Raw genomic sequence first — 59,609 nt, 5'->3', positions numbered from 1 at the left:
ACTTCCTAATCTCACACGAGAGCATCCATATGGAGAACATACTGTGCATCCAAAACTCTAGCTGCAAGGGAATCTGGAAAATTAGTCTTTGCTTTCCAACTTCCACAATACAGAAAGGCTCCCTAGGAGGTAACATGGAGAATATGAGAAATAAGAGAAAAGAGGGCTCTAGGCAGAGAGAATAATGTGAATAAAGGCCCTAAGGTGTGTTCAGGAAACAAAAAAGGCCAATTGGATGGGCCATGGTAAGGAATTTGGATTTTATCTTAGGTGAAATGGAAGCCACTGAGAGGTCTTATGGAGGGTGGTTGCCATGATCAGATTTGTACTTCAAGAAGGTCCCTCTGCCTATGTGTGAAGAATGGGTTTGAGAGATAAGAATGGAAGCCAGAAACCAGCGAGGAGGCCACTGAGGCCTCAGGAAGAGGGATAATGGTGGCCAAAAGGAGGGTGGTAGCAGAGGAGCTGGAAGGAAATGTCTAGGAGGTAAAATCTAGAGAACACAGTAAAAATTAGATGACAAGGGTGGAGAGGCATAGAGACAGCTCCCAAGTTTCAGACCCATGAGCTTAGAAAAGTCACTTTATTTGTCTCTTGGTTTCCTTTTCTCTAAACTGGGGTTGACTATGATGGGTAATTCATTCATTCAACATATTCATAAGTCACCTACTATGTGCCTGCCAGTAAGTGTAAAACTGCTTTTCCCAATGTCTAGCCCCAGAGCAAGTGCTCAGGAAAAATTTTCTTTTTCTTTTATTCTTCAAAGCTCAACTCAAGTATTCTTTCTCCCAGGAAGGCTTCTTCAATTCTACCCCAAACCACACCATTTTCACATACTTATAGCTGTGACAATCAGAGTCTTTTTGTGGAGACAGGACTGAACCAGGGAGAGGAGGAGGCTAAGTCATAAAGCCTGGATGAGCAATATCCCCTTCAGGGCTAAAGGATAAGATGGAGGAGGGAAGGGATGGTCCGAAACACCCCATATTTCAAATGTTGGCGACTCCAAGAACATGTTATTTCTTCCCACGGGGCCTTTGTTAATGCTTTTTCATTCTGCCTGAAATATCTATCCTCTTATTTATCCTTTGACTCAGCTTGGATGTTTCCTCCTTCAAGAATTCTGCTTTGCCCAACCATCCCTCTTCTGTGTTCCCCTTACATGCTTTGCTTGCCACAGTCAACCTTGCTCACATTAAGTGACCATCTATCTGTTTGTTTGTCTGTCTCCCCATTAGATGGGGAGCCTCTTGAAGACAGGTAACTAGATGGGGAGCCTCGTGAAGACAGGAAGCTCTCAGAAGTCAGACTGGGGAACTAAAATAGAAGTGACCTGATGCTTTCAACATCTATTCAATAAATATCCACCGGGGCAGACTCACCAGGAGTATAGCCACCAAGACTGCAGTGCCTGCCTGCAGCTACTTTGTGCCAGGCCCTGATCTAGGTAACGGGATGAAGGTAGACACATGCGAGAAGGGAAAGATGGAAAAAATTTCAGTGGAGACAGAACAAAAAAAGGGGCATTTGTGTTAGTCAGAATTGGCTAAGTTTTACTGCAATAACAAATAAACTCTGAAATCTCAATGACTTAATACAACACAAGTTTATTTCTTGCACATGAGAAGCCTGATGTGGATGAGCAGTATCTAACTTCCATCTGGTGATGCCAGGGTCTGGAATCCCTCTGTCACATGCTCTGCCATTTCTACATGCAACCTCCCAGGCTTCTTTGGCAGGAAGAAAGTGGGTAAAGGTGGCTAATGGACTCTAACTTCCTCATCCTAGGAGTGATACCCTTCTGTTCACAGTCCATTGGTTAGGGCTAGTCAGATGACTCCCTTGCAACTGCAAGGGAGACTGGAAAATGTAGGGAAGCGAATGGCCCATCTCCACCAAAGCATCCTAGGCTGAGCAAAAGGGGATTTGGGGGAGCAGTACATAGACTACCTTAAGGGTAAAGCTATAATGCCCAGTATGGGCTCACAATAAAGCCCCATGATTTTTTCATGATTGGCAAATGAAGGATAGAAGGAACAAGTGGGTTGGCAAGGTTCTGTTTTGAGTCCTCTTTAGTCTTGGAATACTAAAGCTAAAAATGCCATTTATCAAGGGTCTGCTTGGTACCAGTCACTGTGCTAGGACTGTACACATATCACTCCATCTCATTTAATCCTTAGAACAACTCTGAGGGTGGTGTAGGATTACAGTGCCCATATTACAGATGAGAGGATAGAGGCTCAAACTAGTTTAATCATTTGTCCAGGACAGAAGCCAATGCCCAGATCATGCTACATATGATCACTCACAGGGACAGAGGGGAAAAACCTTAAATGGCTGGAAGGGTGAGTTTCTCACTCTTCAAGCGGTCTCACATCTGAGGAGGTAACAGCATTCTCACATCAATCAAATTTGGAAGCAAGAGAAGGTGGGGTGTGTCCTTAGGCAAGCACTTCACTTATTCACACCCAACTGCAAGTCAACTTTCATTAACTGAGAGTGGATATGACAGCTGGCCTCCTGGGGTGGACACAGGAAAGTGTAAGTGCTGAGCACTCAAGAATTGCTGTATAAGTGGTCTTTATTACCTCTATTAAGGCACCCACCTCGGAGGGGGTCAATGAGCAAGGGAGATCTTGCTAGGGCCCCACTTGCCCTGATGGCAATAGCAGGATGTTTAAGAGCTTCCACCCATCGGGGTGAAACCTCAAGCCTAGACGGAAGGCCAGCTGTACATGCTTTGTGCATCTTGGGACAAGACTTTAGTCTCTGTGTTGGCTCCCTTGCCTAAAAATGAGAAAAATCTGAAAATTCATCAAATGCTCAGTATTTTAGAGGACTTTGGGAAGTATTAATGGAGATGATGGCTGTGAATGCATCTTATAAACCCACGTCTTCCTCCAAACCCACCCCACCTGAACTGTGAGCTCACTGAGGAAAGGGGCTGGGGCTCAGACCCCCTTCTGGCCTCTTCCTTCCTCTACCCAAGAAGGTGAACAAAGGCTGTTTGCAGAAAAGCTAAATAGCCCACCCATCTGTCAAACAGGAGGTGGTCTAAACTAATTAAGTCTAAGGCCCAAAGAAATTTTGGAGTTTAGTTTAAATCAGAGGGTGCAAACTGGCAATGAGTGGGCCAAATTCAGTCTCAGACAAGTTACTTAACCTTTCCGAACCTTGGTTTCCTCATTAGGAAAATGGGCATAATGTTAGTAATACCTAGAAGAATTGCCGTGAGGATTAAAAGAATTAATATATGTATAGTATTTAGGACAGTGCCTGACACATAATAAGTGTTGTATATATATTATTGTTGTTATTATTATTTGATTCACACAATATTAAAGTTTTTGAATTTAAGTATCTTTAGAATTTAAGTATCCATCAGTCTGCCCCAGTCCCCATCACTCCCTCTTGTACTGTATCCAGCCTGCCTCCTTGTCTGGCCCCAGAAGGCCCCTGGTTTGAGTTCCCAACCATAACTTTTGTTCTCATTGTGCCTGCCAGATGACAAAGACTGTTGATTTCTCCCACAGAACCATGTTGATTATAAACCTGAGCCACACTAGCCCTCTCACCAAACCAGGCAAATCAAGGAGGGTCCTGAGATGGCCTCTCAGACCCATGGCTCCACTTTAACCAGCTTTGTGTCTTCCATAGCCCTTCCTCTTCTCTTAGCTTGTTTTCCCAGGTGTCAAATGGGCTCCAGAGTCCCTGTCCATCTCCCAAGCCTGCTCTGAGATGGGGGCAGTGGAAAGGACTTTTTATTCCCTGGGGTCCTATTCCCTTCTCAGCAGAGCTAGGGAGTGCTAGTCCTGTCCCCCCTCAATGCTGATAAGAGAAACCCCACACAGGAAAGTGTAAGTGCTGAGACAAAACCATAATCACAGAGCTCCAACATTATCTAGATGAATGTTTTATTATCATTAGGATGATTGCCATTGACAAGAGGAAGGCGTTTAACAGGTTATATACAAGCCACAACTTCCAGGGTGATGTTTACATATTCCCACATACATTTATCCCACGGCCACCACACAGCACAGCACCACAAGGGATCTCCACCTAAAATGCTTCCTCCAAGAATACAGCTGAGGGTCAGTCACTGCCCACCACAAGAAAATAAGCAAACAAACAAAACACCCAAGAAAGGGCGAGATTCTGGGTTCTAAGGTAAAGTTTACATGTGGTAGATCCTAACACATGGGGCAGGAAATAGAAGTTAGATTTAGACATTTAATCCCACCCCACCTCACTGGCTGCTTTCCCCAGAGGCACTCTGCCTTTTTCTGGGGATCCCTTAGAAGACACAGAAGGGTCATCTCAGGCAGGGCTAAAGAACAGGAGCAGGCTTGCAAGGTGGTAAAGGAACTCTGGGACCTGACTGCTTGCCAGCGATACAAAATGGAGTAATATGGGGTTTTAACTCATAGGCTGGCTTTCCCATGTCCCTGAAGGCCAGGGGTTTGTACATACAAGGCGTCTCGGGTTTATGATCAAAGAGCTAAGGAGGAGAGAAAAAGGGGGTCACAAAGGGATAGAGCATACAGGGCTCAAGACAGTCTTAGATCTCAAACTTGACTTCACAGGAAACTGGGCTCACTCCTCCAGAAGCTCCCTGGCCCAGGCCTCTCGCCTGCCCGGGTGCTGCCGCTTCTCTGCCTCCTGGCCCCTGGTCAGGTCATCCAGGAGGCCTAGCAGGAGGCTGGCTTGACCACAGGCTCCCCGGAGCCTGCATGGGCCTCCCATGGCCCTCTTGCCCGGATGCTGGCGTTTCTCAGGCATCAGCTCTCCCTCCTCTTCCTGCTCCTTTCCATCCTCCTCTTCCTCCCAACTCCTTTGGGCCTTGGGATCCACCAGCCGTCTGCCTGGGTGCTGCCTCTTGGTGAAAGTGTACCCAAGCCAAGAGGAACGCCTGCCAGGGTGCTGCCGCTTCTGCTGGGTCGCTTCAAGAGACCACACAGCTGCATCTTCCCGCCGGCCTGGGTGCTGCCGTTTGTGGGGTCCCACAGCCCCTTCTTCTTCCTCTTCCTCTTCAACTCTCTCTTCTGCCTCCTCTTCCCTTTTGCCTGGATGCTGACGCTTGGAGAGCCAGTCAGGTTGAAAGATCTGGGACTCTTAAGGGACGAAAGAGGCCAGTGAGAGACCCCTGAGTACCCCCTTCAGCCTTCCTCCCAATCAAGAAGGATTCCCTGAAGCACTTACCCAGTCATGGCCTTGCACCTGCCTCAGGACTAACAGACACACACGCTCACAAAGGTGGTCAAAGGCTCCAATTCCAGCTCTGTCACTCCCTAGCTGTGTGACCATAAACAACTCATTTAACCTCTCTGAGTCTGTTTTATTTTGTGTAAAGTGAAGGGTAATCACAGTACCTACCTAAGAGGTTGTTAAGATCAAATAGCGTGATAAGGTGTTTGAAGTGCTTAGAATAGTGAGTGCATATATGCACCTGGTAAGGAGTAATTAGAACTGTCACCCTCATAGACTCTCTCTCCAGCAGAGAAACTTCCCCACTGAAGGTCTGTTCTCTGTGAAATATTCCCAGAACTGAGGTAAAAGAGGAATCTGATCCTAGGAAAGGGTCAACTCACGACTCTGCCAAGAGTGTGGCCAATAAGAGTTTCTGAACTTCTGAAAGGCATGTGGCTGGTTGATCTAGTCGCTCCTTCCCCTCTGCGTCTGAGAGTCCATCAGCCCTCTCCTCTGCCTCCTCTCACCCAGGCAGCTCCGGACAGACCCGCCCCTCACCAGATTCGCGATCTCCCTGGTCCCCTCGCAGCCGCTGGAGGTCTTCCCGGAGGAGGAGGAGGCGCTCCGCCTGGCGCAGGAGGTCGTCCAGGCCCGGGTACTCGGTAGCCATCGCTGCCTCCTGCTGAGCCACCTCTGGCTGTGCGCTGCCGCGGGGGACATCGGTCAAGGTCAGGGTCAAAGCCATAGCGAGCAGCAACCAAGGACCAGGCATCGCGGCGTCTGGGCGATGGAAGACAGAGAGAGCATAAGCGCGCCGAGTCCCCTTCCCAGCCAGCTCCACCTCCCTGTTTCCTGTCCCAGTGGGTCCCCAAGGCCGGAGTAACAAACCGTTTAAACACTCCTGGGAGCAGGACCACCTGCCACTGTGGGGCCTAGCGGGAGCAGCGGGAAGATCTGCCTCTGGCTCTAGGGCTCTTCACCCACAGAGATGCTTGCTTGGTGCGCCTGCCGGAGCTAGGTCACCACCGCCACCGCTCAGTGGTCCGGCGGAGCTGGGGCAGCCAGCGCTGGGGCGGACTCGCCAGGTTAAGATTCTCCCCAAGGTTCTCAATTAAACAGTCTTATCCCGACACTCTTTGGCCAACATTCTAATTCCAACGCTAAGATCCTATCTCTAATGCTAACATTGTATAGCTAAACTAGAAATCTAATTCCAACGCTAAAATTCTAATTTCGACGTTAATCCCAACACTGAAATTCTACCTCTAGCGCTGAGACTAAGATTCTATGGCTAAATTCGATTCCGACGAGAAAATTGTGTTTCTAATGTCAGGATTCAGTTTCTAGCTCCCAAGCTCTCACGCCGCCGCACCGACTGCCTAGCTGTGCGTCCTGGCGCGGACCTGAAGCTGGCGGCCAGGCAGGCGTGGGTTGGCGAACCTTTCATCCGCCGCTCCAGACGCCGAGACATGAGTGCACCATGTGCCCGCGCCGTGGAAGACCCGGGGGTACGAGCGCAGTACCCCACCTGTGTCCAGATGCCGCCGCTTCTCCCGGGGCGCACCCGAGGGCGGGCGGAGAGGGCCCGTTTCCTGGACGCCACCTGCAGGTGGAGAGGGACGAAGGTAACGGTTACCTGCCTGGCGCGAGCTCAGCCGGACCGGTCCGGGGTCCTGGGGCTGCGAGTCCGGAGTTTCAGGGTCTGAAAGAGGCGGGTCAGGAGTCCTGGAGCGCGGGCAGGACTCCGGACCCCAGCTGCCCGCTGCTCTGCGGGGCTGCTGCTTATATCCGCGCGAAGTGGCGGCGCGGGTGAGGTCAGCGGGGAGGGGTCGCGGCCGCCGGGAAGGGGCGCTGACGTGAGCCAGCCCTAAGGGTACCCCTCCCGCCAGCCTGCTAGCTCCGCCGGAAATCTAGGTCGGGGGCGGGGGGGTGCGGGCTGGAGGTGGAGCGAACAGCTGCAGGACCGACTGCTGCTACAGGACCGACTGCTGCTGCAGGGAAGTTTCTGCACCCAGCTCCAAAGGTCTGTTTTCCAAAAGAACACTCGTGCAGGGGACACAGAGATAGGGAGACACAGAGAATCACAAAATTAAAAAGACACATAGGAGAAAACAGGAGATAAAGACTGAGAGATCCATACAGAGAGAAACAGGAATACAGAGCAGACACACACCACAGTACCAGAGACAAAAAGACACGGAGACAGAGACAGAGAGGGAGAGAAGGGGGAAGAGAGGGAAAAAGGGAGGGGGAGAGAAAGAGAGAAGGAGAAATTATGAGTCAAGTGGGATCCGGGCTCTGATCTTGATTGTATTACCTCTGGCAAATGCTTCCCACTCACTCTCTGGGCCTCAATTTTCTTATCTGTACAGTGGGGAAGGGAGACAGTTTTGGGGGACAGTTTTCAGAATACCAAAACTGGTAGCCTGTGGGCCACCGCCAGTGTACAGCCTGTTTTGTATAACTCCCAGTTTTTTGGGGAAAAAAATCCGAATAACCAACATTTAAAAACCAAGAGAACTCATGAAAAATGTGGATTTATGGCTTCTCTTGAGATTCTCTTGGAAAAAAGTGGACCTCCATTTCCTTCTGATAAGAGACAGCTGGAGCTGAGCTGGGCTGTTCCTCCCTAGTCACCACACTTTCTACTACTTCCTACTGTCTCCCAATGTATTGCCTCAGTCACCAAGATGAGACATTAAAGTTTGTGGCCCCTAGACCAGAAGTCTGTTGGAGTCTACCCCACCCAAACAAAGGAGGAGAGGAGATACAGGGAGGAGAAAAGTACAGATGCCAAGGAGCTTGTTCCCCACTCACTCCCCAAAGTCACATGATAACTTGGAAGAAAACCCTGCCACATTGAGTGCTTGGGCACAGACTGCATCCTGAAGCATTTAATGGGCAACCACAGTGTTCCAGGCTATCCTGTCAGTCCTGGAGACACAGAAGTTAGCCATACACACTTAGATAGAACCACATTTTAGGCAGAAGGAATAACATAGGTCAAAACATCTTCTACCTCTGGACAGTACTAACATTATTCTGCCTCCACATTCAGTATTTCTTTAGCCTAAAACTTTAACTGAGTATCTGTTATATGACCCAGATGATGCTAGTGGTCTGGCAAGGGACTCCAAAAATGTTTAATTATTACCTCTTTTTCTTGGCAGAGCACCCAAACTTCCTGGCAGTCTGCCATCTTATTGCATCCTCACGTCACCCAGCAAGATAAACAAGGTATTAGTCCCACTTTACAGATAGGGACATAGAGGCCTGGGGAGGCAGAAGGACTTCAAAGGTTAGAGGTAGAAGAGAACTTTCAGGTCATCAGTTCTCTATTTTTAGATGAAGAAACTGAGGCCTGGAGAGATGGCGTGATCAGTTTCCCCACTCCCGGGCACACTTTGTGCTCTTAAGGTCAGATGGTTGGCTGGGGTAGATTGCAAACCTGAATCCCCAGGCTTGATCCCCCAAGCAGATTCCAGGATTCAAAGAATTGCCATCCTAGCGAAACGTTTAATCAGAAAGACAGACCTGTTATCTTTCATATATAATGGTGGTGTAAATTGAAACAGCCTCTTTGGGTGGCAACCTGAAAATTTAACACATGTGTACCTTCCACAAGACAATTCCATTTCTCAGAATCTATCCTACAGGTACCCATACCCGTGCATGAGGATATGTATGCAGCATATTCAGTGCATCATGGTTTATAGAAGAAGCCAGAATTGGAAACAGCCTGGATGTCTATCCACCAGGAGGGGTCTGCTTAAATCAACTAGGGCCCATGCAAAACTATAGGCTACTATTTCGACTTTAGATAAATGAGGCAGTTCTATATGAACAGATGTGGAATAAGCCAGGGTATATCGATAACTGAAAAAAAAACAGAGTGGAGATCAATGTGTACATCATGTAGGTTTGTGGTGGTACAGGAGGTAGGCTGGTAGCTCTTATGCAGAGACTGTCTCTGTTGGGATGCACAAGTACAATGCAGAAGGGGGACTGGGGAGCCCGGGCAGGGAGGACAGTGCAGGGGGGCTTGCTAAGTACTGTCTGAATTTTTCTCTGTGCAGCATTTCCTAACCACAGACTAGCAGAGTGCCAAAAACCAAAACAACAAAATCTCCTCTGAGTCTGAGGCTCAGAAGGAGGGATAAGTGTGAATTGATAGAAAAGCTGCCTGGTTGAAGATGAGAAGGCTGAAACATTGCCCCCTGGTGAGCCCATTTGTTGTGTTTCTATAGTCAAGGATTTGAGTTGCCTATTAGGAGACTTCCTGGATGGCTGAGGAAAGGGGAAGGGTGTTCTCACACAACCCTAGGAACCAGAGAGGGCTGTACAAATAACAAAAGTGTCCTCAGTATGCCAACTCTCTCCCACTCTCTCTGCCTCCACTCTTCTTCCCTCTCTTCCTTCCTTCCCTTGGCAAAGATTCACTGAGCCCCTAGTAGGTACCAGGACCTGTTCTAGACCATGGGCACTGTACTGACCCTGTGTTTCTGATGTTTGCCTGCTGGGGTCTTGATGACTCTGGATAGACCTCCTATCCCAGGTTTACACAATTCCTAGAGCAAGTAAAAGACTCTTCTGGGAGCAGCTTTCACATGCAAACAAACCAATCCAGAGTCCACACCCCCACCACACTGGGCTGTTATCTCCCTGCCCTAATCACCCAGGGCCAGGTATCAGACAACTAGGAACAGTTCCCATTCCCCAGAGCCCACTGAAATTATTCAAATGAGCTAATTCTAAACCTTCTGCTCCCATATACTGCCATGCCAGCCTGAACATGCCTGATCTTGTCTGTATTCCCCAGAGCCCACTGAAATTATTCAAATGAGCCAATTCTAAACCTTCTGCTCCTGTATACTGCCATGCCAGCCTGAACGTGCCTGATCTTGTCTGGATCTTGTCTGATCTCAGAAGCTAAACAGGGTTGGGCCTGGTTAATACTCGGATGGGCCTGGCACGTTCCTTTTTGAGGAAACCACCATAAAGATTCTTGCCCACCTTTCTCCCCAGTCCCTGCTTCCTCTGCCTCCAGAAGGACCCTGGCACTTCCCTATGTGGCCCTGCATGGTGTGGTTTGTCTCTGCCTCTTAGGAACTGTGATAATATACTACATTTTCCAATGGCAGTCATCACCTGATTAATTTGTTTCACCATACCTAAGTAATAATAAAACCTATATTTAAAACAGGGAGCTGAGAGTCCAATCGTTATGTTGCATACAGTTTTCTAACATCTTTATTTTCCTCTGACCATACAAATGTGCTTGATTCTCCAGTAGTTGCTTATCAGATTAATACAGCTATGCTTTTGAAAATTAATAATGAGATGATATAATGGTGAATTTGTGCACTGTTTCTAACTTTCAGTGTCCATCACCCACACCCACCCCAACACACACATACACACATACATCCTTTCCAGCAGGAGATCTGTTGAGTTCCTGGGTGGGTTCTGATTTCCCAGACCCAGCTTCACCTGAGTTTTCTCTCAAAACCCCTTTGCTCCCTGTTCAATATCTTTGAACAGATATTTTAGGGTCTTTATCAATGCTGAGCTACAGAAGGGCCTGAAGCAGCCTCTTCCAGCTTACCTTTTAATTTTTTATGGTGTTTTTTTTTCATTAAACTTTTTTATTTTGAAATAATTGTAGATTTACATACAGTTGTAAGAAATACTACAGAGAGATTGTAGGTACACTTCACCCGGCTTCTCTTAATGGTTACATCTTATAAAACTATAGTCTAAAGCACAATACAATCCTCTGATCTTATTTAGATTCCCCAGTTTTACTTGTACTTATTTGTGTGTGTGCATGCACGTATACGTATGCGAGTGTGTGAAGTTGGTTCTATTCAACTTTATCACATGTAGATTTGTGTATCTATCATATGGTGGCTTTTTAATTACAGAAAATGGTACCTTTTACATACTTAATTCTTTCTTTTACAGTTTGCTTTTACTGTCACAATAAAGAAGGTCTTCTCTTCCCCAAGATCCTAAAAATTATCTCAGGAATTCCAGGAAGATGAGTCCATTTAGTGTCTGCCCTTTCTCCATAGAAATCTGCTCCAGAAATCTCTTTAATCCAGATTCCCCCTTACCCGGTCCATTAGAGATTTTTGGCCCAACTCAGCGATAACTTCATTGATGCCAAATCCACTAGAAACTTTTTAGTTCTCATTTCAATCACTGATTTATTTCTTTATTCAACAAGTATTTTCAGTATATGGACAGGTATGCATGATTCTAGGCCCGGGGCACAAAATGGGTGTGGATTGGTGGGGGGGAGGGGCGGGGAGGGGGTATGCAGGAGAAGATAAAGGTGGGCAAGAGTCAGATCTCATGGGGCCTTGTTGGCCAGGGACAGTAAAGAGTTTAGATTTTATTCCCAAGGCAATAGAAAAATAGAGGGTTTAAAGCAAGGGAGAAGAGTGATCTGATTTATTCTCTCAGACCAGCCCTATGGCTGCTTGGTGAATTATGAGTGTACAGGGGCAGGAGGGAAACAGCCAAGCCAAGCGAGAAGCTTTCCAGAAACCCTTGCCCTGCTTCCCTCACCCTATTCTGTTCATCTCTCCTCTCCTCTTGGACTCTCCTGCTTTATCTGCCTCCAAAATGAGTGTGCACCACTGGGCTCAGCATGCATCTGCTCTTACTCCATGTACCCTCCCCAGGCCTCCTTGTCACCTGCATTGCACCTGGCCACATGTGGGTGTCCCCTGAAATTAGCTTCTCCACAGAAAACTACAGTCCTCAGAAAGAAAAAGCCCCCTCCCAGGGTGATTCCCCCTTACCAGCTGCAAGTGAGAGAAAACGAAACCCAAACCGGCGTAAGCAAAATAAAAGCAGGATGTAATGGTGCACGTAACCAACAACATAGGCACCTAAAACAAGCTGCAGGTTTGGTGGAATTCAGAGGCTCGAATGGTGTCATAAGGAGTTGTCCCTTCTCTCCATTTGTTTTCTCAACTTTCCTCTAGATGGCTTTGTTCTCAGGCTGACTTTCCTCAAAGGTAGAGAAGCGGCCACAGGTTTCCCCAGAATCGCATTTTCCCAGGTGAGTTACCTGGGAAAAAAATCAATCTCTTTCCCCAAAGTCCCAGGGTCAATTCTCTTTGGCCCAGTCTAGGTCACATGCTCATTCCTGAACAGGTCCTATCATTTAGATTGGCCAACCCTGGGGCTGGGGAGTGGGGGGAGCTGTGGAGTCAGCTCCATCTGAACAGCACAGACTGAGGGGTTTCTCCAAAGGCATTTTGGGGTTCACCTACTAGAAAATGAGGATCTGAATGCTGAGCAGGTAAAAAAACGCATTGCACAGATGAGGAAACCATAACTCAGAGAGAGGTAATGTTTGCCTGCGTCCCTCAATGAATTAGCAACAACCTAAAGACTAGTGCCCTACCCAGTGTCTTTCCTTCACATTGGCTGGGTCAGGATTTTCTCTAACGGAACTAGAAGTAAGAAAACTGTGGCTGGCAGGCTGGGTTCTACCTTTCACCCCATGTCCCATCCCCATCCGAGGATCTCGTTCTGGTCTTAGTGGCAGTAAATCACCATTAAGAGAGTATTATCTGTTCTGGAAACTTTGGGGAAGCCTGCCGCCAAATAACATTAAGCCTCTAAGAAATGATTCTCTAATGGAGGGATTTCAGACACCATGATGGGAAAAGAATGCTATTTGGGTTCCAAAAGGACTCCTGGCATCTGCTACTTTGATTCCACATAGGCCACACTTGGTTACTGCTCTGCTTCCAGCAAAGAAGTGCTAACTCCGTCCATTCTCTCCAGGAGCCTTCAATTCCATACATGTTTATTAAGCACCAACTGCATGTAGGCAATGTGATAGGTGTCAGGGAATATAGGGGAAGGCGAATCTTGCATGGTTCCCTGCTGCTTGTAGAATCGAATTCTTAGCCTGGCGTTCAAGACCCTTTATAATTGGGCACAATTTAGGCTCCTTTTTGACAGATCTTCCCTGACTCCATGTCCAGGTCCCCCTAATATCAACCAATGGAAACCATTTTACAAACATTCTGTGCAATTCCACACCTCCATGTTTTTGCCTCTCTCCTTACCCGCTGCCACCTGTGGGACACTTACTCAATTTTTAGAGCCTATTGCAAATGCCCATTCATTCATTCATTCATCATTTTATTCATTCATTTCATAAACATTCCCTGTTAAGTTTTAGGGTCGCTGAGAGGATTCAGACAGGAGCAGTATTCTAAAGATGTTAACAGTCTGGGAGGGGAGAAGGACATGTCTACATAAATTGCATTATAGTGTACCATGTGCTCAAAGGCCCTGGCGTGGCACCATAGATCCAGCCTATAGGGCCAGGGATAACTCTTAGACAAGTCTTAAGAGTTACTTTGGATGAAAGGGCATGCCGGAAGGCTTTCTCTGACCCGCCTGGCTGAAAGGTGCCCATCATACTTTCACTTTCTTCCCAATCTTTATCATTAAGTGCCCTTGATATTTCCTTCTTCCTTGTTTATTATTCACACCAGAACCTCATCTTCATGAGAATAGCTTCTTATTCTCTACTGTTTATCCAGTTCCTTGTACATAGCTGGCACTCAGTAAAAACTTGTTGAATAAACGACTCTATGAATAAATGCATTCAGCCTAGAGCAGATGAGAATAAGCATCCTGGCCTTGTTGTTCAAAGTGAGAGGACACAAGGGTGCCTTCCTCCATCACCTCTGGATGCACATGAAAGAGTCAAGATATTTACCAGAAGGACAAACAGATAAACTGGGAAGCAGTCTTGGAGGTGTGCAAGGAGAGACCTGAAGGCCAGAACAATCAGAGACAGTTTCCTGGAGGAAGAGGGGCAGAAGCAAGGCTATGAAGGATGGGAAGAGTCAAGACAAGCAGAATTGGAAGCAGATGAGCTCAAGATGATTGAAAGCCTGCTTTCTCTCCCCTTCCTAAGCAGAATTGCCTAGTCCCCTTCCTCTCCTCTCCAGAACAGCATGGTCCAAAGATGGATAATGTCCAGGGATTGCTAAGGCTACTCACTCACTGTAAGATACCAGACAGAATCTGCCTCTGTCTGAGATTGGGCCAGGCCAAGTTTCTGCACTCATAGTCTAGGCTGACAAACTAAAGCCATGAGCCCTCACTAACCCATACCCTGTGCCCGCTATGAGGTCTTACATTCATGCTGAGAGACCAATTGCAAGTATGCATGGTCCAGATTGCTTCCAAAGAGCAATTTTCTGCCCAGCTGGAGCTTGCCGAGTAGAACTCACGATGAGGGAGGGCTCTGGGGGCTGTAGGGATGCCGCCGTCCCACAGAGCTGGCATGGAGCTGATGCACAGGAGCAATTTCTAAAGTGTGTTGTCTGATATATTCAGCTGGCATGGAGCATGTGCACATGTGTTTGTACACATGTCTCTGCCTCTGCACATGCACCTATGCATATATGTGTACATATATATACATGATCTATGTCGGTATGGTGTGCACATATTCATACACACCTATTCCTTGTGTGTACATGTACATACATGTATATGCACATGTGGGTCTATGTCTATATGCTGTACACATGTGCATGTGTGTTTGTGCCCAGGGCAATGTGTACATGTATGGCACATGTATCTGTGGCTTAGTTTGGGGCAGGATCTAGTGGTCATCTTCAGTCTGGTTTGTCACTGGTGACCTCATCTAGTGAGGAAAATGGCTCTAGATCTAACGTACAACGCATGAATAGGATGTTCTCACTGCCTCCTTCAAAACTTACCTGTTTACTCTTTCATTTCCTGTTCTCTGCAAGCTAGTCTGGTGAATTAACATGTGTTAATATAACAGAAGGAATCTCCTTGAGGACAGAGTGTGTGTTCCTCTACCACAGAGTTTAGCACACAGTGAGTGCTGAGGAGCAGCTGAATACTGGAGTGGGACTACAGACTGGTATATAGGAAACAACTCCTGAGTGCCCTGAACACATTTTCTCATTTAACTCACACAACCCTATGAAGTCAAAATTTCTCTGCCTGTTTAAAGAAACCAAGGCTCAGAGAGGTAAAGTGACTTGCTCAAAGTCACACAACTAGGAAACAGAGGAACTTACTTGGATGTGAACTCAAATATGTGTTAATCCAAAGCTTTTTCCACTCTACCCCGCTGAAAGGGAATATACCCAGATGAAAACAGCTAATGTGTTAGGAAGATGACGATATAGAGAATCGGTTTTTTCTTTTGCAAAATTCTCTTTTGTTTTGGTTGCTTCTTACTAAATTAAAGGAACTTTTATTTTTAATAGAAAGTATTTTGAAGAAATAAATACCTGAAGTCAACCTTCAAACAAGTATCTGATGTCTCAAATCCCATAATAGAGAAAGTGAGACTCTGACTTTTGAAATATCATGGAGCTTATCTTTGGATCATCTCGAGAGGATATATGCTAATTTGGATGAGAATGGAAGTGCTTTGGGTGAGCTGGGGTAGGACTGGGTGATAGAAGGCTTGCCGCCTGTGAGCCATAGTCGCTAGCAGTTCAGATACCTCATCATCTGTCAGACCCGCCAGAGATAACAAGCCCCCACCCCTGCCATCGTTTCTCCTATTACAGGAGAAAAATGAAAACCAACTCCAAATCACCTTGGTCATTTAGGTGTATTTATCTTGCTGTCAGCCACATGTAGGCCCTATCTCAATGTTCTGAGCTAATTAGAGCTTGTCCCCCAGAATACATGGAATCTCCACCCTAAATATTGCAAGCGGGGGAGAAGGTATTAATCTGCTACTAACAGTGAGCCATGAGTCAGAATGACAACAGGTGGAGGAGGAGCGGCCCAGTGGGTGCCGACAGAGACTTTCAGTTTGGCCCACTGTCCCTGCTGGGAGTCCAAGTGTTCCTTTTCATTATCCCATGAGAACCCACTTGGGAGTCTGAAGTGGACACTGATGTCCTTTGGCCACCTGCATCTACCCTTTGACTTCCAGTCAGCAGAAGGACTTCTCTTTCTTTCTGGGGGATTGCTTTATTCCTATCCCATATGGCTTTGATGGGATGCCAGCCATACTGCCCCACCTCCTAGTGCAAGGTGTCAGCATGTGGCCCAAGCTTGGCCTGTGGAACCCACTAGCTTCTGGGACTTAGACTCTTGGGTGGAGAGATGCCAGAGTTGTTAGGGGGATATTTGTGCCAGCAGTAGTGATAGCACTGAGACAAGATGATTGTAAAATCCCTGCCACCTGGATCCTTACAAGGCCCTTCTATTGGCCTCAAGCATGTAGTCTTCCTGCAGAGCAATAAATTCCCCTTTTCAGCTAAATTAGCTACAATTGAGTTCTGCTGTTTGCAACCCTGTACTGAGATCTCGTGAGATCCTGGTGGTGATTTCAGGAAATAGAAATGGAGGGAGGGAAGGAGTTGGAAGAGAAGTGCTGAAGGCTGGGAAGAATAAGGGGCTACAATTGAGTCAAAGGGATGTCAAGGACAACAACAACAAAAGAATCCCACGTAAGAGTCCAGAAATGTTCTTCACAGGATCATGAATCATTCATGCATGAAAATTTGAAGAAAATCTTCTTATTACCATTTGTGTAGGCAGCGATTCTATTTGTCTGGTCAGCCTCCAGTTCTCTTTCTTCTCATAACAGAAATGCTCTCCCCTGCTCTCAAACCTGTTGGTTTGTATGGGACTGGCACCACCTTGGGACCCGTGTGACCAAGGCCTGGCCAGTCATGGCATGAATCTCTCCAGCTACAGAGATTGGTTTAAGAACAGCTATCTGGCCAAGCTGGGTCAATGAGACTCAAATACAGAACTTTTACTGAAACTATGTTCTTTTCATGCTATAGTTGTGAGGTATAAGCCCAAACTGCTGGGGGCCATTTTTGCCACCTCATGGGAAATTTCTGCTTATGGATGTTGTCATCACAAAGTTAGTTGAGCCAGGAAGTAGAAAGTAACTGGTGTTTTATGATATTGTTTGAACAATCATTGGATGGAGCTGATAAGTATAAATGTATATATTTTTTAATTATTTATTATTATTCATACCTATAGCACCTGGTCTTCCTAGGGGGGTCTCCCATCCAAGTACTAACCAGGCCCGACCCTGCTTAGCTTCCAAGATCAGACATCGGGCTTGTTCAGGGTGGTATGGCTATAGAACAGGAACTGTGGCTCCACTGGGGCACAAACCCAGGACCTTCTGTGTGTAAAGCAGACGTGCTAACTCCTACACTATGGAACCACGTCCAAGTATATTTTTTATTTAAGTCAGTTTAAACTATCCTTTCTGTCACTTGCAATCTAATGACTAACAGATAAAACTCAAAAAAGTGAAGGGATCCCAAAGCTGGATATGGCTCATCCCATGCCAAAGTGGGGAAAGGACCCACATGACAACAAAGCAAAATCCCCTTTAGCCTCTGCCTCAACTCTGAAGGACTGTATTTGGGTACCAGCTTGGTCACTAACTCACTGGAAGACCTTAAATACATTACTTAACATTTCTAGGGCCCAGTTTTCCTTCTGTAAAATGAGATTGATAATAATGCTTAAACACTAATAATAACAAAAAAATTTTCAGCCAACTAATTATTTACTACATGCTAGTCCTTATGCAAAGTGCTTTCCATGCATTATTACATTAAATCTTCATAAAAATTGAGTGATGTAAGTATTATGGTTATTTCCATTTTACGGAAGAGAAAGCTGAAACCCAGAAGGTTGAGAAACTTGCTCAAAGTCACCAAGTAGAAGACCAAGCCTTTGACTTTTAACCACAATGTTACACAACCTCTCAGATGTTGAAAATGTAGCTCACCAGGAAGGGGAAATGTGTAGGGAGCTTTGTCCTGCCCGCTGGCTCACCATGCCCCAGCTGCTTTTTGAGCTATTCTGCACCTTAGAGGGTAGGGAGAGCTCCAATTCTACCTGAGAAGTGTACCTATAAAGAAGTGACCAAAAGTCTCATGTGTCTCTGAGAGGACAAAGCAAGGTCAGGGTTATTCACAAGGTCAAGGTCATAGGACTCAGCCTGGCCTGTGAACATCTGACCAGAATTTTCAAAAGATGGATCATTCCCTTGGTTCATATATGGCCAAAGGGAGGCCAGAAAGCTTTTAAGAATAATAATACTTTAGGTGATTGAGTAAATGAATAAATGAATGAATGAGTGAGTAAAGGAGTGGATAAATAAGTGATTAAATCATGAATGAGAGAGTGAGTGAGTGAGATAGAAGTGAACTTATGTTGCCCCAAGGCAACTTATGGAGCTCCCAAGGCAGCTGGGATACAAGACAAAAACAATATAAACAACCAGAAAACAATTATGTGCCAAGACACATAGCACCAATAATGTGTCAGCTATGAAGATTGCTCTATGGACTAGAAATGTCTAGTCAAATTTGAAGTGGGGCTGATCAGGACCCTGAAGAATGGGCAACGTTAGAAAAGCTGGAGAAGAGGGAGTAGGGCACTCAGGAGGGGACACCATGTGCAGGTGGAGGTGTGGAGCTGCCCACGTATAGGAGACTTGCTCCCTCCCTGAAGACTCACCTAGCCCTCACCATTTCCGATGCCTCCATCAGCACTTAGGCAGGATTCGCTTGTGGACACAGATGTAGGGCATGGATTCTTGGGGGAGAAATCACAAGGAAAGGCTGTTCTTAACTCTAGCCCTTAGCTGGGGCAGAGAGGTGGGCCAGAGCCATCTATCACAAGCATCCTGGGTCTGGCCATGTCAAAGTCTGAGACTGGGCACATCTCCAGGGCTACTCTGAGGGCCCAGCTGACTGCTGCAAATAGATTTTCCTTTATTGGTTTTGGGGCCAGAGAGCTATTCAGGACAGTCAGGATGTTCAGATAAGCAAGGGCTTCTGCGCATGGAGGCAGGGGCACAGAAAGGACTTTAGAATCTTGCAGACCTAGTTTCCACTTCTAAGCCCACCACTGCCTTGATTTTGGCTGCGGGCAACTAATGTCACCTCTCTAAACAAAAAAGGCAGTAAAACATAGCTTACAGGGTGTTGCAAAGAAATGTAGAATGTGCTTCACATCGTACTTGCCAAGAACAGAGTAGGTACTTGGTAAATGACTTTTCCCTCATGGATACTTTTGTCATCAGAAACAAGTATAGTTAATTTTTCAAAAAATACTTAAAACAATGAAAGCATGTCTGCTTATGGTCTAGCGGAGAAAGAATGTATTGGTAACAGTCCTGCCAGGAAATAGATGGCGTCCTCAAATTGGATAGTTTGAGGACAATTTAATAAAAGAACTGTTCATAAAAATATGCGCGGAGTCTACAATGGATAGTGCAGTACCCAGAGAAGGTAAGAGGAGACCTGTTAGCACCTCTAAGCCTAATGCGGGTGAGAGGAGGTAGCAGTTACCAGAACTCAGTAAGAGGGTCCTGGGTGGAGAAGATCTTGAAAGGAGCTGTAACCTTCAGTTGAGGGACCCTGCAGATTACGAACCAGGGGATTAAATACTACAACTTTTTCCTTTTCACACCCTCTGATCTCCTCTGAGACTCACCATTGGCTGAATCTACTTGAAAACCAGGGGCCAAGGAAGCCATTGATAAAGGCTGGCTTCCCAGGCCTGGAGCAGGGTGGGGAAGGCGAAAGAGTGGATCTGGAGGGTCAAATAGATATATCTAGCATATGAGGTTTACAAATGCCCTGTTGATAATAAACATGAAGACCCCTCCTCATAAATATGCTCTCAAGCCCCGCTCTGCCACAATATAGGCCCAGCCGATTGCAATTACAGCCGATGTTCTACAGTACAGAGAGAGGAAAGCAGTGTTGACAACATTCTGATGAAAACTAAGTTTGGTCTTTTCAGGGCTGCAGCCTGGGGTGGGTATGGGACATTGGGACACTGCCTGCTCTGAGGGAACAGGTGCGGCCGGATGACATATGATCATAATGAAGATGCACTTCACACTGAAGGCACCTCATGACTGATGAGCCACTCGAGTCCAACAGGGAAATTAAAAGAAATTAAAAAAAGAAAGCTTAATAAATTCTGGCCGGAGTCATGCAGAGAGAGAAGCCCTCCCCACACTGTTACTGACAGTCATTTTTCAGTTTGTATCGAGAAGTCACAAATGGATTCACTGCAGCCATCAGAACAATGGGGGCGTGGGTTTCAAGCACCCTTTACGAAGTGCTGACACACTTACTCTGGACTTGGGATGAAGGGCTGAGTGCTAAGCTGTCTTAGCCAGGTCAAAGCCACCAGGCTGGTCCATGCCGGACAGAAAAGAGAGTCACTATCTCCTAAGATGGGATGGAATGGGCAAGAAGGCAGGATGCTGAGAACGTTGTAGAGAAAATGTCATACATTCAGCACACACAGATGTGCACACGTGGAGACTAATACAAGGACTTAGACATACATAAAGACCCACACAAGGACACATACAAAGACAACAAAGATATATACATCATAGGGACATACAGAGACACAAGTCAGATACACAGGAACACACGGCAAGGATACACATGGACATACAGAGTCTTAGATACTGAGATAAACTCATTCAAAGACATACAGAGGACTGTGAGGACCGAATGGGACAATGACATTAAGTGCCAAGTAGGGGGATTAATAGGCAGGGGACCCACTGTCTGTTAGTTTCCTAAAACAAAAAGGAAGAGAAACCCATTAACAACATATGAATTACATTTTAAACTATATTTTAAACAAGAGAATGTCTGGTGGTCCAAAAGGGAGTATCCCAGGAGAGGCATGTGTTGGGTCACAGCCTATTAAGCAAAAGTCAAGCCCTAAGCGGGGCCACGCTTTACAACCCGATGACCCCAAGATCCAATCCTCTGTCTCCAGGCCCAGAATTCAGTCTTTTGTGATCAAGCCCCTCAAACCCCACCACCTCATCTCCACAGCTCCTCTTTCCAATTATGTCAGCTCCAACACTAGTTTGCCTGCTTCCCTAGACATGCATGTCATTCCTGCCACCAAGCCTTTAGCCATGCCATCCCCTCCATTGACGGTGCCTATCTGCTCCCTCTGCCTCTCCAAAACATATTCCTCCTTTCACTACTTGAGTCCTACTTGTTTAGGAAGCCCTTCCTAACACCAGTGACCTCTCTGTCCTGCTTGATAAAGTTATGGGTTTTCCTATTCTTCCTTTATACCTGAGGCTCAGAGGGGTGAAGTGACTTGCCCAGGATCACAAACCTCAAAAGTGGTAGAGTAGAAATTTGAATCCAAGTCTATCTGAATGCAAAGCCCCGTCTCTTTCTGCTATACTCTCAAAGGTCTGAGAGAGCAGGAGTTACATTTCATGAACAATTTAAATGGTTTCCAGTGCTTCATTATTATAAGCGATGCCTCAGTAAACATCTTCATGTTTTAGATTATGTCTTTAGCATGAACTCTCAAAAGAGAAATTAATGGTCAAGGTATGTATTAGTCTGTTCAGGCTACTATAATAAAATACCACTGGGTAGCTTATAAATAACAGAAATCTATTTCACACAGTTCTGGACGCTAGAAGTCTAAAATGGTGCCAGTATGGTCAGGTGAGAGCGCTCTTCCAGATTACAGACTTCTCATTGTGTCTTCATATAATAGAAGGGGGCAAGGGTGTTCTGTGGCGTCTCTTTCATAAAAGCACCAATCCCGTTCATGAGAGCTCCAGCCTCATGACCTAGTAACCTCCCAAAGGCCCCACCTTCTAATACCATTGTATTGGACATTAGGATTTCAACATAAGAATTTGTGGGGGTTGGGGGGGGCGGACACAAACATTCAGATCATAGCAAAGTGTAAGTGTTCATTCATCCAACAAACATTTATCATCATTTCCACTGCTACCACTCTGGTCCATGCCATCATTATCACACACCCAGATGTCTAAAGAGGCCTCTTAACTGGACATACTACCTTCTCACTTCCTCCTGCGGTAATTGAGAATTGGACCCAATTCTTCAGCCCTTCCTGCAGCCACACCTTTGCCAAGGCTTCATTATGTATTAAATGGATTCCCTGCTCCTTAACTTTGGCCTTGGCCATTGACTTGCTTTGGCCAATGGAATAGAGCAGAAATGGGCCAGTTCCAAGTCTGGGACTTTCTTTTTTGTTCCTCTGCTATTGTCATGAGAGCATGCCTCCACTCACCCACTGCTCCTAGGAGAAGGGGGAGAGACATGTGGATCAGAGTCACCCCAACTGCACACCTGTGAGAATAAATGATCATTGTTCTAAGCCATTAAGTTTTGGGTTGTTTGTTATACAGCATTATTGTGGCAATAGCTGACAGATATATGCCCCTCTGACCTATTCTCCACACACTGCCAGTTATCTTTTTAATCCTTTCTTTTAAAATTTGTGCTCTGTGTGCTATAACTTTTTACCATTAATCTGACTACCCACACCAAAGCCTGGCCACTTTATTCCCTAGGACCCCAGGAATGAACTGAGAGTACAGGAAGAAGAGGTAGCCAATCTGAACATAGTATGTGCAGATCTCTTCCAAGTTTATTAGATTTGAACAAGACCTGTGTGGCCTACAAAGAGGAAGTGGAAGAAGCCTGAAACCCTCACTGGAAGGGGAAGAGGACGAGCCAGTCCCTAGCACTTGCCAGATCTCATTTCACCTTCCCAAATATCTCACCATGGGCCTCACCATCCTCATTCACCCAGGAGGAAACAGAGGCTCAGAGAGGTGAAATGACTTTCCTAGGTTTGCAAGATGAGTACATGGCAGTAGTGGGATTAGAACCCTGGCTGCTCTATTGCCAAAGTAATCCTGCCACTGCATTTGTAACCTCTGTGAGGTCAGAGACTTCCTTCGTTTATGGCTCTGTGCCTTCACCTGAAACAGCCTGGTGCTCAATAGGTGCTCAGTGAAAGAATGGGTAGGTCTGTTTTCCTACCTCTACATCAAAACACCGATGTCTTCCTCTGAGCACTGGACGAGACGGTGCTTGGATATCGAAGTCATTTTGATAGCCCTGAAGTGTAGGGACCCCTGGGAGTCAGACTGGCCTGATTCCAGTTCAGCCATATCCCAGGAAAAGTGACTTATTTGCTCCTCAGTTTCTCCTCTATCAAATTGACCTTATTGCAGTGCCTACCACAGGGATTTGGTGAGGATCAATTGAGATGTATGTGTAAAGCATCTGGTCATTGCAATCAGTGCTCAATAAATAGGTTGTTGCTATCTGGACAAATGGTAAATGTTAGGCTAACTGACCATCAGAATTGGTGACTGGTCAAAAGCCTCAAACCTCCCTGAAGGGGAAGGTCTGTATCTCCATCCAGGCCCTGCCCTATAACAGGGGGCAGTGAGAGCAGCCAGATGTCCCACTGTGGGTAGAAGGGGTGGGGGAAGGATGAGAAGCAGATTTCTGGTTGTGTCTTCTTGCCGTGAATTAACTACCTACAGAGCTGTCCTTGGAAAGGAGGGAGGCAGCTGTGGCAGACATAATGAGCAGAGAGCTCATCTAGGAAAGGCTGACCACCGATCACCTGGCTCCCGGCTCACTCCAGCACCAAAGAAGGAAAGAAGAGTATGTGTGTCCCCAGGAACTGCATACAAGTGTTCAGGTATTAGCATGATCCTGGCAAGGAGATGGAGGGTGGCAGGGGAGATGGCCAGGACACTCTTCCACTGGTGCTCAGCAGTGAAGAAGGGCAGGGATTAACACACAAGGAATGCCAGGTGAGGTCCAGGCACTTCTCATTCATGATCTCCTTTAATCTTTACAACCATCCTGCAAGGGGGGAATCTTACCCCTATTGAGATTGAAGGTCAGAGAGGGAAGGTGACTTGCCCAGAGTCACACAGCTGGCGTAAAGGATATGACTTACAGTCTAAAAGCCAAATGTGCAAAAATTGTGATTTCTGGATTGGAACTTCATTTTTATCCTGTTTCCTTTCTACCAAAAAGTGGAAACTTAACGTGGTCATTTCAGAATCTCCTTGCCCCTCCTACTCAGTCCCCAACTGAATCCCCATCTGAGCTGGTTTTCTATTGTTGCATAAAGAATCACCCCAAAACTTAGTGGCTTAAAACAAAAACAATCTGTTATTCTCTGGGATAGTTCTGGGACTGGGCCCAGCTAGGTGGTTCTTGCTCAGGATCACCTGTGCTGAGGCTACAGGGGTCTCAAAGTCTTCCTCAGTCAGCAGCTGCTACTGGCTGTCGGTGGGGACCTTAGCAGGGGCTGTGGCCTAGAACACCTATACACAGCCTTTCCAAGTCACCTGGGCTCCCTCATAGCATAGTGGCTGGCTCCCAAGAGCAAGTGACCAGAAAGAACCAGGCCAAAGTTATGTCACCTTTTACAATGGCCTTGAAAGTCACATGGCATTCTTGTGGTACACATGCCACACTCAATGGGAGGGAACATAAGTCCCACCTCTCCATGAAAGGAGTGTCAACATTTCTTTGCAATATGAGCCCAAGGAATGGGACAGCTTGTGGCCATCTTGCGGATACAATCAGCCACACTGTCTCTCTCCTGCGCTGGACTTGTCCCTGCTCTGCTGTCATTGGTCTACACAGTCTGTCAGCCTTGGGATCTCACTGCAAGATCCCTTTGTCTCTGCCTCTTGAGGCTACACCTATGTCTCTTGGAAGATGAGGATCATTTTGCTGCTTCTCATATCAAACTGGAGTACCCGGGGACCTCATGAGTCCACCTCAAAACCCACCCCAGCCTCGTTTCTTCCACACCCTCACCAGGCTGTAAAGAGTGGGACATGAGGCCTAGGGCAGTGAGGGTCCAGACAGGAAACAGAGGGCTCAGCATAGAGTAAGTGCTCAGTAAATGTTAGCTTCGGTTCATGTGATCATGATGTGGGAATAGTTAGGGCAATCCTTACAGAGGAGGTGAAGTAGATTAGATTTTATTATCTGGGGAAATGAGAGGAGGGACAGTTAAGGGACAGAAGACTAAAAGTGCAAAAGGTGCGGGGTATGAGGGTGCAAGGAGCACATAAACATGAAACTCGGGGGGACTAGCCCAAGCCTGCAGGCCAGGGCTAGTTGGGAAGGCCCTACCTACCAAGCCATCTCAGGTGTGTGAGCACAAAGCTGGGAAGGCAGGCAGGCTAGAGGAGAGGCTCTTTGCACGGGTCCACGTTGACCCTGCACCCTGCCACCACCCCAGCCCGCCCAGAGCGGATGTTGGCAGGTAGGCGCTCTTTGGGGCCCTTCTGGCAGGATGGGGGAGCACAAAATAGGGTGTTCTCGGTGTCTTCTCAGGTTGGCTGAGTCAATTAGAGGCTTTGCCAGGAAGTATTGAAGCATGAGATAATTCTCCTTGTTTCATTAGGAACACCGTGTTTAATTTAGATAATTTTATTATTTGGCTAAAGAGGAAACTGCAGCCCTAAGGATTGGTAACAGAGGTGTCTTTTCGGCTTTCGACAGAGTGCTACCTTCTGGATTTGATGAACCCCCCTGCCCATTACCACCTCCTCTCACTCTTCACACTGTCTGCAGACTGGGGCTCCTCATACTCCCTGAGATTCTGATTGGTAGGTCCTGGGTGGACCCCAGGTGATTCTGATGCAGGTGACTCAGGAACACATTTGAGAATTCTTGATAAAGAGGTAGGTTAGGGTGAGGTCACAAAGGACCGGAATGTCACTTAAAGAAGTTCAAACCGCTCTAGACGACTTGTTTTGTCCTGGCTACTTGTGGGGACAAGACTTCATTTGAAAGGAGGAGTTTGAAACCAGAGCTGTCCAGCCCCAGGGTTTGTGTTGGCAAAACACGGTTGTTCTTCCAACAACTGTTCATCAACACTTGCTCAGGCTCAGGCCTTGTTTTCAGGACCCTGAGGGGAACAGACACAGGAATAGGCACCTGAACTGTGATAGAGAGCTGCTTGGAATGCTGCCACAGCGCAGGAAATGCAAGGATTAATTCTGCTTCCCAGAGTCAGGGTCTTCTGGAATGGAAGAAGGCAGTTTGGACTTTCTTCCTTCCCCACAGGGTCTGGTTTATCCCAGTATAATGGCCCTCCTTGAGCCCCTGCCTCAGAGCCCCATGGTGACTCAGGTGACCCTGGTTTCTCCTGGCTCCATGGGCTCTCTATGTCCATACCCCTCTCTCTCCACACACATCCAAAAGCCTGCTGCCTTGAGTCACCTGGCCGAGTAAAACTGTCAGGATGACAGCCTTCCTCATTGTCACACAATTTAGGGTTCCAGCTACTGCAGAGCCCTGTAAAGGAACAACTTTTCTTCCTTGGGCTTTACAATTTTTTTTCCATCTCTAGCTCTATTATTCTCACATTTAATTAATGTTCCACTTGACTAATAAGATATAATAGAGGCAGCTGGGATTCCTTAGAGGCTGGGGGCTGGGATAATCGCACATCTTGAGAAGGAGGGGAGCACCATCAGGGGCTAGCAGCCTTGGGGTAGAGGAGGTTAGACTTGGGAATGGGGTGCTCAGCCACACTGCTGAGTAGAAACCCAGCAGGGTGAGCCCAGCCTACTCTATACCTTTGCCTATGCTGTTTCCCTCTCTGGAGCTGCTTTCCCTCCTCTTAAGGGCCTACTACCTCAGTGGTCTCAACTTCCCTCCTCCCAGGACAGTTGAGGTAGAAGTTCTCATAAATGAGCAGGGGTCAATGACACCCAGGGTGTGCATGTAAAAATGCAGCCTCCTGGCCCTGCTCCAGGAAGCTGGTGGGTGGAAGCCTAGGAATCTGCATTTGGCTGGTCTAAGTGCTTATGATATAGGCCAAACTTGAATGAACTTTGGGAAACCATGATTTGAACAATAAACTCCATTCTCCTTTTATAAAAGGGAAAGGATTATAGTGCCGCTCCATAGCCCATTATAAGAATCAGGATTGGGCATGCACTGTTAGCATTCAATAAACGTTAACTACCCAAATCATTGTCATTGGTTCTGCAGGACCATGTCTGTCTAGCCCCCGCTGTTGCCAATGCCTGGCACAGTGTTTGCCTCCAAGTGAGTGATCAGAAGCATTCAGAGCAGTTTTCTTTGGGCAGCTCCAGGAGGCAGAGTTGGAGAGAAGAAGGTAAAAGTTATTATTTTCCCTCTTGTACTGGTTGACAGTTTTAACATGAACTTGAAAAATAATATCTGTTATCATTTAAGAAACTTGTTTAATTTTCTGTTAATTTGTTAAATGACTAAAATAATCTTCTGGAAGTTTTGGATAGAGAAAGTGTCCTCTTCATAAGGCTTTTTAATTAAGAGTGGAGAATGTAGAATCTTATTCAATGCAGCCTGTGGACTCTGTGCACCAGCATCCCCTGGGAGTTTCTTTAAATGCAAGTTCTCGGGCCCCACCCTAGGCCTCCTGACTCAGAATTTCTGGGGCTGGCAATGGCCTTGCTAGAAAGCTCCCCAGCCATTGTGTTGCAGGTGGTCTTTGCCCACGAATGCTGTCTCGGGGCTGGAAGGTATCTGACACCCTGAGGGCAGACACATGACATCCCCACTCTCTTTTGTATTTGCCCCAGCCCCCAACCCCAGTCTAGGCACACGAGAGCTCAGCAAAGACTCACTGATGGATTAAAAGTGCACTGAGGCCCAGAGAGGCCCAGTGACCTCCCTGAAGTCCCACACAAGTGAATAGGAAATAGCAGAGGGGGATGGTTAAGAGCCTAGGCTTGGGTCTTCGGCCATTCTACCTTGAACAAGCCCCATCCCATCTGATCTTGAAGCTAAGCAGGGTTGGTCCTGGTTAGTACTTGGATGGGAGTCCACCAGGGAAGACTGGGTACTGTAGGCATAAAAAACAACAAAAAAATAAGGAATTGTAAACTGACAAAGTCCTTGCAAGTGTTCCCTCGCCTTAAAAAAAATTATTTTTTAATTAAAAAAAAAAAAAGAGCCTAGGCTTGGAGCCAGACATGCCTGGTTAAAAAAAATAAAATGCCCTTTCCTTGATCAGGTGTGTGGCCTTGGGCAAGTGCCTTAAGCCCCCACAGCCCAACTGGCCCATTTATAAAATGGGGCCATTCATCCCTATCTCAGAGAGTGAGATGAAGTAAGTATAAAAAGAAGGTTTGCACTGCACCTGGCTCCTGCTAACTTACAATACATGGAAGCTGCTGCTGTTATTATCGATACCATAAGTATCAACATCCTTATCACTGAGAGGCCTTGTCACAGCAAGGGCTAAATACCCAGGTCCTGGAGCCACTAGCCCCACTTATTATCTGAGTGAACCTGGACAAGTTCACTTCACATCTCTGGGCCTTGGTTGCCCCATCTATAAAATGGGAACGAAAATAATAATATGCCTACCTTATAGAGCTATTGTGAGTTGGTATTTGTAAAGCTCTTAGGACAGTACATGGCACAGAGTGAGCCCTGAATAAAGGCTGGCTATTATTATCAGCAGACTGGATAAGAAGCAGGCTGCACCCTGGGGATGAGGCGTGCCTACTTGCTTTACTCCTCATCCCCAATCCCCCTGGAAGTCTTGATAAAAGCTACCTCCATAATGAATGTACCTCTCAGCCAAGCACGGCTGTGACCACACAGCTCTGACGAACGAGGCCTTGGCGACAGCACCAACATCCATTTAATTAAGCAGCTTGACGGTGCTAGGAGGTGGATGACAGCCGACCAACCGGTATTGATTTCCTGGTGGGACCATAGCCCAGGCCAGACAGGGCCCTCTGCTGAGATGAGAGACAATTTGCAGGGTTGGAGCCAGGGGATGGGGGTAGGGCTGAAACCTCCCAGGCCAGGGTATCCTGGTAGCCTGGGCAGAGAAGTCCCCTTCCCTCCAGAATGGCCTATGTTTCATGATCATGTTGGTGTGACACAGGAGCTCATATTTAATAAAGCACTTAGCGTCATTTAATGTTCAACCATAGGTGCAATGATGACCCATTTTATAGACAAGAAACTGAGGCCCAGAGAGGCAGAGGTACTGATGCAAGGTCACTCAGCTAGGCTTCAAGCCTAAGTCTGTCTGATTCCAAAATCTTCCTCTTAACCACCACAATATTGCCTCCCATTTATTACTTGGGTAAGTTCCTTGCTGGGCCTCGGTTTTGCCATCTTTGAAATGGTCATGGAAGACTGGATTGGGTGGCCTTGAAGGGCTCTTTCTGCATTTTAGTTTGTGGTAAATTAACTCTTCTGGGTTTTGTTGTTGTTGTTGTTGGCCGATCTATGAGCTGAGAAAGAACCCTGCTACTTCTCAGAGTCTGTCACCATGGCCCAGCTATAAATTAATAATAAGCTAACATTTCTGTAGCCCTTACCATGTGTTAGGCACTGTTCTAAGAATATGAATTATTTTAATCCTTACCGCTCCCTAACACAAACACTCTACAACTACTGTTTTCCAAATGAGAAAGCTGAGGCATAGAGAGATTCGACAACTTGCCTGTCTAGATGCTGTGCGTACCCCACCCAAGTCCCCTTTACTGGCTCATACACCCATCCACCAGCTGCTACGAGTATGGGCCACTAAAGAGCACACCTGGCCCCTTCTCCTGACAAATGTCCTTGACCAATGAGAGCCGTATCACCCCAAAGGCCCTCTCCACAGGGGACAATGCTTGAGCAATGATTATCTAAAGTGCAGGTACAAAAAGCTGGCCCATCACTACGTGGAACCTATTTTGAGTTGAACTGTGTCCCCACAAAATATGTTGAGGTCCTAAGCCCCACTACCTCAGAATGTGACTTTATTTGGAAATAAGGTCATGGGATATATAGTTAGTTAAGGCAAAGTCATAGCGGAAGATGGTGTACACTTAATCCAGTATGACAGGTGTCCTTATAAGAAGAGAAGAGACACAGAGACAGACATAGAAGGAGATGGCCATGTGACAATAGAGGCAAACATTGAAGTGATATATCTACAAACCAAGGAATGCCAAGGATTGCTGGCCACCATCCAAAGCTAGAAGAGGCAAAGAAGTATCTCCCCACCTGCCCCTACGCCCCCACCCCCTAGCCCCCTGCAGGCACACACACTTTCAGAGGGAGCATCGCTGTCTACACCTTGCTCTCAGACTTTTGGCCTCCAAAACTGTGAGACAATAAACTTCTGTTGATTAAGCCATCCATTTTTGTTCCTTTTAAAAGTTATGACTGCCTTAAGAAACTAATACAGAATGCTGGAGGCCCTTTGTCACCTGGAGTCCCCTTGCCACAAGATAGGACAACTCCCTGCTTCAGAGTATTCCCCCTCTGTCACCCTCAAGATCGGGTTGAAGCTAAACTGCTATCAAACTGATGTCTTCGCCTAGCTTCTTTCCCTGTCTTACTCTGTTTTCCTCAATTCCTTACAGATTCCTCCTAAGAGTTCATCCTCAAGAACTCATGTGTATAAGAATCCCTGACTCAGGCTCTACTTCTAGGAATCTTACATTACTCAGGGTCACCTATATGGCATGTAGCAGGTTTAGGATTTGAACCCAGGCAGTCTGGCTTCACAGCCAAAGCTTTTAAGAACCACAGTGCTCTGCTTCTGAAATGAGCAGGATAAGATGGCTGGTGGCATTGCCATCCCCTCTGCGACCCCAGCCTAGAGAAGTATCCATGCCTGGCACCTCTCTGCCTCTAGAAATGAACCCTGGTTCTCCTTGGAAGGACCCCTCCCCTCTAAGGAGTTTTTCTACTTCCTGAGGCCTGACTCCACTTCTGGCTCCAGGGCTGGGCACATGGTCGAGGCCTGGTGGATCATAACATTCCGTACTCCCACCCCCACAGTGATTGGTTCAGGGATGGGCACATGACTCAACTCCATCCAATGAGCTCCAACCTCAGGACTAGCCACTGAAACGTTGGGAACAACTTTCTTTCCTCCTTCTGAAGTTGCAGAGTAGGAAGGACTGAGCCTGGAGATGCTGGCAGTCTTCATGCCACTGGAAGGAAGGAAGGCCTGAGAGAGGGTCAGGGATTCTTGTTGATGTCCAAAGTGGCCATTTTGAAGTTTAGGTCACTAGACTACTCTGCCTTCCTTCGGTGGCTCCCTATTTTACCCAGCGTAAAAGGCAAAGTCTTAACCAGGCTAACAAGACCCCACACGATCCAGCCCCATTAATCTGCCCTCTGTTCCTCATGCTCCTCACTCGCTTTTCTCCAGCACATTACCTCCTGCTCCCATCTCAACGCCATCGTATCTGCTATTCCCTTTACTCAGACACTCTCTAGAGAGCTTCACCACTCATTCCCTCTCTCTACTCCAGCCTCAGCTCAGATGTCACGGCCTCAAAGAGGCCTTCCTGTGCCACTCAAATTAAAATAGCAGCCCCCATCACTCGCTGTCCTCTTACCCAGCTTTATTTTTCTTCACAGAACCCATCATTATTGACACTGTTTATTGCCACTGGCAATACTTCTTGATCCTAGCTCAATTGTTGTCTTTATCCTGAATAATAAACATGCAGTAAGAACCTGCTGGGTACAAGGCCTTACTGATGTCTAGCAATATAGTCAGATCACAATAGTTGTGTCCTCGGATTACTTTCACAACTTTGTCGACGTGTCTAGTACCCCACTGGAGTACACAGAAGGAACTCAATACGTGCTTTCCATGAGCCATGACACTTCGTGTTGCTGTGGTTAGCTGAGTACCCTCCTCTTCAGAAGTTCTTGTGCCTTGGCCACTTCTCACTGTCTGCTTCTTTAAATGTGAGAAGACACAGAGATTGCCAGAGATATGGGTCACATGAGTTCTGGAAAGTTCTGGAAAGCCCTGGATTGATTTCTAATTCTGCCCTTTGTTGGCTGTGGTAAAGGAGTCTGTTTCAATGATCTATTCCTGAGTAACAAATCCCCTAAACTTTCTGGCTTAAAAAAATGGTCATTTTATTATCTCCTGAGGATTGACTGGGCTCAGTGAGGTGGGTCTTGCTTGGTTTCTCATGTAATTGCTATTTGAGAGCTTGAGTTATTCCAAAAGTGTCCTTACTCATACGTATACTCTTATACCTTATAGTGGTTGTTACTGGCTGTTGGCTGAGACCTCAGCTGGAGCTGTCAGCAGCAAAACCCACATGTGTCTTCTCCATGTGGCTTGAGCTTCCTCATAGCATGGAGGCTGAGTATCAAGGATGAGAGAGTCCCGAGAGAACCAGGAAGAAGCTGTGTTACCTTCTATGACCACACCTCGCTATGTGGAAAATACACTGCAGCCCTCATGCTGTAGTCACATTTAACCCTGATTCAAGAGGAGAGAACAGAGACCTCACCTCTCAATGGGAGGGCTGGCTGTGTATGTCACACTGCAAAAAGAGCATGAGAATGGGAGCTGTAGTTCTGTCCACTTTGGAAAATATAATCTGCTATAATGTCTTGAGAAGCTAAGCTATAGAAATGTGGGAAGCTATGCGGTTTGTTTTTTTTTTTTAATGTAAGGGGTGGTGAGGTCTCTGGCCTTCCCTGGAGATGTGTGCCCCTTTCTAAAAACATTCAGATTCAGATTATAGAAGCCACAATGTCCACTAAGTAAAACAAGTCTATGGCTGGCCTTAGCTGAAGGGCTGTGGGTTTGCAACTCCTGCCCAGCTGACTCACTATAGGAAAGGGAATTCTCACCTCCTGAGCAACTTCTACATGCCAGGGCCTGTGCTAGATCCTTCACATGTGTCACAGTGGTTGTAATGCCCATTTCATAGCTGAAGAAACTGGGGTGTCAAATGGTGACAGGCTTTGCTCAGAGTCAGAGAGTTAGGAAGTGGTAAAGCCAGGTTTTTGCCCTGGTGGGTCTTCCCCTGAAGGACTCACTTTTCTGGGCTGTGAAATGAGAGGACAGATTGTGCTAACTGTAAAGTGTTGTGCACATATTGAGTGTGATTTGGCTCTAAGATTTCGGAAGAAGGATTGAGACGGCCAGGAGTTATTTTGAGGATGCAGAGACAAAAAGCAGACATGGGGCTGCCAAGTGAGGTGAGGGTTGGAGCCCCTCCCTGCTACCCGAGGAGAAGCTTTGGAAAGTTACAACCAGAGGGACAGGTTGCATTGGTAGGCGAGGCTCTGGACCAACAGGATATGAGCAAGATGGGGGTGGCTCCTGAGGAAATAAAAAACCTGGAGATGGAGCTGATTATAGGGAAATGAAGGGTGATGTGGCAATTAAAGGCAAAGTGACAGTCACTGATGAAGTAGCAGAGCTGGAGGTTGAGAATACCTGGACACAGTGCCTGTCTAAGGCCCTGGAGAGAAACAGTGATGCCATCGTGCTCCTCAAGCGCCTCTCACAGAGAGTAATGGTTGGTGTCCGGCCCCCATTCCTCTGTCCAAGCTCTTCCACGTGAACCTGACTGTCTCCCACCTCAAGGCCTCCTCATTGGCCTCCCATCAACTCTGTGCCAGAAAGTATGTTCTCTCTACGACAGCCAGAGTGTCCTTCTAAAGCTGATCCTGTTTCTCTCCACTGAAAACCCTCCAGCAGTTTCTGGTTGCTCTTAGCCTAACAGGTTCACTCCCGTGGCCCTGTTCCAATCTTCTGTATGGACTTTCTTCCAGCTGGCATCTTCTCTTCTACTGACGTGTTTAAGGGTTATTGTCTTTCTTGCCAAGCTCCAAGGTTGGCTTGGTCACAGGCGTTACCCCTGGCACGTAGTAGGTTCTCAATATTTATGGTTGCTCCTCTTGCAGTCTTTCTGACCCCGAAACAGTTGCTTAGGCAAAATAACTTTGGGGTCCCTCTTGACTCTTCTCTCTCATACCCCACAAGCAATCCATCAGCAAATTCTACTGGTTCATCCTTCAAAATATATTCAGAAACTCACCTTTTCCCCCACAATCACCCTGGTCCAGCCATCACCACCTCTCACCCAGTCAGCTGCAACAGCCTCTCACTGGTCTCCCTATTTCCACCCTTGCCCTCTACGATCTATATTTCCTCCCTGGTTTCCAGATGGCTCTTTCAAAACCAAAGTCAGGTCACGACCCTCCACTTCTCAGAACCCACCAATGGCTTCTTGTTTTAGGGAGAGTAAAAGCCAGTGTCCTTATAGCAGCCCACAAGGCCCTGCACCACCCGCCTGTCCCACTGCTCCTCTGACCTCCCTCCTACTGCTCTCTCTTTCACTGAGAGCCATGCGGGCTTTTGTTGTTGCTTGAAAACACCAACCTCATTCCTGCCTCAGGGCTTTTGCACTTGCTGTTCCCTCTGTCTGGAATGTTTGTCCCCAGATCTCTGCTTGGCTCACTCCTCACTTCCTTCAAATCTTCCCCCTGACCATCCTGTGTAGAACATCACACACGCACACGCACACGCACATACACCAGTCACCCTTCCCTTCCCTTGCTTTATTTTTCTTCGCAGCATTTAATCATCACTGGACACATGCATTTAGTTATCTTGTTTTTATCCATCTGTCCCAACAGATTGTAAAGTCTAGGAAGGCAAAGACTTTATCTCTTGCTCATTGTTATGCCCTCAGCTTCTGGCACAGCACCTGGCACGTGGTAGATGTCACTAACTAGTTACTGAACGAATGAGTTCAGGCTGCAGCCTTCTAAGTTTGGTACATTGGAGGTCTGCCCAGGATGGAAGCTACAGACATGGTTTTAAAACAACCACTCATACATTCACATTTAATAGGCAAAACGAACAGACAACCAAAAAAACCTCATGCCCCACCCCTCCCTGTTCCACAATTTCTCATTTACCATCCTTCAGGTGAGAACCTAGTATAGAGACCCCTCTTCTCTTTGTCTGCTCAGCACCCATTGTCCCATCTTCTGAGAAGACCACCTTGCTTTTCCTTTGGAGACCACCCCCCTCCCCCACTATAGTCCAGGGCTGGATGGATGGATCCACCCCTCATGCCAGAGGTGGCCTGTGACTCAGACCATGTCAACCAGAGTTGCAGCGACTAGTTTCTGCTAGTTTCTGGATAGGCATATGACACAGAAATCAATGGCACAGGCCAACCAGAGTAATCCCCAGGATGTCTAGTGGAATTATTGAGAATGAAGTTCTCTCCTTGCCTGGTGGTTGCTAGGATGTTTTAGGGGTTCTACCTGGAGATTATGGTAGCATCCTGCTACCAGGAGGAAACTTGCCTTAGAATGGAATTATCACAGAGAGAGGCAGAGCCAAGAGATGGAGAGAACCAGGTGCACAATGACATCGTTTGAGTCCCTGGATGCAGCCATGCCTAAAGGCTTCCTTCTCCTAGACTTTTTAGTTAGGTGAGAAAATAAGGATTTTTTCTTAAGTCAGTTTGAGGTGGGTTTCTGTCACTTGTATCCATGAATTATGACTAAATCATTGGCTTGACATATTTCAGAATTTCTGACGTTGTCATACTGCCTCAAGCCAGGTTACAACCCTTATGCAAACTCATTCCTCCCTCCATGCCTTCACTCAAGCCATGCCTCCCTCCTGGAGGGCCCTTCTCCTTTACTGTCCAAATCCTGCCTGTCTTTAAGGTCTACTTCAAAAGTCTTTTCCAGAAGCCTTCTCTGACTGACCAGACCCACTACACTTCTCCCCTCTGACCTCCCCTCCTTGTTGGATATTGAGTCTGGAGTAGTGCCCAGCTCCAACCTCTTCCATCTCCTTTCAGCTTCTTGTCCCTCCTCTTCTCCAGGCCCCGCTAAGCCTCCTCCCCACCTAGGTCCTAGCAGAGGACTCAGGTCAACTTTGCAGCTCTGCTTCCCCCTGGTGGTAAAAATCAGGATTGCACGCCTCAAAGTCAGGCTCCTGGGAGGGACAAACTCCCAATCTAGCCTGGGGTTGTCACACCCCAGAGTCCTGTACTTTTACTTGCCAAATCTGGCAACCCGACCCTAACCTCCTGAAATCCTTTTCATAGAAACTTAGATTTTTAAGACAGGCCTTTGGAGCTACATAGGCTGAGCCGCAATGGAGACAGGAGACCTCTAAAGGTGGTGGCCAAAACTTTGCCCAGCCAGAGCCATGAAGGAAGAAGTCCTCATTTCTCAAAAGAGACTAGAAATCTGGGTTTTAGATGACATTTCCTGGTTTTTACAGGTTGGCAACTAATTCAAAGTTTATAAATTGCTATGTGGGTCAAATAGAACATGTCTGGGAGCCAGATTTATCGGAAAGGCAACAGCCAGTTTTTAATTTCCGGAAATAATTCTCTCATTTTATAGAGAGAGAAACTGAGGCCCAGAATGTGAAATGGGGTTGCTCCATCACAAGGCTGGTAAGTGGCATTTTAGGACTGAACACAAGGTCTCTGGGATCCCAACACAGTGCTTGAGCCTTTGCACAGCCCCTTTGAGCTTATTTAGCTTCCAGTTTCTTCAGAGCAAATTCCCACTGCAGCTTTACCCTGTGGTTCCTCTGCCCCAACCCAGAAATCAGCCCCTTCCACTCTCTAGAATTAGTCCTTCATCTCAGTTGACCCCTCACCATCCTCTTCCTCAATCTATTCCTCTTCACAGGCTCATTCTCTTAGTTTCACAATAGACTCAGGCCTCCCCTAAAATCAGCCTTCCTGAAGTCTCCTCCCTTGATCACAATTTTCACCAAGGAGCCCAGTAAAATAGTTTGAGCTCATAGCAGCTCATAGCCTAGTGGCAAAGGGAAGCCCAGGGAACTGTGGGGGCACCAAAAAGGGAGGAGGGAATCAGGGAAGGCTTCTTAAAGGAGGGGATGTCTGTGCCTAGTTTTGGAGAAGGAACTGTAGTTTTCTAGATGAAGAGAGGGATGCGGCGGCAGAGGGGAGGAGATAGAGGAGAATAAGGGCAAAGTCTGCATGAGCAGTGGGGTATCTATGTTGGGAGGGTTATGAATTAAATTGTGTCCCTTCCCCCCACATTCATATATTGCAGTCCTACCCTACCAGTACTGTGACCTGATTTTGAAATAGGATGTGACCTGATTTTGAAATAGGATCATTGCAGATGTATCTTTTGATCACCTTCCTACAATTCCCCACCTCACCACCCCACATCTGGTAACCACAAACCTGATCTCTTTTCCTATGAGTTTCATTTTAGATTCCACATATAAGTGAGATCATATATGTCTTTCTCTGACTTATTTCACTTAACATAATATCCTCAAGGTCCATTCATATGTTGCAAATGGCAAGATTTCCTTCTTGTTTATGGTTAAGTAATATTCCATTATATGTATATACCACATTCTCTTTATTCATTCATCTATCCATGGAAACTTAGGTTGTTTCCATGTCTTGGCTATTGTAACCAATACTGCAATAAACATAAGGGTGAAGATATCTCTTCAACATAGAGATTTTGTTTCCTTCAGATATGTACCCAGAATTAGGACTGCTGTGTCATATAGTAGTTCAAATTTTAATTTTTTGAGAACCCTCCACACCGTTTTTCACAGTGGCTATGCCAATTTACATTCCTACTAACAGTGTGCAAGAGTTCCCTTTCTCCACATTCTCACCAGCATTTGTTATCTCGTCTTCTTGATGATCCATTTTAACCATTTATAATGTTGTGTAGTCATAATGTGGTATAGTCATCATCACTATCTATTTCCAGAAATTTTCATCATCCCAAACAAAAACTCCTTATTTATTAAACAGTAACCCTCTATTCCCTTCCCTCTCCCTGTTCTTGATAACCTCTAATCTGCTTTCTGTTGTTTTTAAGGCTGAATAATATTCCATTGCATGTATATATCACATTTTGTTTGTCCAGTCATCTGCTGATGGACATTTAGGTTGTTTCTTCTTTTGATTATGGTCAATAATGCTGCTATGAACACTGATATAAGTACATATTTGATTCCCTGCTTTCAATTCTTCCATTATATACCCAGAAGTAGAATTGCTGGATCATATGGTAACTCTAAATTTAACATGTTGAGGACCTCTGAACTGTTTTCCACTGTGGATGCACTGTTTTACATTCCCACCAGCAATGGATTTCAATTTTTCCACATTCTCACCAACACTTGTTCTTTTTCTTTTGTTCGGATCATAGCCATCCTAGTGGGTATGAAGTGGTATCTAATTGTGGTTTTGATTTGCATTGCCCTAATGACTAATGACATGCATTTTTTCATGTGCTTGCTGGCCGTTTGTATATCCTCTTTGGAGAAATATTCAGAGAGGAATGTTTTGCAATTGAGAGATGATGTCGGCTCAGACCAGAGTAAGAAGAGGGAAGGTAGTGTGAAGTGGTCAGATTTTAGATAGCTTTCAAAGATGGAGCAGACTGAGTTTGCTGATGGACTAGATGTGGGGCATGGAAGAGAAAGGGATGTCTGCGCCTAATGTTGGAGAAGGAACAGACATCCCCTCCTCCAGGACTTCTTCAGGATGACTCTAGTGTTTTGGGCCAAAGCAATTACTGATGTGGAAAAAGCTTCGAGGGAAGCAGGCCTAAAGGGAGGGAGAGGAGTTTGGTTAGATTCTGGGACCTCCTGGAACTGGAGAATTGAAGCCTTAGGAGGAATTTAATGCTTTAAGAAAGTGGGTAGAAGGAGAAAAGGAGAGATCGCCTATCTTTTATCACCAAGTTGCTTGTCAGAATCCTGTATAATCACTGCTTCACTTTATTAATTCCTAAATCAGCTGGGGTACGTACCTGCTTCTCGCCTGCAAATCCCATTCCTTGCTTGTTCCTGAGGCTGCAGATCCATCTATAGCCAGTAGGTGGCACTGTATGGTCAGAAATAGTCAGGACCTTGTGACTGGGTGGCCTAGGGACCTAGGTCCAAGAATTGGAGTTTTCAAATAATTGAATTGTGTAAAAGTAAAGTTCTAGAATCTGAGTACAAACGCATTCGAAAATTCAAGAAGGTAAACATCACACCTGAGCTTTGAGGAAGGGAGGTCTCAGTGGGTAACTGGTCCCAAGATTAACCTCTGTGGTATATATATATGAGTTCACTCACCGTCAGTCAGTAAATAGCTATTCATTTGAGCACCTACTACACGTCACATGCCCGAGCTGTGTTACATGCTGTGGATTCATGTGAGATCAGAACAGACTTAGAACCTACCTCAGAGGAGTTTGGAAGCAGAAACAACAACAAACAAGATGATTACAGATTGCGTTTTCAAGGAAATACACAGTATTATGTAATAGAGGTAATGGACTGACGAACTGACGTGAGGAGGTGGTTTGCACGGAGGCCTGAAGGATGAGAGCAGGGCTCCTAACCCTTCAGCAGAGAATGAGAGGGCACTCTTAGTTTTTGGGTTTGGTGGTCAGTCACGTAGCTAACCACTCCCAGGATCACTATTTGAAGTCAGGTCTGAATGGGGCTTACTAATGGCTTCTGGGAAGATTGAGTAAGGTAATATATATGCAAACCCTGAGCATAGTGTCTGGTTCTAAACATGGGAGCTACCTTATTATCTCTCAAATAGGAGCAGGGTTTTGAAAACAACCTCCAACCTAAACGCAACAAATAAACAGGACAAACAAACAGAGATCCATGGACATGGACTATAGACTAATGGTTACCAGAGGGTAGCGGGGAGGGGGAGGGGGGAGGTAGACGGGGTAAAGGGGGTCAAATATGTGGTGACAGAAAGAAATCTAACTATGGGAGGTGAACACACAGTGTAAATATATATATATATATCTTACCATTAAAGTATCAAAAATAGACTCACGAATATAGTGGACAATTTGGTGATGGACAGAGGGAGGGGGGTTGGGGGGCTGGGAGAATGGGGTGAAGGGTTAAAGAAATACAAATTAGTAATTGATAGATGGTCACAGGGATGGGAAGCACAGCACAGGGAATGCAGTTAGCATTAATATATTGACTAGGTGGAAAACCAGAGGAGAGAAGGAGCAATTAGGGGGATTGTTTTATAAACTATATGAATATCTAACCAATGTACCATAAACTTGAAACTAATTTTAATTAATTAATTAATTTAAAATGAATTAATGTAAATAAATAAATAAAAATAAAAAACAAAAACAGCCTTCGAAACACACCTGCCTTTCCTGCATCGTAGCCTTTGCAATGAGGCCAATGAGAAAAGTTTAATAGTGCCAGTAAGACGTGGTCTACCTCCATTAGATAAGCCAGCAAACTTGGGGCCAAAGGTGAGTTGTAAACTCCAGGCTTCTTCAACTTTCAGGGAAAGACAGGCCACAGACAGGAGACCAGTGTCTGAGAGCCCTGCCCTGCCTCTAAGGAGTATGAGTGATGGGGGAGCAGGAGGCCAAGGGCCCTTAGAGCCCAACACAGGCACTAGCACTGGGCAGGTGAACTTCCAACGTGTAAGACCTAATAGCGCCTACTTGGGGACACCTGCCCTCCATATCCCAGCGGAAAACCAGGGCTTTCTCTCTAAGCTTCGGTTGAGCACTTGCTTGCCTTTCCAGACCTGCAGATACCCTCTGCACATATACAAACATACTCACATGCACACTCATACGTGTACACACTGAGACTGATGCACTCATACACATATACATGTGCTTATATCTTACACTTAAATATTTATATACACATACTCATACACTGACACTCATTCACTCATTTACATATAGTTACACACGTGCAAATATACACACTCATATGGTCAGTTACATTTACACCCACTCATATATTTAAATGTACATTCAATAATGCACAAGTCACACACTCATACACCTCATACACTCAAACATATATATTAAATCTGCTCACATAAATATAGACTCAAGCATTTATACATAGTCCTACTCTCATATACCCATATTCATTCATATGTATACATTTACACACACACACTAAAACATTCGCACATGATATATTTGTACGTAGACTCAGATACATGTAACACACTCATACATTTATACATACACTCTAATATTCACACACACCTCACACACACATTCGTACTCACAACACGCACTTTCACATGCATTCATGCACCCACACTGTTTCTATGGAAGAACGTCCAAACCTATAGAAAATTTATGAGTTTATTAGAGTTTACTTGAACCAAACTGAAGACATGTCGGAAGCAAAATCTCAAGGGTTTGAGAAAATGCTCTGGAGAATGGCAGTTTTTCAGTTCTTTTGATGCATTTGGAATCAAAGGAGAATAGGAAGGAGGATTACATGAAATCCATTTGTGGTAGATTAAGAAAGCGGGAGAAAGCGAGGGGGTGGAAGTCTCTATGATTGCATAAAAAGTAAAATGGAGAGATACATACTTCTTTACCATTGATGGATACAAGACAGTTAACATTTAGCATTTACAGTACATGGGGGTGGTGTACAGGCAATAAGATCATGTGCTCCCTTGAAGATGGTTATGCCCTTGAAGGGATCTGAAAAAGAGGATCGTTCTGTCATTTCAAAGGTGTGTTAACCTACATGCACAAAAACAATGAACAGTGCTTGCTTAAGGCCAAGATAAAACTTTTTTTAAGGGAGTTATAGGCCTGAGGCATGACTACCCTCCCTGACCTGCCCAGTTCAGCATTTATGATCAGGTCATCGTCTCAGATCACTTTCAGTCACTGAGCTTGTCAGATTTACTGCACAGCTCTTTTTTCATCCATATATACTATATTTTCTTGCACACACAGTCATACACTTATATACACTCATTCATATATGCTCTGACTCAAACTCATACATTTACACATACTCACAAATCTTGGCTCATTTAGTTACTTGTATACACACAAACATTCATGCTCACATACTCAAACATTTATATAGACATGTATTCACTCATAAATCAGGGATATGTGCCCAATCGTCCAAGCATACAGTAGCATGTGAAGGATATTTCCTTGGTGTTCATTTCTGTGCCACCTATGTCATGGAGTTAGTGTGCCGATCAAATGTTGAGAAACTTCCCAAGAAAGGGTCCTGTACTCTGCCAGGCTCCATAACTACTCTATCTCCCTGTGTTCTCAGGGAGCAGCCCCTCACTGCCCACCTTGGGGAACCTGAGAAAAATTTTGGCTGAGAGGTCATGGAGCAGAGGCCAGACCTACCAGAAATGGCCACATGGTCTTAGATTCCAGCCAAGGGCTAAACATATAGTCTGACAAGTAGGGAGAGACAGCAGAAGAGAGAATCTCACCAGAATATCATAAGAAATCTTTGGATAATTACTGTCCCCCCCCCCATTGTTACAACTTTTTACGAATAAATGAATGTCTTTAGATGGTTTCTTTTTGGGTTCAGAGACCATAAATCTGATGGCCCACAGACCATCTCAATCTACAGACTCTTTTGTTTGAGTTGCCCATTTAAAAATTTTGAATTTTGAAGTCTTTGTGGGAGGGGAGAACACTTTCAGAATAGAAAATCCACTCCTCCATGAGAACAATGAGAACAGTGGCAAAATCATCAAATTAACTTTTTCAGTACTCTGAAAATTAACCAAAGGCTTGTAACAATCTGAGGAACATTTATTCAGGAGGGAGGAAGGAAGAGGGGGAGAGGGAGGGGAGGGGAGGGGGAGAAGAGAGAGGAGAAAGGAAGGGGAGGAGAAGATTGAATCTCACTAAGCACTGTGAGCTATGTGGCATTTTAACTTATCCTGTCTCATTCCCCTTGTCCCAGCTCTGCAGCAGCCTTGCAAACCAACACTTTTATAATAATCATGGTAGCCATGAGGAACAACAACTTAGCAGCCACTGGGAGAGAAAGAAATGTTTGGAGCTCCCTAAAAAGTCCAATTCCCGGAGAGTTGTTATTATTTGACCTGTCTGGAAGGTCCATGGAAATCTCCACTCCCCGAGTTCATCTTTATTTGACCTGACTTAGCTCAGTCAGTGTAAACAGTCTTTTCCTTGGGGACATTTGTCAAAAACAACCAGCAACAATAGTTTAACATAGAAGCTGCCTGAGGCAGAAATAACAGATGAGACAAATAAGAAGCTGAGCACAAAATTTTAAAAGAAAAGCTGAGTAATGAGATGTTAATAGAGGGCTCTGAAAAGCTCCAACATATTCTTGGGGATATAGAAGGCCCATGACGGGATGTGGTTCCATAGTGTAACAGTTAGCACATCTGCTTTAACTGCAGAAGGTCCTGGGTTCTCACCCCAGTGGAGCCAAGGTCCATGGTCTACGGCCATGCCACCCTGAACAAGCCTGATGTCTGATCTCAGAAGCTAAGCAGGGTCAAGCCTGGTTAGTACTTGGATGGGAGACCACCTAGGAAGACCAGGTGTTGTAGGCATAAATAATAATAATAAATAATGATTAAAAAATAGAAGGCCATGACTATGCACAGAGCAGTGCACTGGCCCAGGAAATGCCTTAGAAAGCCCTAATCTCTCACCTCTGGCTGACCTTGAGGGTCTGCTTAAGCAGAAAGTGCAGGCTAATGTTGTAAACTGTGTAATGAAGCATTAAAAGCATGTCCTAACACACACACAGCCTCTCATCAAAGGCTGGGAGACTTATGGTTTGATGCATTTATAGAAATCTCTAATTATTAGCTGACCATTAAGCTAACTAAGCAGAATCTTATATATAAGATAAAGAATACAGACTATAGAATTAGTTCAGGAAAGTCACTAAACAAACATCATCAGCGAAACAATAAACAGCAACAACAAGCTGTGGGGGTGGGGAAATCTGGTTTCTGGAGTTGCCATACAATACTATTTAAAATGTTAAAATTTCAACAAAATTACTAGACATGCAAAGAAACAGGAAAGTATGACTCATACACAGTGAGAAAAAAGCAACCAAGAGATACAGCCCTTTAGGAAGACCAGACCTTGGACTTAACTAGACAAAGACTTTAAATCAACTGTTTTAAATGTATTCAGAGAATGGAATGAAACTTGTGTTTGATGGGCCTATAATGTATAAAGATATAATTTTTATGTCAATACTGGAACCAACAAGGGGAGGGAAGAGAGCTATATAGGAGCCCTGGGTGCACGGGTTGGCAATCCCAGCCTATCCCAGAGCTTGATTGAGGCCCTGGCTCCCTATTCAATCATTTGATCTTTATTAGTCACCTACCCTAGGGGATCCAGTAGTGGCCAAGGCAGACCCAACTGTCTCTGCCTTTGCAGAGCTCCTAGCTCCACAGAAGGAATGAGATGGTGTGACTCGGCATCTGCTCACAGGGAAGGGGCTGGACCCTGGTTGGGAGTTTTAGAAGAATTTCTTCGTGCTTTGTTGGTAAGGAGACAGTTTTAAGGTGTCAGGCCATCTTTCACTATCTTCTGCACTGCACTTTCCCCTCGTTTCTATTCTCCCTCCCCTACCATTGCCCTTCAAATTATTATGCAAAGCAGCTTCCTTTATCTCCTCTGGCAGTGACCTGCAGGCAAGGAGGTTGGTGGGGGTAGAGCTGGGGAAGTAATGCAAAGAGAGGTATCTATCATTTATCACAAGCAGTTAGCTTATGCAATCATGGAAGCTGGCACGTCTAAAAGCCATAAGCTGGACTGGCAGGCTAGAGACTCAGGAAAACTGTAGTTCCAGTTCCTGTCCAAAGGCCATCTACTTGTAGAATCAGAAAGAGCAGATATTGTAAATGAAGTCTAAAGACCATCTGCTGGAGAACTTTCTCTTGCTCGAGGGAAGCCGGTCTTTTTGTTCTATTTAGGATTTCTGCTAATTGGGTGAGGCCCAGTCATATTATGAGAGCAATCTGCCTCAATCAAAGTTCACCAATTTAAATGTTAATCTCACCCAAAAACACTCTCACAGAAACACTCAGAACAGTGTTTGACCAAACACGATTATCTGGGCACCTCATGGCTCAGCCAAATTGACACAGGAAATGAACTGTCACACCTGAGGAGAATCAGATCCAAGGGACAGGGGTAGAGTTTACTCCCCTGAATGCATCTTAAAGAGATAATGGGAGACAAAATAAGCTCTTATGGTTATATTTGTCGAAGGAAGTCAAAAAAAGTCTGGAGGCTTTGGCTAGAAATAAATGATAGAGATTTATTCAAGGGTCTGAGGGTTTGCAAACTAGAAACACAACTAGGCAATACTCAGAGTGTTCTGAAGAAGCAAGGAAAGCTGAGGTTTCTTATAGTAAAAAGTACATTCTTGAGAAGAATCAATCCTGCATTCTTAGCCTCTAGATTGGTCTGAGATGTAATCCTCAGATGACCAGGTGGTCTGGATACCTGAACATTCTTTCCTTAGTCCTTCAGAGGGTAATCGGAGGGTTATCTGGAGGTTTGTTATATATTCAGGCATTGAGGCAGGACTGGAAAGTTCAAAAGGTTAAGTACGCAGGCTAGTTAAAGCAAGAACAGAATCATTTCCTCTTGTCTCAACCTACCCGATTTTAGTAATTTAGCAACTCAACAATAGTGACTCCATTTTATTTCTTCACTCTTCCTTATACCCTAGGTTTATATTGCTCGGTCATTATAGCTGTTACTTGTGTTTTTGTCGGAGGATGAAGGGGAAAAGCTATTCTCACTAGGAACCTATTTCTTTGGTAGCACTAGAGTTACCCTTTGGGCACAGATTGCTCTTTTCTTTGGAAAAGCACTTCACAGGGCCCTCTGTTATCTAAGATAAAATGGAAGCCATCTTCTGGAAGGGAAAAATCTTGGCCCCAAAGGAACCAAATGTTAACTGCTGTGTTCCATGGGGAGCAGGGAGGAGGCGTTTTTGGAGAGATTACACACTGTTCCTTAGGTTTGCTTGCTCTGGTTGGGGCGAGGCCTGGGAAGTGAGGATTTCTGGACTCTGGGAAGAGAACAAGGGACTCATGTCAGGGGCTCTGACTGCACTGAGAGGCAAAGGGCTGGGAGAAGCAGCCTGAAGGTGTCCCTGGGATGGGGTTCTCCAGGGCAGGGGCATGGTCAGTGCAGAGAGACCTGCTGACTGGGTTTCACTTTTTCTTTCACTCTCTCAGACTTCCTCGCAAAACTGTGTAAGGACCTCAGCCTGAACTCGGGTGACTTGGGGGAATTTGGAAAGGAGATGTGAGAAGGTCCTGGAGCCTTCTGGCAGGGCAGCCCAGAGGAATAGGTCAGAGGCAACTGATGAGTAGGGTGGATGAGCAATTCCTCTGTTAATAAATACTGTGGGACAACAGGTTTCCTCTGTATGTGCGTAAACTTAGTGGTCATGGAGGGTTGGGAGTTCTTTGGGGCTTTTTCAGAGGGGTGGTGCCTGCTGTCCCGTAGCACCGAAGGGTGCCAGACTTCGGAGAAGTGGCATAGCATAGAGGTTAAGTTTGTTCTCTGAGGCCAGACTGCTTGGTTTGAGTTCCGACTCCACTTCTTATGGCCAGAGGCAGCCTAATCTACCTCTATGAACTCAGTTTGCTCATTCATGAAAGTGAGGCTGTTTGAAGATTAAATGAATCAATATTAGAAAATGCTGAGAATAGAGCCTGAAATATAAATGTTCGTTAAGTAAGTCAGTGGTGCCCAGTTAGGGTAGGTTTGGGCAGTGTGGTCAGGTTATAGAGGTGAGTTTGAGAGGGTGATGGGAGGAAATCCTTGGTCCCAAATGAGGTATATTTTGCAGGAACGTGAACCCCCTCAGGGATCCTGATTTTGCTCCTGCACGCTGAGAGAAGAGAGAGCAAAATAAACCAAGAGCTGTTTAGCTTTTTCTCAAAGTCTTTCCTTCCCTTTGGTAGAGTTGCCAGGCCAAGCAGCGGGTCATTCTATTTTTGTTTTTCTCTAATCTGCTTCCAGCCCAGGGGCAAGGGCAGAGGCCTAAAAATACCATGGGCCGCCAGGTTGGATCACTTCAGCCTCTGGCCAGCAGGCTGCTTGTCCCTCTGCTCAGCACTCTGCCCTTGGGCTTCACTCACCAGCAGCAGTTGGGCACCCCCAACCCCCTTCCCAGACTAGGGGTGGGATTTGGAGGGACAGAGTCAAAGATCTGTGGCTCAGGGCTAGGGGTGCCCCAAGAGATGCTGAGGCCCAACCAATAGCTTCAAGATGCAAGGATGGACAGTCTCTCAGAGGTCACTTTGCCCAGCACTCCCCTTTGTACAGATGGGAACACTGAGTCCCAGAAAGTTGAGGCTTTGTGGTTTTCTGAGCTAAAATGCCTGCCCTTCCCCCTTCCTCCCAATCCTGTTCAAAGCTCTTACCTTGAAGAAAAGTTTCCAATGATCCTGAGGAGAAAAAGCCCTGGGCTGGGAGTCTAAAGCCCTGACTCTAGTCACCTAGGAGGAGTGGAGGGCCAGTCACTCCCCTCTGGGCCTCAGTTCCTTCATCTGTAAAATCGAGGGAGACAGCCCTGTGAGGTTCTGCAAAGATGAGAGGGAGGCTGGCACAAAGCTGGGGGTAGATCTAGTCCTCAAGAGAACCATCCCTGGGAACCTAAAGCTCCTCTGTTTTCATCTATTTTCTGTTCTGGGTTTTGTCTGAAAAGGAGTTCTGTTACTAAAATAAAAAGTTGTTGAAGATTCGAAGGTTCCCTCTTGCCCCCAAGGTCTGTATTAAGCTTCAGCTGCTATCATACCTCAAGTTACACTCTGATTGTTGCCTCCAAACAACTTGCAGTTCACCCCAGGCTGTCTCATCCCTGGGCTTTTGCACATGATCCCTGCTCTCCACCTGCTTCACCTGGTCACCTGGCAAACTCCATTCATCCTTTCAGCCACAGCTTAGGTACCACCTCCTGGAAGCCTTCCAGACCTGCCCCAGACCTGCCTAAAGGCCCCCTTAGGGCTGCCGCAGATTCCAAACTATCTCGTCATAGCACTTAGTCCCTTTGTAAAAATTGCCTATATACTTGTCTGTTTCTCATCAAAGAATACTGTGAGTTTAAATCCCGATTCTGCCACTTCCCAGCTATGTGACCCAGGGTTAGTAACCTAACCTCCCTGTGCTTCAGTTTCTACATCTCTAAAATAGTATCAGCAAACACAAAGTGCTTGCTATGTGCCAGTCCCTGTCTTATGTGTTTATTCATTTAATCCATACGATGTTTCTGAGATTGGTACAGAAACCATTTATTTAATTTTTTTTAACAAATGAGAAAACTGAGGCACAGAGAGGTTAAATAACTTGCCCAAAGTTACATAGCTTGTAAGTGGCAAGGCTATTATTCACAAATCATACAGTCCAACTGCAGAGAGATTCTATTGCCTTTCAGAAGCTACCTACCTCAGAGAGTGTTGTGAAGGTGATATGAGTAAAATACCTGTAAGGTTGACACATAGTAAATAATAAATACTCATTACCTATATTTCTCAGTGTCTCCTTCTCTGTCAATTCAATCTATGCTTGCAGATTTAAGTCTGGGGATTTAAAATAAGAATGGGGCACATTTTTATAGTTTTTTTCTTATCGTGCTGTCCCATTTACTACAACAGGATCGTTAGATGTCGGAGCTGGATAGAACATATGAAATGATGATAATCATAACAAAGAATGCTTAAAATGAATATTTATTATATGTCATTGTGCTCATGTAGTTTTTAATATAGATTTTATTTTCAAAGCTGTTTTAAGGTCATAGCAAAACTGAGTAAAAGTTACAGAAATTTTCCATAGACTGCCTATCTCTACCTCCACCCAAACCAACCCTACTATCAACATCCCCCACCCAAGTGGTATGTTTCAATCAATAAGCCTACGTAGACACATCATTATCACCCAAAGTCCATAGTTCACAGTACGGTTCACTCTTGGGGCTGTACAATCTATGGGTTTTGACAAACATATAATAAAATGGGTCCACCATTACAGTACCATACAGAGTAGTTTCACTGCCCTAAAAACCCTCTGTGCTCTGCAGAATCATCCCTTTCTGCCCTTAACACTCAGCAAACACTGATCGTTTACTATCTCCATAGTTTTACCTTTTTCAGAATGTCATATAGTTGGAATCATGCAACTATATAGCCTTTTCAGATTAGCTTCTTTTATTTAATATGCATTTAAGGTTCCTTTATGTCTTTTTATGACTTGGTAGCTCATTTCTTTTTAGCCCTGAAAAATATTCCACTGTCTAGATGTACTATAGTTTATTAATCCATTCACCTACTGTGATACCCTTAAAAGGATACAATACATATTATATCCTAGTCGGGGATACATTTACCTGAATTTAATCATGAGGAAACATCAAACAAACCCACAGTGGGAGACTTTCTCCTGTAATGGCAATGTTGTGAGAGATAAGGAAAGGCTGAGGAACTGTTCCAGTCTAAAGGAGGCTAAAGAGACCTGACAACTGCTAACATAAAAATAAAAAGGTCTTTCGAAGTGAGAGGCAAACAAACATTTATTTGAGATTAATAAGAACAGTTATTTGGGATGTACTGATTTAAGCAGAAGTCCCAATAATGTTCTGATTAGGAGACAAAGGCAATGGTGTTTATGAGAAAGGGAAGGGGAACAATTATATCAATAGAAGGAAGTCACTTCTATTGGTGCAGATAACATAGCACAGTGATGTTAATTCTAAATAATGTTTTTAATTTTCAGTCCAGTAGTCATCAGTCCAGTGGTCATAATAACTGCTTTCTTATTATCTTTGCAAACAGTTTTTTGGGAAACAAAGTTGCGTAGGCCCAGTCTAAAGGTTATTTTGCCCTGTTTTAACATTCTAAGATTTGAGACATAAGATGTGTAAGGCAGTTCTTGTGGTATGGCAGCTCTGGCTCCATTTGAAAATGGTTCCATTTATTTTATTGTTTATATAAGTGAGTGCAATTCCTGCTCTTGGACTGGACTCAGTACGGGAGGGGGAAAAAAAACTGTAGAGACACTGAGATAATTGGCAACATTGGAATATGAACGCTTGATTAGAAAGTACTGTGTCTATGTTAAATTTGGTGAATTTGATAACTCTATTGTGGTTATGTAAGTGAAAATCTCTATTCTTAGGAAATACAACTGTGAAGAGTAAAGGGGCAGAATGAAGAATAAAGATGTATGCAAGGAATTCTTTAATGGTTCAGAAAAAAAAAACAATGAGAATTACTAAATAAATATGTCAACATGTTAAAAATTGTTGAATCTGGATTAAGGGTATACAGGAGTTCTTTGACTTATTCTTACAAATATTCTGTAATTTTGAAATTATTTTCAACTTAAAGAGTAATCACCATCACCACCATCATTGTAGTTGTTGTCGTCGTCGTCGTCGTCATCATTATCATCATCATCATCATCATCATCATCATTCCCAGGAGCAGACAGCTGCTGAGGGTAGAGCTGAGATTTAAACCCAGGCTGTTAGGGGATTCAGGGACTCTGCTGTCCCTCTTATCAGTTAGCACCATCACTTCTGTTTTACAGAGGAGGTTGCTAAGGCCCAGAAAGGGAAGGGGATTTACACTTTCTCACAGCTTCAGTTGGTTGCAGCCTAAGAATCAGTCTCTTGGATTTCAGCTTGGTGAGCTTTCAATGCTCTCATGCACCTGTCCTGTTGATAGAGCTGAGTGCCCTGCCGTGAGAGAGGACCAGTATTTCTCTGGAATATCCTCTGGCCACTTGCTGAGCTGGTTTGATTTCAGAGATAGGACTGTGCTGGCCTCACCTCTGGATCTAACAATGGGGACTGAGAAGGTTATGTTCAGTTAGCAGAGTAACCAGACCAGGCCTCATGGATTAAGTTGTGCCCCTCTCTGTTCCACCATTGTCCACCTTGCTCAGTACCCCTTCTTCTTTTGGGAACAATACCTTCTTTTGAGGGCACTATTCCTTTCTACTTTCTAACCACCTTGTGGTTCTGGTGAGTGTTGCCAATCGCAATGCCCCACCCTCATGGCCACAGTTGATTGGTCTAGGGGTGGGCATGAGACTCAAAGTGGGCCAACCAGAGCCCTCTCATGAGATTCTCTGGACTGGATTTAAGGGAAGCAGGATGTAGGCTTTCTAGTGTGAAACTATCACGTGTGGGGCTCAGCAACTAATGGCAGCCACATTTTCCATCATGAAGAGAAAACTGGTCTGATACAATAAAGCTATGAGAAGCAGACAGGAGAGAAAGTGCCCCAGGCAGGGCCCAGCAATCTGTGAGGACCTGCCATTTCCATGCGTATATTCTATAAATAGAAGCATCTTTCAATAAATTGCTCTGATTTTGCAGCAGCCTGTTTGCTTTGGATTTCTATCACTTAAAACCAAAATAGACCAATACATTTGAGATCCTGACCACTAGCAATCCTGACCACAAGGCCCAAGCATGGAGGCTGTCAGAGTTCTGTTCCCCTTGAGCCAGCTACACTCTTGGATGGGGTGGGGACCATGGGAGTTGGCACCAAGGCCTCATCCCACTGGCAACGTCTGATTCCCAGGGAGGGTCATGGTTCTGACACTACAGATAGAACCATTTGTACTTACATCCCTACCTTACCTGCTGGGCCTCCTGGAATGTGGCTTTGCCCTATCCCTTTCAGGTCAGTGAAAGAGATCTCGTTTATTGGGTGTCAACAAAAAGAAACAAGGGGAAGGAGATAAAAATCATCAAGGCTCCTCTTTAAGGGTCTTGGTGGAAGGCAGAGAAGGAGTGGAAGTCTATGCCAAGATAAAAGGAGATTGGTCACAATGCTACTTCTGCCTAAAATTTTAAGTGTGGTATAAATTACATGAAGTAAAGCAGATAGATCTTAAGAATATATTTCTACATACATACTCACTGTGTAACTACTACTCAGATCGAAATACAGAATATTTCTAGTGCCCAGGAAGACTGCCGTGTACCCCTTCTCAGTCAATATGCTGGCTATCCACCCACTCTATTCTGATCTACCTCTAACATCATATGGTAATTTTGCCTGTCCTTGAACTTCCTGTAATGGAATCACATAGTATGTGGTCTTTTGTGTCTGGCTTCTTTTTCACTCAACATAATATTGAGGATGCCTAATCTTTAATATTGGCCCCGACACTCTTGATCTTCACAGTTACTTCTGTAATGGCTAACATTTGTCAAGTGCCAAGCACTGTTCCATGTGCTTATAGGTATATATAATTGACCCTTGAACAACCTGGCTTTGAACTGCATGGGTCCACTTACACATGGATTTTTTCAATAAATATAAAGTAGGCCCTCCATATTCTGAGGTTTTGCATCCATGGATTTCCAAATATGGAGTGAAAATACTGGTTTTGGTTCATGGTTGGATGAATCCACAGATGCAGAGGGCCGACTGTGTGCACTGTTCTATGCCATTTTATACACAGGACTTGAGTATTCATGGATTTGGGTATCTGCAGGGAGTCCTCAGACCAATCCCTCTTCGATACCAAGGGATAATAGTAATTATTTGGGGAGTCAAAACTTATGTGTGGATTTTTGATTGCACAGGGGTCAGCACTCCAAATCCCCACATTGTTCAAGGGTCAACTCTATTCATTTACTCCTCATAGTGTATCTATGAGGTTAAGTACAAATAAGAGAACCAGAGCACAGAGAGGTGAAGAAACTTGCCCGAGACAGAGGTCCGAAGTGGCAGAATGAGGACTGAAAGGCAATCCATCTGTAGCCCATACTTTTATCTAAGAGGTAGGAGATCTCCTATGCATTTTAGGGCTGAGAGAGGCTAACTAGGCTAATGTAGGTCTTTGGAAGCTCAAATGGGGTAACAGAAATAAAAATGTGCTAAAAAAATAAAGGGTTGTACAAATATAAGGCAGGGTCACGCGTCATTTAATATGAATAGGAATTTATTCATTTATTAATCTAATAAACATATAGGCATATCTCATTTTATGGCACTTTGCTTTATTGTGCTTCACAGATGTTGCACCCAAAAGAATTACAATTTGCTCTATTGTGGTGGTCTGGAACCAAACCCACAGTATCTCCAAGATACGCTTGCATTGAGCACCTAAAGATACATGGAAGGTCAGTAGGTTCAGAATGACAGAAAATCCTTGCACTATGGCGCTTACAGTCCAAAGAGGAAAGCAGATGTTTAAGGGGGAACTTACATGTATATTGGGCTAAGAAAGGGAAACCTCAAGATGCTTTGAGTGTTTGATGGGAAAAGCTGACCTTGTCTGTGCGGTCAGGGAAGGCCTCTCTGGGGAAATGACATTTCAGCTGAGACAGTAAAGTGTACAATTTGATGAGTTTCGACATATGGTTAGCAGAGTTGGAGAGGAAGGTGTACCAGGCACCAGAAATAGCAGAAGCAAAGGCCCTGAGGTGAGAGAGAGAAACTAGCATAAGAATTAGAAATTCAAAGTCACTAATACATATTTTGCTATACAACAATTACTTTGTCTTGCTTTCATGGAAATAAAATTCCCTATAACAGTTTCGGTGCTTACTTGCTCCAATGTCATGGTCACGACATGACAGTCTTTTTTGCTCACTCTAGACCTTAACCAGTTTTTACTAAATTTTAGTTTTGTGAAGCTACATTCTTTACTGGTTATACACATTAGAAAAGTTAAACACATACTGAGAGACACAAAAGTATTTGGAAATGTGATAAATTATTGCTGCAAAGTTATTGCGATACTTCAACAGAAGTTACACTAGATTTTACCAAACAACTTAAGGTTTTTAGTTCCTCTGCATTTATTTTCCATCAGCATTATCACTAATATTCATTAGTCAATTTCAACTGTAAATTTTTAAGTCGTTGCAGTTCATGTTCATTGTAATTCTTCAAATTACATGTCATCTAGTCCAGTGCTTTTCAAACTGTAATAGGCATATAAATTGCCTGTGGTCTATGTTAAAATAAGAACTTTGACTAAGGTCATCTGGAGCAGGGCTGAGATTCTACTTTTTTAACAAGCTCACAGATGATGCTGATACTGCTGGTCCGGGGACCACTTTTTGAATAGTAAGGATCTAGATTAGACCAAAAAGGTCATTGTTTTCTTTCAGTATTGTAAACTTTAATTTAATTTTTTTAAAAAACTTTAATTTTAAAAATGATGTCACAAATTCCAATATAGGATAGAAATTTATTTTAAAATTTAGTTATAGATCATAAATGTGAGATTTGCAACTGAAATCTTTTCTAATATTTTCTATGTTGGAGAAGTTGAAACCAATGTTAAGAGGCTCTCCAACTTATTAATAAATAAATTTATTTTTTATGAATTACAGTTGACATATATTATATTAGTTTCAGGTGTACAACATAGTGATTCAATATTATTATACATTACAAAATGATCACCATGATAAATCTAGTTATATCCGTCACCATACAAAGTTATTATGATATTATTGACTATCTTCCCTATGCTGGACATTATATTCCCATAACCTATTTATTTTATAACTGGAAGTCTGTACCTCTTAATCCCCTTCACCTATTTCACCTGTCCCCCAACCCCATTCCTCTTTGGCAGCCACCAGTTTATTTTCTGTATCTATTAGTGTTTCTGTTTTATTTGTTCGTTTGTTTTGTTTTTTAGATTCCACATTTAAGTGAAATTATGCAGTATTTGTCTTTCTCTGTCTTATTTCACTTAGCATAATACCCTCTACGTCCATCCATATTGTTCCAAAGGGCAAGATTTCATTCTTTCTTATGGCTGAGTAATATTTCATTACATGTATATTCAGCAACTTATTTTAAAATCAACTATTTTTTGTAAGTATCATCATTTAGTTTTACTTCAAAGAATTTCTTACCCCTTTGAGGTTTCTGAGAGCATTATGTGCATCAAAATTTTTTTGTACATTGAATTTTCTGTATCATTTTGCTTAAACCATTAATTTTATTTAAAGCATCATGCCGAGTTAGTACTAAGCTAATAAATTTAGACATGAATATGTTTGAAAGTATAATTTTGGCTGGTATTTTAGAACTCAAGCTTTTTAATATCATAGAAAAGATCATTGCATATTGTTTGTAATTGAGTCTTTACTGACATAATAGTATAGACTCAATTTTCTCATCACAGTGGTTTCAAATCTATATTCAGTGTTTTCCAATACACCCAAATGTTTAACTGAAGCTGAAAAGCAGTCATATAGTTCTTGAAAGACATTTTTTAAATTCGATAATGTCAAAGGAAATTTTGATTGCATTGTTCACTATCAAGTTTAGAGAATGCTTAAAAAAAGAAAGAATGGTAGATAATTTTTTTGAAAGATCTTCTATTGCAGTGTTAAATTTTCCACATATGCGCCGCTGTCATGTTTCTGGCTTAACAAATTATTTTTGTCAAATTCAGTAAGTATTTTATTAAAATTTTAAAACAGTCTCCAGTGTGACGAAAATCTCCCAAAATGGTCACATACAGAAGTATTTAAATTTAGAATTCTACAACTCTAATTATAATTATTATCTGTGCTACATACATACATTAAGTATTGAATTTAAAATAATGAAAAATATTTAGTACTTCTTTATCCAAAACATTTCTTTTATAGCACTTGCTAATATTTTAATAGGTGAGTTTTGTATTTAATTCCCTAAATAACACATAATAGTTTTTTGGTGTTGACATTTGTTTTCTACATAAATGTTCTGCCATGTTATCGAATTTTGCCAACTGAGTAATATACCAATTTTCACATTCTTAAAATTAATTGGGTGTCTGAATGCTAGATACTACCTCACCAAGAGTAGACTCATTTATATGTTTTCATATAAGAGCACACCAATATTGTTTTCCATTTTATATCGTCTCTGTTCTGTAGCAGTACCTTTCACTGTGTCCCATGTATCTCCGACATTATTTTCTGTGTTTACACTCACTCCTTTTCTCTTTCTGCACTTTAATCTGAATATTTTCTGCTGTCTGTCTTTCAGTTCACAAATCTTAGGTTCTGTTGTTTCTAATCTGCTATGAAACCCATTAAGTGAATTATTTTAACAACTTTACTGAGGTAGACTATACATTTAATAAACTTAGCACCTATTTAAAGTATACAATTTGATGAGTTTTGACATAATCAAGATTCAGATCATTCTCATCACCCTAAAAAGTTTCTTTGTATCCTCTCATTTTTCCCTCCACATCTGGTCACAGGCAATCACTCATCTGCCGTCACTATAGATTAGTATGCATTTTATAGAATTTTATATAGAATTATAAAATATGTATTATTTTGTTTTCAGCTTCTGTCAGTATAATTATCTTGAGATTCATCCACAGTGTTGAGTGTTTTGGTAGTTTGTTCCTTTTAATTGCTGAGTAGTATTTCATTGTATGAATTTAACACATTTTGCTCATCCAGTTACCTATCGATTGGGTATTTGAATTGTTTCCAATATTCTGATATTGTGAATAAACCTGCTATAAACATTTTTGTACAAGTCTTGGTGTAGATATATGTTTCATTTCTCTTGGGTAAACACTCATGTGATAGTCTTTTTTGAGGTGTCAACTTGGTTAGACTATAGTCCACAGTTATTCTATACTATCCAACACTACAACACAAATCTAAGTGTGACTATGAAGGCATTTTGTAGTTATGATTAAAGTCCATAATCAGTTGACTTTAAGGAAGATTATCCTAGATAATCTGGTTGGGCCTGATTCAATCAATGGAAAGTAAAAGCAGAGTTGAAGCTCTTCTGAAAAAGAAATTCTGCCTTGAGACAGTAGTATCAGCCCTTGCCTGACAGTTCCAGCCTGTCCTTCCAATAGCCTGCCCTCTGAATTTCAAATTGGCTTAACCACCCCCAACTGCATAAATGAATTCCCTGAAATAAATCTCTTATTATTATATATCTTCTACTGGTTCTACTTCTGTTTGAACCCTGATTAACACAGATTTTGGTACTGGAAGTTGTCCAACAGGAAGAGAATCTTAAGGATGAGTTTTCTAAATTGGTTCTCGGTTTTCTTGAATTGGTTTTCTAATCTGGTTAAATTTAAAGGCACTAATGACTCTATTTCCAGTAGTAAAGAGGGCACTGGTAGTCCATGGCATGATGAGACACTGGATATTCCCAATCAAATGACTATAGAAAGCAAGGTCCTGAATGACTATGTATTTGCTACCTCAGAATATTTTAGTTCAATTAAGGACTGTAATGAGATTAGTTGGTTGCTCCTAACTGCACTGAACAAAGTGGGGAACAAAAAGGATGAGCTCAGGACTTCAAATTCCCAGCTCAATCTATGCACAGATGACCCAAAAGTTTCTATTTTGGCTTTGAAAGAAACACTTAGGGCCAAGATTTCTGAAAACCAAACCCTGAGCCTTATTCTGCCAAGTGGCTGATACAGATTCTATTTCAAGTTTTGGCAGGCCCCTTCAGGTGAATCGCAGTGCAGACACTTAAGATTTTAGAGCAAAGCCCTGCCATCCTTTGCAGGTAACTACTCTCCTTTTGAGAAACAGTTTCGGCTTGTTACTGAGCCTTAGAAGACACTGAACTATTAACTACAGGCCATCAAGTTACCATATGACCCAAGCTACCCATCATTAACTGAATGTTGTCTAATCCGCCAAGCTATAAAGTTGTGCAAGCACGGTAGCACTCCATTATCGATGAAATGGTATATATGAGATTGGGCTTGAATGTGCCCTGAAGGCATTAGTAAATTGTATAAGGAAGTGGCCCAAATGCCCATGACCCCTTCTCCTGTCACATTACCTGCTCTCTCTCAGCCCAAACCTATAATCTCATGAGGCATTCCCTATGACCAGTTGACTGGGGAAGAGAAAATCCAGTCTTGGTTAACAGACTGGTTTATGATGGTTCTACATAATAGGCAAGCACTTGGTGAAAATGGACTGTTGTAGCACTATTGCCCCTTTCTGGGATATCCTTGAAGAAGAAGAGTAAAGAAAAGCCACCCTGTTGGCAGAACTTCAAGCAGTTCACCTGGTTATTCATTTTGCCTGGAAGGAGGAATGGCTAGAAACTCTGCTGGTCTATAAGTCTTAATTCCAAAGAGAATTAATTCCTGCCTCCACCAGGAAACACAATGTTTCTGTTGAACTGGAAGTGAGACTATTACCTGGTCACCTTGGGCATCTCCTGCCTTTGAAGCAACAGGCAAAGAAAGGAGTTTCTGTACTGGCTGGGGTAACTGATTCTGATTACCAAGGGGAAATTTGATCACTACTATACAGTGGGGATGTAGTAATAATAGTTTACTTCATAGCACAGTATTAAGTTACAGGATGTCAAAAGCAGAAAGGGAACATCACCTGAAGACTTCGCATCCTCTTTTGGATAAAGTGTTAAGAGTTTTTGGTTGTATGTAGGTTAGTTGTATCATGTTAGGTGGAAGTACGACTTTGTTGTCTTTATTTAGAGTGTAAATATATATAGTTAAGGAGATGTGCAGGAGTGGAATTACTGGGTCATGTCTTTTAATTTTAGCTATCCTAACGAGGATGTAGTACTATATCATTGTGGTTTTCACTTGCACATCTTTGGATGACTAAAGATATTGAGCATCTTTTTGTTATTTTTTGGTCATTTTTATGTCTTTGGTGATGTGTTTACTAAAACTTTTGCCCACTGTTTTATTGGGTTGTTTTCCTATTATTCAGTTCTAAAAGTTCTTTATATATTCTGGATACAAGTCTTTTGTCAGATATATTGTATTGCAAATTCCCCCTCCCATCTGTGTCTTGCCTTTTTATTTTCTTAATGATGTCTTTCAAAGAACAAAAGTTTTTAATTTTGATGAAGTTAAACTTATGAATCATTTCTTTTATGGTTCATGGTTTTCTTAGAAATCTTCGCCTATTCCAAGGTCACAAAAAAGGTTTTCCATGTTTTCTTCTAGAAATTCACTTTTAGTTTTTAAGCTTATCATCCATTTTTAGTTACTTTCCTCAGGGGCCCCACCAGCCTCAAATCTAAGAGTCAAACTTGCCACCTCTCTGGCCTTCACTCTTTATCCAATAGATTATCAAATTTGGCCCATTCTACTCCCTAAAAAGTACTCTTCTCTACCATTACCAGTTTACTTTTCTTTGACTGTGAAGTCTTAAATCCTTACCTCAATTATTGCCAATCTCTCCCCTCACATTCTCTCCATATTCAGTGGCCGTCCCCTGCCTCTTTCTGGCCATGCCAAGCTCTCAACTCTTAGACCTAGTTAATTTCTTCCAAGAGAGCCTTTGGGATTCCAACCTGAAAATCCTTGACTAAATCAATTTCTGCCCACCCATGCAGTTTCTCTTAGCACTACGTACCTCTTAGAAGAGATTTCGCTAATCGCAAATTTTAATTTTGTGTGATTTTCCCTTTAACGTTATCCTCCTCCACCAGGTCTATCCTCAAGAGTCCAGGGACTGTTTTATTCCCACATTGTACTCTCAACAACTTGAACAGGGCCTAGGACGTGGATGAAAGCCTAAGTACATATGTGATGAACGAATAGGTAAATCAGGAAAAAGGAATAGGGATAGGCTGATGGTTGCTTGTAGTCCCCTCAGTGGTAATACCAGACGCGAAATAATAACAGCCTCTGCCCTTTTCCCAGCAGCAGACGAAAACCTGTTAGATCTGAGCAGGAAGGCCTTTCGATTCAAAGTAGGGAGGAAAAGTGTGTGATCCCAAGCCGCGGCCAAAATTCGCTCAAACCTGCACTGCTTCAGGTCCTCGCTACCCAGAAAGTAGAGCGGGACAGAGGAGGTCGGTTCCTGGAGATTTCGCCACAGAAGTCTATCTGCAGCAGTACAGCGCCAACTGCACCGGCTCAGCTCAGCTGCCAGGCGACCGCGTGGGTGGGCGG

At 44.3% G+C, this 59,609-nt stretch overlaps 1 protein-coding gene and 3 pseudogenes across 1 annotated transcript; 2 read left to right on the top strand and 2 right to left on the bottom strand.

Annotated features, from left to right (window-relative positions):
* Positions 1-3,917: 3,917 nt before the first annotated feature.
* On the bottom strand, positions 3,918-7,080 carry TRH (thyrotropin releasing hormone). Its single transcript, XM_015593666.2, has 3 exons — positions 6,827-7,080; positions 5,749-5,970; positions 3,918-5,114 (listed from the first exon to the last, which is right to left on the bottom strand). Exons 2-3 carry the CDS (start codon positions 5,960-5,962, stop codon positions 4,597-4,599), a joined length of 732 nt encoding a protein of 243 aa, XP_015449152.1. The 5' UTR covers positions 5,963-5,970; positions 6,827-7,080; the 3' UTR covers positions 3,918-4,596.
* Positions 7,081-17,226: 10,146 nt separating this feature from the next.
* Positions 17,227-17,343, bottom strand: LOC112484422 (annotated as a pseudogene).
* A 10,478-nt stretch (positions 17,344-27,821) lies between these two features.
* On the top strand, positions 27,822-27,939 carry LOC112484465 (annotated as a pseudogene).
* Positions 27,940-43,133: 15,194 nt separating this feature from the next.
* LOC112484424 lies at positions 43,134-43,249 on the top strand (annotated as a pseudogene).
* Positions 43,250-59,609: the final 16,360 nt, after the last annotated feature.

Source organism: Pteropus alecto, unplaced genomic scaffold (genome assembly GCF_000325575.1).
Source record: "Pteropus alecto unplaced genomic scaffold, ASM32557v1 scaffold75, whole genome shotgun sequence".
NCBI lineage: Eukaryota > Metazoa > Chordata > Mammalia > Chiroptera > Pteropodidae > Pteropus > Pteropus alecto.
The sequence above is the reverse complement of the archived record's forward strand: the minus strand, read 5'-3'. Positions and strand labels throughout refer to the sequence as shown.

Excerpts from the sequence above, each read along its gene's own strand:
- TRH (XM_015593666.2), bottom strand. The coding sequence starts at position 5,962 with ATGCCTGGTCCTTGGTTGCTGCTCGCTATGGCTTTGACCCTGACCTTG. Across the intron at positions 5,115-5,748 it reads CCAGGGAGATCGCGAATCTG|AGTCCCAGATCTTTCAACCT; the intron begins GTGAGGGGCGGG and ends TCGTCCCTTAAG.